This window comes from Ranitomeya imitator, chromosome 7 (assembly GCF_032444005.1).
Source record: "Ranitomeya imitator isolate aRanImi1 chromosome 7, aRanImi1.pri, whole genome shotgun sequence".
In the NCBI taxonomy this organism is placed as follows: Eukaryota; Metazoa; Chordata; class Amphibia; order Anura; family Dendrobatidae; genus Ranitomeya; species Ranitomeya imitator.
Window position 1 is genome coordinate 4,857,247 of NC_091288.1, and position 72,089 is coordinate 4,929,335.

The 72,089-nt window shown below is 51.5% G+C and overlaps 1 protein-coding gene across 3 annotated transcripts; it reads left to right on the forward strand.

Annotated features, from left to right (window-relative positions):
• The first annotated feature begins 523 nt into the window (after positions 1-523).
• Positions 524-54,506, forward strand: SLC12A8 (solute carrier family 12 member 8). Of its 3 annotated transcripts, none has more exons than XM_069732586.1 (14): positions 524-614; positions 17,729-17,896; positions 17,980-18,126; positions 21,677-21,868; positions 21,937-22,168; positions 30,346-30,459; positions 36,873-36,960; positions 37,044-37,131; positions 39,492-39,638; positions 47,314-47,935; positions 48,216-48,313; positions 53,030-53,147; positions 53,258-53,318; positions 53,427-54,506. In XM_069732586.1, the coding sequence occupies exons 2-14, from the start codon at positions 17,801-17,803 to the stop codon at positions 53,587-53,589; spliced, it is 2,166 nt and encodes a 721-aa protein (XP_069588687.1). In that variant the 5' UTR covers positions 524-614; positions 17,729-17,800; the 3' UTR covers positions 53,590-54,506. The 3 variants fall into 3 exon arrangements, with proteins under 3 accessions (XP_069588687.1, XP_069588688.1, XP_069588689.1); XM_069732587.1 differs by lacking the exon at positions 524-614 and adding an exon at positions 6,714-6,831; XM_069732588.1 differs by lacking the exon at positions 524-614 and adding an exon at positions 9,684-9,889.
• The last annotated feature ends 17,583 nt before the right edge of the window (positions 54,507-72,089 follow it).

The window sequence follows — 72,089 nt, forward strand, 5'->3', positions numbered from 1 at the left end:
ATTGTACAGTGGGGGCAGTTTACTGTATTGGGGATGCATTGTACAGTGGGGGGCAGTTTACTGTATTGGGGGCTTGCATTGTACAGTGGGGGCAGTTTACTGTATTGGGGGCTTGCATTGTACAGTGGGGGCAGTTTACTGTATTGGGGGCTTGCATTGTACTGTGGGGGGCCGTTTACTGTAGTGGGGGCTTGCATTGTACAGTGGGGGCAGTTTACTGTATTGGGGGCTTGCATTGTACAGTGGGGGGCAGTTTACTGTATTGGGGGCTTGCATTGTACAGTGGGGGGCAGTTTACTGTATTGGGGGCTTGCATTGTACAGTGGGGGGCTATACAGCATAATGTGGGTAGGGGGTGCTCTGTGTCCTCAGGAGCTTTCTAGGGGGTCTACCTTGGTTGAGTGTGAGACCCCCGGCTGCTGTCGCACAGGATCGCACACCGGATTCCCTGCGATCTTCCCCCTGACGGTCCATTGCCGGCTCCTGAGCGGGTGCTGGGCGCACACAGGTGACCCGTCCGTCTCCGGGAGGAGGTGTCGGGGCGGGTCAGAGTTGGCGGTGCCCGAAGAACACGTGGCTGAGGTGACGCAGGTGATCCCGGGACCCAGGAGCCGGTGAGTGCGGGAGACCCCGGGAACTGCTGCTCCGGGATATATGTGTGCATGAGGGGAGATGCCGGTCACACCGGCTGTATACATAGGGCCACCTATAGAGGGGATATACCTGTATACAGCCCTGGGGGCCACCTATAGAGGGGATATACCCCTGTATACATAGGGCCACCTATAGAGGGGATATACCTGTATACAGCCTTGGAGGCACCTATAGAGGGGATATACCCCTGTATACATAGGGCCACCTATAGAGGGGATATACCTGTATACAGCCTTGGAGGCACCTATAGAGGGGATATACCTGTATACAGCCTTGGAGGCACCTATAGAGGGGATATACCTGTATACAGCCCTGGTGGGCACCTATAGAGGGGATATACCCCTGTATACAGCCCTGGGGGCCGCCTATAGAGGCTATATACCTGTATACAGCCCTGGGGGGGCACCTATAGAGGGGGTATACCTGTATGCAGCCTTGGAGGCACCTATAGAGGGGATATACCTGTATACAGCCCTGGGGGCCACCTATAGAGGGGATATACCCCTGTATACATAGGGCCACCTATAGAGGGGATATACCTGTATACAGCCTTGGAGGCACCTATAGAGGGGATATACCCCTGTATACATAGGGCCACCTATAGAGGGGATATACCTGTATACAGCCTTGGAGGCACCTATAGAGGGGATATACCTGTATACAGCCTTGGAGGCACCTATAGAGGGGATATACCTGTATACAGCCCTGGTGGGCACCTATAGAGGGGATATACCCCTGTATACAGCCCTGGGGGCCGCCTATAGAGGCTATATACCTGTATACAGCCCTGGGGGGGCACCTATAGAGGGGATATACCTGTATGCAGCCTTGGAGGCACCTATAGAGGGGATATACCTGTATACAGCCCTGGGGGCACCTATAGAGGGGATATACCTGTATACAGCCCTGGGGGCCACCTATAGAGGGGATATACCCCTGTATACAGCCCTGGGGGCCGCCTATAGAGGCTATATACCTGTATACAGCCCTGGGGGCCACCTATGGAGAATATATACCCCTGTATACAGCCCTGGGGGCACCTATAGAGGGGATATACCTGTATACAGCCCTGGGGGCCACCTATAGAGAATATATACACCCGTGTATACAGCCCTGGGGGCCACCTATAGAGGCTATATACCTGTATACATCCATGGGGGCCACCTATAGAGAATATATACACCCGTGTATACGGCCCTGGGGGCCACCTATAGAGGCTATATACCTGTATACATCCATGGGGGCCACCTATAGAGGGGATATACCTGTATACAGCCCTGGGGGCCACCTATAGAGAATATATACACCCGTGTATACAGCCCTGGGGGCCACCTATAGAGGCTATATACCTGTATACATCCATGGGGGCCACCTATAGAGAATATATACACCCGTGTATACAGCCCTGGGGGCCACCTATAGAGGGGATATACCTGTATACAGCCCTGGGGGCCACCTATAGAGAATATATACACCCGTGTATACAGCCCTGGGGGCCACCTATAGAGGGGATATACCTGTATACATCCATGGGGGCCACCTATCTATATATATAATTGCCTAAGGGTTTTTCCGTCTGTCTGTCTGTCCTGGAAATCCCGGCTCTCTGATTGGTCGAGGCCGCCAGGCCTCGACCAATCAGAGACCGGCACAGCATCGACGTAGAAATCCCGCGTCTCTGATAGGTCGAGGCCGCCAGGCCTCGACCAATCAGCAACGGGCACAGCGACGATGATGTCATAAAGGACGTAGACATCTCACGTTTCTGATTCAGCGACGGGCACAGTATCGACGTAGATGTCATAATGGTTGCCATGGCGACGATGATGTCATAAAGGTTGCCTCGACCAATCAGCGACGGGCACAGTCTGCCGCGAATTCTGGAATCATCATTGTCCATATACTATGGGGACATGCATATTCTAGAATACCCGATGCGTTAGAATCGGGCCACAATCTAGTAGAGAATATATACACCCGTGTATACAGCCCTGGGGGCCACCTATAGAGAATATATACCCCTGTATACAGCCCTGGGGGCCACCTATAGAGGCTATATACCCCTGTATACAGCACTGGGGGCCACCTATAGAGAATATATACCCCTGAATACAGCCCTGGGGGCCACCTATAGAGGCTATATGCTCTGTATACAGCACTGGGGGCCACCTATAGAGGGGATATACATGTATACAGCCCTGGGGCCACCTATAGAGGCTATATACCTGTATATATCCATGGGGGCCGCCTATAGAGGCTATATACTCTATACATCCATGGGGGCCGCCTATAGAGGCTATATACCCCTGTATACATCCATGGGTGCCACCTATAGAGAATATATACCCCTGTATACAGCACTGGGGGCCACCTATAGAGGCCATATACTCTGTATACAGCCCTGGGGGCCACCTATAGAGAATATATACCCCTGTATAAAGCCCTGGGGGCCACCTATAGAGGCTGTATACTCCTGTATACAGGCCTGGGGGCCACCTATATAGGCTATATACCCCTGTATACAGCAATGGGGGCACTTATAGAGGCTATAAACCCTGTATACAGCACTGGGGGCAATGTATAGACGCTGTATACAGCAGTGGGGGCCACCTATATAGGCTATATACCCCTGTATACAGCAATGGGGGCACTTATAGAGGCTATATACCCTGTATACAATCAAATAGCATGCAGCGCCATAGCATGCAAACATGAAATATGAGAACTAAATTGCATTACTGCACTAGAAATATGAAAAATATGAACAATTCATGTGTCCCTGGCAGCCACCATAAGGTGTTCTTGTTCTAGCTTTGTATCCCCGCTGTGTGGTGTTATCATGGCGGTCACGGATGACACAGTTCTGGCATTAGGGCTCTCACATGAGCGTATAACACGGCTATCTGACAGCACCCAGACCCATGTTATATTATGGGACATTGCCGACCAGAACTTTTTTGTCTAGTGCCAGTTTGGCATGAGAAAACAGTGGAGCAGCAAGGAAATGGCACAGATCCCACCGCTGTCACCAATATGTCAGAACCAGCCCGGCTGCAGGGAGCGGTTTACAGAACAAGATGAATAGAGCGATTACATTTTATATATCACCTGGAAAGATAGGCAGGGTTTACAAAAATATACAAAGATGTTACAAAAAGGACAAAACATACTGTACGAAACGAAATACTGAACCTGATGTGGCAGGGTGGGCTCTGGCGTCTATGAAGTATAGCGCTTTGTTTTTGGGGGTAACGGTACAGAACCACAGTGCACGGTGTCTCCCAGGACTGACACTGCTCATAGTTTGCTGACTTGCCTCCCCTCCGATGACCCATAACAAGGCTGGTCATGGGATGTGGCTGGGTCCTTAACTGTCACATTATCTGTGCCCCTGGAGGTCTCCAGCGGAGGGATTAATGCCATTTTATCTTTCTATGGATATTGTCATCCATCGGACCGATATTGATTTTCCGTGATCGCTCAGTAATGTCAGACGAAGTGTTGCGTTCTCCACGTGCCTCTCACATGTCGTATCTGTGCCATTCATGAAGCCTCAATATTCGCACTGGAGCCGGACTCCAAATTCTTCTGTCTGCCGTGCCTGCTCTGCGGTCCATCAGATAACCAGCTTTAATTACCTGTACGTAGCAGGGGGCCGAGAATAAGGGTCATGTGCTGTCATAGGCTGCTGGCCTTGCTTCATTGTTCGCTTTTACATTTTGGCCAACATAGGACAACTACACGTACCTGTGTGCCCAGCGCCCTGCACAAGCTCCATCCATGTTTAATACTGCACAGCTGTGCGCCATTACAGGGAGGTCTGTGAGTGGTTGGTCAGTATTGTGCACCTGTGCTGCCAGCACCGTTATCATGGGGGTCTGCTGCCCCCTGCTGGTTCCTTGGTGGTCAGGTTCTTATCTTTTCCTGTGATGTTTTCTTTATAGATTTTGCAATTAGATCAATGGCAAAAACAATTGCAGCGAGTGCATCCATCATTCGGACCATGCGCACACATACAAGTCTACGGGTGCGTGTGAAACATCGGACTGCACTCGATGTCGTCCGAGTGCAGTCTGATTGCTGCGATAGAGACAGTACAGGAGATGGAGGAATTAAAGGGCCTCTGTCAGCACAGAATGACTTCAAGCCAAGGGCCGGAGCTCGGGGCTTCACCACGGCCAGTCATTGACACGCTCCTCGCCTGCTTGGTTTCCCTCGATCTCCGCCCTTGTCTGGCTCTATGAATCCATAGCTGTCAATCAGAATAGAGGGGCAGGGCTTGGTTTGAACAGTCATCAAATGCGCACAGCCCCTTAAGGTCGTCTATTCCGCACATATGTGAGAGAATCGCATTACACGACATTGGCAGAATCAGCCCGATTGTCTCACACAAGAGAATCGACGACCCCGGCCTGAGGATGGAGACGTCCGTGTGACCCCGGCCTGAGGATGGAGACGTCCGTGTGACCCCGGCCTGAGGATGGAGACGTCCGTGTGACCTCGGCCTGAGGATGGAGACGTCTGTGTGACCTCGGCCTGAGGATGGAGACGTCTGTGTGACCTCGGCCTGAGGATGGAGACGTCTGTGTGACCCCGGCCTGAGGATGGAGACGTCCGCGTGACCCCGGCCTGAGGATGGAGACGTCCGTGTGACCCCGGCCTGAGGGTGGAGACGTCCGTGTGACCCCGGCCTGAGGATGGAGACGTCCGTGTGACCTCGGCCTGAGGGTGGAGACGTCCGTGTGACCCCGGCCTGAGGGTGGAGACGTCCGTGTGACCCCGGCCTGAGGGTGGAGACGTCCGTGTGACCTCGGCCTGAGGATGGAGACGTCCGTGTGACCCCGGCCTGAGGATGGAGACGTCCGTGTGACCTCGGCCTGAGGGTGGAGACGTCCGTGTGACCCCGGCCTGAGGGTGGAGACGTCCGTGTGACCCCGGCCTGAGGGTGGAGACGTCCGTGTGACCTCGGCCTGAGGATGGAGACGTCCGTGTGACCCCGGCCTGAGGATGGAGACGTCTGTGTGACCTCGGCCTGAGGGTGGAGACGTCCGTGTGACCCCGGCCTGAGGGTGGAGACGTCCGTGTGACCCCGGCCTGAGGGTGGAGACGTCCGCGTGACCCCGGCCTGAGGGTGGAGACGTCCGCGTGACCCCGGCCTGAGGGTGGAGACGTCCGCGTGACCCGGCCTGAGGGTGGAGACGTCCGCGTGACCTCGGCCTGAGGGTGGAGACGTCCGCGTGACCCCGGCCTGAGGGTGGAGACGTCCGCGTGACCCCGGCCTGAGGGTGGAGACGTCCGCGTGACCCCGGCCTGAGGGTGGAGACGTCCGCGTGACCCCGGCCTGAGGGTGGAGACGTCCGCGTGACCCCGGCCTGAGGGTGGAGACGTCCGCGTGACCCCGGCCTGAGGGTGGAGACGTCCGCGTGACCCCGGCCTGAGGGTGGAGACGATGGGGAGACGTCTGAGCAGATGGACATGTGAGGCTCAGTCGCACGGCCTGATGACAGCGGATGTTCTTGCTGCGGGTTTGTCTGTTGCATTTTCCAGTGCAGTGAGAAACCTGCACAAGCTGCGTAATAAATGCGCGGCGCAGCGTGTCCGGAGCTTGAGATCCACAACATGGCGATTTCTGCCCCTGATACAGGTGCCAGCTTTGCCCTTTGCCGGTTCCCCACTTCAGTAAATCCTGCTGCAGTGGGCCACAGTGAAGATGCCACGTGGGAGCCTAACCTGAGTGTCCGGAGGGCAACCGACATGTACGACTCTGGAAGACAGGGCAGAGATCTGATGCGCTTACAGCATAGGGATGATCTGCCCTGATACATTGTAACAAACCCTCAGCTGTGAGACGTATTAGAGCTGCATAGAAATGATATTTTTTTCCCATTCACTGACATGAAGCAGAGTCGGTGCTGCCGTGTGCATGGTGCATTGTACACGGGTGAGGCTAGAGGTGGGCTCTCGGGGTCCGGCCTGGTCTTTGTAGTGGGCTGAGCGCTCCCGGATATAAGGAGGACGTGGAGCCGGAGTGGCGTCGTTTGCTGATGTTAACCCCTTCCCTGCTGCAGTGTGACCTCGCCAGGTGCTCCTGACCCCGGCGTCTGCACTCAGGTGACAGCTGTTCTCGCAGGGAGGCAGCCGCGGCTGACATACGTGTTACACCAGAGGCTCGCACAGGTAAATCCCAGCAGCACAAGGGCCCCGTACACGTAAGGGCCCCACAGGTAACATTACTGACGAGCAGGGAGGGGTTAATTTAAAGCTGCAGTAAACGGCCAGGATTATGTATCGGAGCGCTGTGTCTGACGATCATTGATGTTTTCTGCTTCATAGATTTATGGTAACTTTTACCCAAGTGACGCAGCCGCCATAACCAGGGAGAGCAAGACTGGCGCTCTGCGCGGCTCCGCCGTCTGTGCCGCCTCTAGTAACGGAATTACTCTGCTCCCCCAGAGTCCTCACAGCCGCCATCTCACAGTACGAGCGGTGAGCGGAGCGCCATCTCACAGTACGAGCGGTGAGCGGAGCGCCATCTCACAGTACGAGCGGTGAGCGGAGCGCCATCTCACAGTACGAGCGGTGAGCGGAGCGCCATCTCACTGTACGAGCAGGGAGCGGAGCGCCATCTCACAGTACGAGCGGTGAGCGGAGCGCCATCTCACAGTACGAGCGGTGAGCGGAGCGCCATCTCACTGTATGAGCAGGGAGCGGAGCGCCATCTCACAGTACGATCGGTGAGCGGAGCGCCATCTCACTGTACGAGCAGGGAGCGGAGCGCCATCTCACAGTACGAGCGATGAGCGGAGCGCTATCTCACGGTATGAGCGGTGAGCGGAGCGCCATCTCACTGTACGAGCAGGGAGCGGAGCGCCATCTCACTGTACGAGCAGGGAGCGGAGCGCCATCTCACTGTACGAGCGGTGAGTGAAGCGCCATCTCACTGTACGAGCGGTGAGCGGAACGCCATCTCACAGTACGAGCGGGGAGGAGACCACCATCTCACAGTACGAGCGGGGAGCGGAGCGCCATCTCACTGTACGAGCGGGGAGCGGACCACCATCTCACTGTACGAGCGGGGAGCGGAGCGCCATCTCACAGTACGAGCGGTGAGCGGAGCGCCATCTCACAGTACGAGCGGGGAGCAGACCACCATCTCACAGTACGAGCGGTGAGCGGAGCGCCATCTCACTGTACGAGCGGGGAGCAGACCACCATCTCACTGTACGAGCGGGGAGCGGAGCGCCATCTCACTGTACGAGCGGGGAGCTGAGCGCCATCTCACTGTACGAGCGGGGAGTGGAGCGCCATCTCACGGTACGAGCGGGAGTGGAGCGCCATCTCACGGTACAATCGGGGAGCGGAGCGCCATCTCACGGTACAATCGGGGAGCGGAGCGCCATATCACAGTGCGAGCGGTAAGCAGACCGCCATCTCACGGTATGAGCGGGGAGCGGAGCGCCATCTCACAGTGCGAGCGGGAGCGGACCGCCATCTCACGGTACAATCGGGGAGCGGAGCGCCATCTCACGGTATGAGCGGGGAGCGGAGCACCATCTCACAGTGCGAGCGGTGAGCAGACCGCCATCTCACGGTACAATCGGGGAGCGGATCGCCATTTCAAGTTACTTTGTCTGGTGGCCGAAGACAATCGACGATGGATCCGGCGAAAACGAATGAAACGTGAGGCCATCCATCGCAATCCATCGCTAATACAAGTTTATGAGAAAAAAACCGGATCCGGCGGCATCAGTCTCCAGATCCGTTTTTTTCAAAATCCGATGGAGTGAGACTGATGGCAAAAACCTGATGTGTGAAAGGGGCCTTAGTAACATAGTTATCCAGGCGGAAAAAAGCCACGTGTCCATCCAGCTCAGCCTATATTCCGTCACAGATCTCCGTCCTTCTACAGAACCTAATAACTGTAAGGCCTCTTTCACATTTCCGTCGGTACGGAGCCGTCGCAAACCATCGGCCCGACGGACGGTGTGCAAATAGTGCACAACATGGGCAGCGGATGCAGTTATCAGATGCATCCGCTGCCCATTATGAGTTCTGGGGAGGAGGGGGCGGAGTTCCGGCAGGGCATGCGCGGTTCCAACGGACGAAAAAACGTTACATTGAACGTTTTTTCGTCACGACGGGCCGCAAAATCACGACGCATCCGCTGCACGACGGATGCGACGTGTGGCCATACGTCGCTAATGCAAGTCTATGGAGAAAAAAACGCATCCTGCTGGCAACTTTGCAGGATGCGTTTTTTCTCCAAAGCGACGCATTGCAACGTTGGCCAAACGACGGAAGTGTGAAAGAGGCCTAAGATACAATATTGTTCTGCTCCAGGAAGACATCTAGGCCTCTCCTGAACCTCTCGACTGAGTTCGCCATCACCACCTCCTCAGGCAAGCAATTCCAGATTCTCACTGCCCTAACAGTAAAGAATCCTCTTTTATGTTGGTGGAAAAACCTTCTCTCCTCCAGACGCAAAGAATGCCCCCTTGTGACCGTCACTGTCAGGAATCCCTCTGTATGTCACCAATATGTCAAGGTTCACGGGGAGGATACCTTTATCATCCCCACCGCTCACACCAATTTGTCACGAACCGGGGTTGTTTGGTTGCCCCTGGTTCCTTCTGAAGGGGATTTATTTATATCCCACTTCCCAGTTCTGGCTTGCAACTTGCAGCTCTCTGGCGCCCTCATTACCCTCAGGTCAGTCAGGGTACTGCACCTAAGGTAATTAGTCGCCAGAAAGCCTGCCTTACTTTGTACTGGCTAATGGGCACGCTGCAGCGAGGGCGATAGAACTACTCCCACTCAGGGGGGAACAATAATTATCAATGCCGCCATCGATACAAAGCCTCCCAAACGCACAGAACAAAGCATGCTGCCACCAGCTCCGATTTCCTACGTAGAAACAGAAGTATAAAACGGAATTATAAAACTAGACCAGTATTGTATGTACAGTACAATTACAAATAAAAAGGGATTAACAGAAGAAAAAACACTTACAGTTCCTTATGTCATTTCAGCTCCTGGCAGACAGAACGTCTCTCAGCTAGCTTCCTGGTCAAAGGCTCGTGAAACCTGAGCTCTCAGGGTCTTATACCCCTTGGTCGTGACATCATTGAGGGGGCGGAGCTATGGAATGCACTCTGTTGTGAATTCTGTGGCTGAATTCACTCCTGTGGTCACAAGTGGTACTGCAGCTTCTGAGCTTCCTCCCTCAGGTGTTCTGGTGAGCTCGTTGGCTGCTTTGTTATTTAACTCCACCTGATTCTGTCTTCCTTGCTCCTTGTCAATGTTCCAGTGTTGGATCTGAGCTTCTGGATCTTTCCTGTGGCCTGCTGCTCTGCTTAGATAAGTGCTTTTTGCTTTTGTTGCTACTTTTTCTGTCCAGCTTGTCATTTCGTTTTGCTGGAAGCTCTGGGACGCAAAGGGTGTACCGCCGTGCCGTTAGTTCGGCACGGTGGGTCTTTTTGCCCCCTTTGCGTGGTTTTTTGCTTTAGGGTTTTTTGTAGACTGCAAAGTTCTCTTTGCTATCCTCGCTCTATCTAGAATATCGGGCCTCACTTTGCTGAATCTATTTCATCCCTACGTTTGTTTTTTCATCTTGCTAACAGTCATTATATGTGGGGGGCTGCCTTTTCCTTTGGGGTATTTCTCTGAGGCAAGTCAGGCTTGTTTTTCTATCTTCAGGCTAGTCAGTTCCTCAGGCTGTGCCGGGTTGCATAGGTAGTGTCAGGCGCAATCCACAGCTGCCTTTAGTTGTGTTTAGGATAGGTTCAGGTATTGCGGTCTACAGAGATTCCACGTCTCAGAGCTCGTTCTATTGTTTTTGGGTTATTGTCAGATCACTGTATGTGCTCTGATTGCTGGCACACTGTGTCACTGGATTGCCTACATAACAGTACAAGGAGCCAACCTAATGATTCTCAATAGAGGGAAAAAAGAAGTTCTGACATCATTTTTTTTTCTCAGCTCTGTGTTCAGTCTTTTTTTTTCCCCTAGACATTTGGGTGTTTCAGGACACAGGTGTGGACATGGATATTCAGGGTCTGTGCTCTTCAATGGATAATCTCGTTACACATGTACAAAGGATTCAAGATACTATTGATCAGAAATCTATGTTAGAACCAAGAATTCCTATTCCTGATTTGTTTTTTGGTGATAGAACTAAGTTTCTTAATTTCAAAAATAATTGTAAGCTATTTCTGGCCTTGAAACCTCATTCTTCTGGTAATCCTATTCAACAGGTTTTGATTATTATTTCTTTTTTGCGCGGCGACCCTCAGGACTGGGCATTTTCTCTTGCGCCAGGAGACCCTGCATTGAGTAATGTCAATGCGTTTTTCCTGGCGCTCGGATTACTTTACGATGAGCCTAATTCAGTGGATCAGGCTGAGAAAAATTTGCTGGCTTTGTGCCAGGGTCAGGATGATATAGAAGTATATTGTCAGAAATTTAGGAAGTGGTCTGTACTCTGTGGAATGAATCTGCGCTGGCAGCTTTGTTCAGAAAGGGTCTCTCTGAGGCTCTTAAGGATGTCATGGTGGGTTTTCCTATGCCTGCTGGTTTGAATGAGTCTTTGTCTTTGGCCATTCAGATCGGTCGACGCTTGCGCGAACGTAAATCTGTGCACCATTTGGCGGTATTGTCTAAGATTAAACCTGAGCCTATGCAGTGCGATAGGACTATGACCAGACCAGAGTTGAACGGCAAGAACACAGACGTCTGAATGGTCTGTGTTTCTACTGTGGTGATTCCACTCATGCTATTTCTGATTGTCCTAAGCGCACTAAGCGGTTCGATAGGTCTGCCATCATTGGTACTGTACAATCCAAATTCCTTCTGTCCGTTACCTTGATCTGCTCTTTGTCATCGTATTCTGTCATGGCGTTTGTGGATTCAGGCGCTGCTCTGAATCTGATGGATTTGGATTATGCTAAACGTTGTGGGTTTTTCTTGGAGCCTTTGCGGTGTCCTATTCCGTTGAGAGGAATTGATGCTACTCCTTTGGCCAAGAATAAACCTCAGTACTGGACCCAGCTGACCATGTGCATGGCTCCTGCACATCAGGAAGTTATTCGCTTTCTGGTGCTACATAATCTGCATGATGTGGTCGTGTTGGGGTTGCCATGGCTACAAACCCATAATCCAGTATTGGATTGGAACTCTATGTCGGTAACCAGCTGGGGTTGTCAGGGAGTACATGGTGATGTTTCATTTTTGTCTATTTCGTCATCCACTCCTTCTGAGGTCCCAGAGTTCTTGTCTGATTATCAGGATGTATTTGAAGAGCCCAAGTCCGATGCCCTACCTCCGCATAGGGATTGTGATTGTGCTATCAATTTGATTCCTGGTAGTAAATTCCCTAAAGGTCGATTATTTAATTTATCCGTGCCTGAACACGCCGCTATGCGCAGTTATGTGAAGGAATCCCTGGAGAAGGGACATATTCGCCCATCGTCATCACCACTGGGAGCAGGGTTCTTTTTTGTAGCCAAGAAGGATGGTTCGCTGAGACCGTGTATTGATTACCGCCTTCTTAATAAGATCACTGTGAAATTTCAGTATCCCTTGCCATTGTTATCTGACTTGTTTGCTCGGATTAAGGGGGCTAGTTGGTTTACTAAGATTGATCTTCGTGGTGCGTATAATCTGGTGAGAATCAGGCAAGGAGATGAATGGAAAACGGCATTTAATACGCCCGAGGGTCATTTTGAGTATCTAGTGATGCCGTTCGGACTTGCCAATGCTCCATCTGTGTTTCAGTCTTTTATGCATGACATCTTCCGTGAGTATCTGGATAAATTCCTGATTGTTTACTTGGATGACATTTTGATCTTCTCAGATGATTGGGAGTCTCATGTGAAGCAGGTCAGAATGGTTTTCCAGGTCCTGCGTGCTAATTCTTTGTTTGTGAAGGGATCAAAGTGTCTCTTCGGTGTGCAGAAAGTTTCATTTTTGGGGTTCATCTTTTCCCCTTCTACTATCGAGATGGATCCGGTTAAGGTCCAAGCCATCCAGGATTGGACTCAGCCGACATCTCTGAAAAGTCTGCAAAAATTCCTGGGCTTTGCTAATTTTTATCGTCGCTTCATCTGTAATTTTTCTAGCATTGCCAAACCATTGACCGATTTGACCAAGAAGGGTGCTGATTTGGTTAATTGGTCTTCTGCTGCTGTGGAAGCTTTTCAGGAGTTGAAGCATCGTTTTTGTTCTGCCCCTGTGTTGTGTCAACCAGATGTTTCTCTTCCGTTCCAGGTCGAGGTTGATGCTTCTGAGATTGGAGCAGGGGCTGTTTTGTCGCAGAGAGGTTCTGATTGCTCGGTGATGAAACCATGTGCTTTCTTTTCCAGGAAGTTTTCGGCTGCTGAGCGTAATTATGATGTGAGCAACCGAGAGTTGCTGGCCATGAAGTGGGCATTCGAGGAATGGCGTCATTGGCTTGAAGGAGCTAAGCATCGCGTGGTGGTATTGACTGATCATAAGAACCTTACTTATCTCGAGTCTGCCAAGCGCTTGAATCCTAGACAGGCCCGTTGGTCGTTATTTTTTGCCCGCTTCGATTTTGTGATTTCGTACCTTCCGGGCTCTAAAAATGTGAAGGCGGATGCTCTGTCTAGGAGTTTTGTGCCCGACTCTCTGGGTTCATCTGAGCCGGCGAGTATCCTCAAGGAAGGAGTCATTGTGTCTGCCATCTCCCCTGATTTGCGGCGAGTGTTGCAAAAATTTCAGGCGAATAAACCTGATCGTTGTCCGGCGGAGAAACTGTTCGTCCCTGATAGGTGGACTAGTAAAGTTATCTCTGAACTTCATTGTTCGGTGTTGGCTGGTCATCCTGGAATCTTTGGTACCAGAGAGTTAGTGGCTAGATCCTTCTGGTGGCCATCTCTGTCACGGGATGTACGTACTTTTGTGCAGTCCTGTGGGATTTGTGCTAGGGCTAAGCCCTGCTGTTCACGTGCCAGTGGGTTGCTTTTGCCCTTGCCGGTCCCAAAGAGGCCTTGGACACATATTTCAATGGATTTCATTTCTGACCTTCCCGTTTCTCAAAAGATGTCAGTCATTTGGGTGGTCTGTGATCGCTTTTCTAAAATGGTCCATCTGGTGCCCTTGGTTAAATTGCCTTCCTCCTCTGATTTGGTGCCTTTGTTCTTCCAGCATGTGGTTTGTTTGCATGGCATTCCTGAGAATATTGTTTCTGACAGAGGTTCCCAGTTTGTTTCAAGGTTTTGGCGAGCCTTTTGTGGTAGGATGGGCATTGACCTATCTTTTTCCTCGGCTTTCCATCCTCAGGCTAATGGCCAGACCGAACGAACCAATCAGACCTTGGAAACATATCTGAGATGTTTTGTTTCTGCAGACCAGGATGATTGGGTGTCCTTTTTGCCGTTGGCTGAGTTCGCCCTTAATAATCGGGCCAGCTCGGCTACCTTGGTCTCTCCATTTTTCTGCAATTCTGGGTTCCATCCTCGTTTCTCTTCAGGACAGGTTGAGTCTTCGGACTGTCCTGGTGTGGATTCTGTGGTGGACAGGTTGCAGCAGATCTGGACTCAGGTAGTGGACAATTTTTTATTTTTTTTTTTCAATGTGAAAATTGCAGATTTTATTTATAGATAGTGATTATAAAAATAAAAAAAAACATCAGAAATATAAAATATACATATATAAGATAATTGTGATGCAAATGATTGTGGATCTGATTGATCATTTAATGCTTTGAATAACTCTATAGTATAAAATTAAAAAGGATGGATAATGAGAATGGTGAATTATTTTTGGACTATTTAGACCACAACGCTGGACACCTTCCCGCATGATAGAAACCGAACGTGCCGCTCAATGCAAACACATTTAGTTAATGAAGGACGAGCAGGCAGGATCACATTATCTAGGCAGCAGATACATCAGTCAAGTAATCCATTCTTGTTCCCGTCCTCTTATTGATCATGTAGAAGACATTTGTACTGTACACTTTCCCACTTAACAAGCGGCACATCTTTAACTCTTCTTTTGTTGCTGCCATTTTATTGATCAGGATTTGGTAACCTGATTTTGCCAGACCAGCAGGCCTATTCCTGCTCTATGATAAGTATGGTGCATTCTGCATAATTGTTAGGTGAGGTTCTTACATGCTTCATTTGAGTGGACAATTTGACCTTGTCCCAGGAGAAGGCTCAACTTTTCGCTAATCGCAGACGCCGTGTGGGTCCCCGACTTCGTGATGGGGATCTGGTTTGGTTATCTTCTCGTCATATTCCTATGAAGGTTTCCTCTCCTAAATTTAAACCTCGTTTTATTGGTCCGTATAGGATTTCTGAGATTCTCAATCCTGTGTCTTTTCGTCTGACCCTCCCAGACTCCTTTTCCATACATAATGTATTCCATAGGTCGTTGTTGCGGAGATACGTGGCACCTATGGTTCCATCTGTTGAGCCTCCTGCCCCGGTTTTGGTGGAGGGGGAGTTGGAGTATATTGTGGAGAAAATTTTGGATTCTCGTGTTTCTAGACGGAAACTCCAGTATCTGGTTAAATGGAAGGGTTATGCTCAGGAAGATAATTCCTGGGTTTTTGCCTCTGATGTCCATGCTCCAGATCTTGTTCGTGCCTTTCATGTGGCTCATCCTGGTCGGCCTGGGGGCTCTGGTGAGGGTTCGGTGACCCCTCCTCAAGGGGGGGGTACTGTTGTGAATTCTGTGGCTGAATTCACTCCTGTGGTCACAAGTGGTACTGCAGCTTCTGAGCTTCCTCCCTCAGGTGTTCTGGTGAGCTCGTTGGCTGCTTTGTTATTTAACTCCACCTGATTCTGTCTTCCTTGCTCCTTGTCTATGTTCCAGTGTTGGATCTGAGCTTCTGGATCTTTCCTGTGGCCTGCTGCTCTGCTTAGATAAGTGCTTTTTGCTTTTGTTGCTACTTTTTCTGTCCAGCTTGTCATTTCGTTTTGCTGGAAGCTCTGGGACGCAAAGGGTGTACCGCCGTGCCGTTAGTTCGGCACGGTGGGTCTTTTTGCCCCCTTTGCGTGGTTTTTTGCTTTAGGGTTTTTTGTAGACTGCAAAGTTCTCTTTGCTATCCTCGCTCTATCTAGAATATCGGGCCTCACTTTGCTGAATCTATTTCATCCCTACGTTTGTCTTTTCATCTTGCTAACAGTCATTATATGTGGGGGGCTGCCTTTTCCTTTGGGGTATTTCTCTGAGGCAAGTCAGGCTTGTTTTTCTATCTTCAGGCTAGTCAGCTCCTCAGGCTGTGCCGAGTTGCATAGGTAGTGTCAGGCGCAATCCACAGCTGCCTTTAGTTGTGTTTAGGTTAGGTTCAGGTATTGCGGTCTACAGAGATTCCACGTCTCAGAGCTCGTTCTATTGTTTTTGGGTTATTGTCAGATCACTGTATGTGCTCTGATTGCTGGCACACTGTGTCACTGGATTGCCTACATAACAGCACTCCTACTTTCTCAGAGGGACTCAGAGTTATGGAACATTCATATCTCCCGTAGCTCCAGGATGCCACCTCGTATAACGATCACAGAACTACCCTTCTTCCAGGCATGAGCTGGGCATTAATTTGAGCCCAAACACGACATGGTTATGAGCCCGTTAAGCAGCAATCCGTTTCCGCTAGGCGCTGCACTTAGAAAACGCACTGTGGGATGGCCCGGCCGATGCACATGCCAAATATATAACTTTCATATCTCTGTCACTAATTGGGGTCGAGCTATGCCTTACTATTAAGGTTGTACATGAGAGCACATGGCTTTCATACAAAAGATTTCTGCACACGCCTGCATTCGAGAGGGAGGGGGGACAGAGTCCCACACTGGAGTTTCAAGTTACAGCTGTATTCAGGGGGAGGGAGTTGCCTGCCGGCCAAGACAGAGACGAAAAGCTTCCTAGGCAGTGTGTTTGGAACCATGGTACCTTCTGAAAAAAATCCCTCAGACCATGGTATTCTTACATTATCATGACTGTCACCTTCCTTGGTATAAACAGATCCTCGGAGAGATATTTGTATTGTCCCCTTATATGCTTATACATGGTTATTAGGCAGACAAGGAAAATGGTGTGCACTCAGGTCAGGGACAAGGAGGTGCTGGTAAACTGACCGTGAGGTCAAGTCAATCATTCAAAAAAGATTACCGCACACTCAAGACTGGTAAGATGCAAAAGGTGTATGCCAGTTTTATTGAAGAAAACAAAACAAAAAAGAAGTGGTTGCCACATTCACATTCATTTGAAATAGACAAAAACCCGACGTTTCGAATCTCCCGGGTCTTACTCATGGGGTTACTCAAGTCCTTTAACATAGATGCATAATAGTGGCAGTGGTAGGGGGTGTACGACCGATCTCTTGTTAAGGCACAACCTTATAATAAAGCCAGTCCGGGCAGAAGTGTCCCGGGAGCACAGAATCTGGGTGGTGAGGGCCGTTAGACACCTAGTGGGTCTGAAAACGGTCCCTGGGAGGATTAGCGGCGCATCCCGCGCCTTGCTGCGATGTCCTGGGGGGAGACCCGGAAAGTGCCATGAGTAAGAGCCGGGAGGGTCGAAACGTCGGGTTTTTGTCTATTTCAAATGAATATGAATGTGGCAACCACTTCTTTTTTGTTTTGTTTTCTTCAATAAAATTGGCATACACCTTTTGCATCTTACCAGTCTTGAGTGTGCGGTATACATGGTTATTAGATCGCCCCTCAGTCGTCTTTTTTCCAGACTGAATAACCCTAATGTTGCTCATCTCTCTGGGTATTGTAGTCCCCCGTCACATGTATTAGTGTTGTTGCGCTCCTTTGTGCTCGCCCCATTATATCCTGAGCACCGGATATCTATATGTTGGCAGTTGTGGAATCCACGTTCTACAAAGATTAAGCCACAATTGTGCGCTGAGCTGAGACAGGAGAGGGGTCCGTGGACGCGGCCTGCAGACCTCCAGCCTCATGTATCCACTGCCGGGTGACCCTGATTTACGCCTCTTGTAAGGCCCCAAAACTGAAGGTCTCCTGGTTGCCCTTGGAAACGGTCATCTCCTTGACTCCGCCTGCTGCCGGTCATGTGACTTTCTTTTGCGTTTGTGCAGGTGCCAGGATGCAGAGGAGGGGCGTGTGTCGCGGCCGCACCCGTCGGGTGACTCGTCACAGGTGACCTCCTTATGGCGACTTCTCTTGGTGCCGCAGACATGAGCGGAGACATCCGCCACACCGCAGACAACCGCAACATCACCGACCTGTTCCATGAGGACGCCCAGGTGGGTGATGGTCCGGAGAACTACAGCTCTCAGCATGCGGCACAGCCGCGGTGCTCATGTGACTCCTGTCTGTGTTATTTCAGGTCTCCCAGTTACAGTCGCAGCCGTGGTGGAAGATTCAGCTCTTCGTCTGGGAGCCGGTCCTGTTCGGCACCTGGGACGGCGTCTTCACCTCCTGTATGATTAATATATTCGGCGTCGTGTTATTTCTCCGCACGGGCTGGCTCGTGGTAAGTGATCGGCCGCCCAAATACGGGAAGAGGCCGGCACAAGGTGATGTCATTGCTGGGGGCGGGGCTGGAGTATAAGGGGTGTGGTCTCATCATTATATCAGTGATGTCATCACTGGGGGCGGGGCTGGAGTATAAGGGGTGTGGTCTCATCATTATATCAGTGATGTCATCACTGGGGGCGGGGCTGGAGTATAAGGGGTGTGGTCTCATCATTATATCAGTGATGTCATCACTGGGGGGGCTGGAGTATAAGGAGTGTGGTCTCATTATATCAGTGATGTCATCACCGGGGGCGGGGCTGGAGTATAAGGGGTGTGGTCTCATCATTATATCAGTGATGTCATCACCGGGGCTGGAGTATAAGGGGTGTGGTCTCATCATTATATCAGTGATGTCATCACCGGGGCAGGAGTATAAGGGGTGTGGTCTCATCATTATATCAGTGATGTCATCACCGGGGGTGGGGCTGGAGTATAAGGGGTGTGGTCTCATCATTATATCAGTGATGTCCTCACTTGGGGCGGGGCTGGAGTATAAGGGGTGTGGTCTCATCATTATATCAGTGATGTCATCACTGGGGGCGGGGCTGGAGTATAAGGGGTATGGTCTCATCATTATATCAGTGATGTCATCACTGGGGGGCTGGAGTATAAGGGGTGTGGTCTCATCATTATATCAGTGATGTCATCACTGGGGGCGGGGCTGGAGTATAAGGGGTGTGGTCTCATCATTATATCGGTGATGTCATCACTGGGGGCGGGGCTGGAGTATAAGGGGTATGGTTTCATCATTATCAGTGATGTCATCACTGGGGGCGGGGCTGGAGTATAAGGAGTGTGGTCTCATTATATCAGTGATGTCATCACTGGGGGGGCTGGAGTATAAGGAGTGTGGTCTCATTATATCACTGATTTCATCACCGGGGGCGGGGCTGGAGTATAAGGGGTGTGGTCTCATCATTATATCAGTGATGTCATCACCGGGGCTTGAGTATAAGGGGTGTGGTCCCATCGTTATATCAGTGATGTCATCACCGGGGCTGGAGTATAAGGGGTGTGGTCCCATCGTTATATCAGTGATGTCATCACTGGGGGGCTGGAGTATAAGGGGTGTGGTCTCATCATTATATCAGTGATGTCATCACTGGGGGTGGGGCTGGAGTATAAGGGGTGTGGTCTCATCATTATATCAGTGATGTCCTCACTGGGGGCGGGGCTGGAGTATAAGGGGTGTGGTCTCATCATTATATCAGTGATGTCATCACTGGGGGGCTGGAGTATAAGGGGTGTGGTCTCATCATTATATCAGTGATGTCATCACTGGGGGCGAGGCTGGAGTATAAGGGGTGTGGTCTCATCATTATATCAGTGATGTCATCACTGGGGGCGGGGCTGGAGTATAAGGGGTGTGGTCTCATCATTATATCAGTGATGTCATCACTGGGGCGGGGCTGGAGTATAAGGGGTGTGGTCTCATCATTATATCAGTGATGTCATCACTGGGGGCGGGGCTGGAATATAAGGGGTGTGTTCTCATCATTATATCAGTGATGTCCTCACTGGGGGCGGGGCTGGAGTATAAGGGGTGTGGTCTCATCATTATATCAGTGATGTCATCACTGGGGGGCTGGAGTATAAGGGGTGTGGTCTCATCATTATATCAGTGATGTCATCACTGGGGGCGGGGCTGGAGTATAAGGGGTGTGGTCTCATCATTATATCAGTGATGTCCTCACTGGGGGCGGGGCTGGAGTATAAGGGGTGTGGTCTCATCATTATATCAGTGATGTCATCACTGGGGGGCTGGAGTATAAGGAGTGTGGTCTCATCATTATATCAGTGATGTCATCACTGGGGGCGGAGCTGGAGTATAAGGGGTATGGTTTCATCATTATCAGTGATGTCATCACTGGGGGCGGGGCTGGAGTATAAGGGGTGTGGTCTCATCATTATATCAGTGATGTCATCACTGGGGGCGGGGCTGGAGTATAAGGGTTGTGGTCTCATCATTATATCAGTGATGTCATCACTGGGGGCGGGGCTGGAGTATAAGGGGTATGGTTTCATCATTATCAGTGATGTCATCACTGGGCGCGGGGCTGGAGTATAAGGGGTGTGGTCTCATCATTATATCAGTGATGTCGTCACTGGGGGGGCTGGAGTATAAGGAGTGTGGTCTCATTATATCAGTGATGTCATCACCGGGGGCTGGAGTATAAGGGGTGTGGTCTCATCATTATATCAGTGATGTCATCACCGGGGCTGGAGTATAAGGGGTGTGGTCTCATCATTATATCAGTGATGTCATCACTGGGGGCGGGGCTGGAGTATAAGGGGTGTGGTCTCATCATTATATCAGTGATGTCATCACTGGGGGGCTGGAGTATAAGGGGTGTGGTCTCATCATTATATCAGTGATGTCATCACTGGGGGCGGGGCTGGAGTATAAGGGGTGTGGTCTCATCATTATATCAGTGATGTCATCACTGGGGGGCTGGAGTATAAGGAGTGTGGTCTCATTATATCAGTGATGTCATCACTGGGGGCGGGGCTAGAGTATAAGGGGTGTGGTCTCATCATTATATCAGTTATGTCATCACTGGGGGCGGTGCTGGAGTATAAGGGGTGTGGTCTCATCATTATATCAGTGATGTCATCACTGGGGGCGGGGCTGGAGTATAAGGGGTGTGGTCTCATCATTATATCAGTGATGTCATCACTGGGGGGCTGGAGTATAAGGGGTGTGGTCTCATCATTATATCAGTGATGTCATCACTGGGGGCGGGGCTGGAGTATAAGGGGTGTGGTCTCATTATATCAGTGATGTCATCACTGGGGGGCTGGAGTATAAGGAGTGTGGTCTCATTATATCAGTGATGTCATCACTGGGGGCTGGGCTGGAGTATAAGGGGTGTGGTCTCATTATATCAGTGATGTCATCACCGGGGGCGGGGCTGGAGTATAAGGGGTGTGGTCTCATCATTATATCAGTGATGTCATCACCGGGGCTGGAGTATAAGGGGTGTGGTCCCATCGTTATATCAGTGATGTCATCACCGGGGGCTGGGGCTTGAGTATAAGGGGTGTGGTCTCATCATTATATCAGTGATGTCATCACTGGGGGGCGGGGCTGGAGTATAAGGGGTGTGGTTTCATCGTTATATCAGTGATGTCATCACCGGGGGCGGTGCTGGAGTATAAGGGGTGTGGTCTCATCATTATCAGTGATGTCATCACCGGGGCGGGGCTGGAGTATAAGGGGTGTGGTCTCATTGTTGTATCAGTGATGTCATCACCGAGGGCGGTGCTGGAGTATAAGGGGTGTGGTCTCATCATTATCAGTGATGTCATTACCGGGGAGCGGCTGGAGTATAAGGGGTGTGGTCTCATTGTTGTATCAGTGATGTCATCACCAGGGCGGGGCTGGAGATAAGGGGTGTGGTCTCATATCAGTGATGTCATCACCGGAGGCGGGGCTAACACCCTCTGACCCCTATGATACACAGGTTGGTTGTCAGCAGTAATGGCTTTCTTTCCTCCGTCGTCAGGGTAACACCGGGGTCCCGCTGGGCGTCTTCCTGGTCTCCATCGTCATCCTCGTGGCTCTGATCACCGTCCTGTCCGGGATTGGCGTGTGTGAGAGATGCAGCATAGGCAGCGGCGGAGTCTACTCCATGATCTCCACTGTCCTCGGGGGCAAGATTGGGGGGACGGTGGGTCTGCTGTATGTGTTCGGCCAGGTAAGAGCCCCCCGTGGCCCCGGCAGCGGAGCTTCCACCCTTTCCCCTGTGACTGGGCCGCTGTGCAGTGTGTTGCAGGCGCCATGTACATCACCGGCTTTGCAGAATCCATATCTGACCTCCTGCGCCTGGAGAGCACCTGGGTGGTCCGGGGCATCTCGCTGGCGGTGCTGCTGGGGCTGCTGGGCATCAATCTGGCCGGGGTGAAATGGATCATCCGGCTGCAGCTGCTGCTGCTCCTCTTACTCGCCATCTCCACCCTGGACTTCGTCATCGGCTCCTTCACTCACCTGGATCCAGGTAAGACCCTGCTGCTGCGCCGCCCTGCACTTATATCACCATGGTTACCATTTCCACAATGGCAGAAAGGGGCGGAGCTAAATATGGCAACATTTGTATCCACAGAAAAGAATTCGCCAAAATCAAAGAAGATCTTGAATTTCTTGTGCATCGAGTATTGTGGCCTCATGTGCGACGTGTTGGTCAGTCAGACCCGCGTCCAACATGTCGGAGGCGAAAGTAGCGAGAAAGACTGAAAATATCATAAAGAGGCCTCAAGCCTCGTCCTGCTCGGTGTAAGGCCGGACCGACGGCTGCAGTATATATATATATACATACATACACTCTGGGGGAAACGAAGAGACCCCCGCACAATGTTCAGTCCGTCTGATTGTTCTCTTTATATTTGTGAGTAAAATGTAAATTGTTCTTTTATTCTATAAACTTCTGACAACGTCTCCAAAGTTCCAAGCAATAAATTTTGTATTTATTTTCTGAAAATGAGAAATGGTCAAAATAACAAATAATGCTGTTATGACAGGGATGTGATGTGGGGTCCTTCATCCACACCTTGATTGACCCAGCTGTGTGGCACGGCGCATTGTCCTGCTGGAGAATCCAGTCCTCAGAGTTGGGGAACATTGTCTGAGCAGAAGGAACCAACTGGTTTTCCAGGATTGTATGCGGCTGATTCCTACGTCCTTCACAAAGACTAACCTGCCCAATTCCAGTCTTGCTGAAGCCTCCCCAGATCATCACCGATCCTCCACCAAATCTCACCGTGGGTGCAGACACTGTGGCTGGTACGCCTCTCCAGGTCCCATCTAACCATTAGACGACCAGGTGTTGATCTGGGGAGGCTTCAGCAAGGCTGGAATTGGGCAGGTTAATCTTTGCGAAGGACGTAGGAATCAGCCGCATACAATCCTGGAAAACCAGTTGGTTACTTCTGCTCAGACAATGTTCCCCAACTCTGAGGACTGGATTCTCCAGCAGGACAATGCTCCATGCCACACAGCTAGGTCAATCAAGGTGTGGATGAAGGACCCCACATCACATCCCTGTCATGGCCGCCCAATCTCCAGACCTGAACCCACTGAAAACCTCTGGAGTGTAATCAGGAGGAAGATGGATCGTCACAAGCCGTCAAACAAAGAAGAACGGCTGACATTATTGTACCAGGAGCGGCATCAGGTCACCCAGGAGCCGTGTGAGAGACTGGAGGAAAGCTGCTGAGACGCAGGAAAGCCGGGATTAACAATCATGGTTATTCCACACAACATTGATTTCTGAACTATTCCTGAGATAAAACATTAGTATTGTTGTTTCTAAATGATTATGAACTTGTTTTCTTCCATTAGTTGAGGTCTACAATGCATTTCTTATTATTTTGACCATTTCTCCTTTCAGAACTTCGGAGACGTTGTCAGAAGTTTATAGAATAAAAGAACAATTTACATTTTACTCACAAATATAAAGAGAACAATCAGACGGACTGAACATTGTGCGGGAGTCTCTACATTATTGCCAGAACTGAATATTGGCTGGATGTCGGGGGTCTCGTCCTGTATTATATATTATTGGATGGATGTCAGGGGTCTCCTCCTGTATTATATATTATTGGATGGATGTTGGGGGTCTCGTCCTGTATTATATATTATTGGATGGATGTCGGGGGTCGCTGCTCTCCAGGGTCAGGGGCACAGATTTGCTGCATCGGATGCAGATGTTTTGTTGGTCACAAGAATTGAAATTATTTCCAGTCAATTTTTTTTTTGCAAGAAACCTGTGAAATCAATTATCTCTTAGATCGGTCCTGGTTGTCTGCACATGCTGTGTTGCACAGGGCGTCCAGCAGGGGGAGCCGCTACTCCATGACTTCTGATTTTGCAGCCTCCTCTCCAGTGTTTTCCGTTTTTCTTCTGCAATTTTTTCCTTTGCGCTTTGAGGGTCCAGGGTTAACTGAAGACCCTCTCTGCACACCTGCCCTGATAACAGTATATATATTCATAGACCTACCTGCTCTGTCCGGCCCTCTGCCTGCTCTGTCCTACCCCGATCCTCTGCCTGCTCTGTCCTGCTCCCGGCCCCCTGCCTGCTCTGTCCTGCTCCCGGCCCCCTGCCTGCTCTGTCCTGCCCCCGGCCCTCTGCCTGCTCTGTCCTGCCCCCGGCCCTCTGCCTGCTCTGTCCTACCCCGGTCCTCTGCCTGCTCTGTCCTGCCCTCGGCCCTCTGCCTGCTCTGTCCTACCCCGGCCCCCTGCCTGCTCTGTCCTGCCCCCGGCCCTCTGCCTGCTCTGTCCTACCCCGGTCCTCTGCCTGCTCTGTCCTGCCCTCGGCCCTCTGCCTGCTCTGTCCTACCCCGGTCCTCTGCCTGCTCTGTCCTGCTCCCGGCCCCCTGCCTGCTCTGTCCTGCCCCCGGCCCTCTGCCTGCTCTGTCCTACCCCGGTCCTCTGCCTGCTCTGTCCTGCTCCCGGCCCCCTGCCTGCTCTGTCCTGCCCCCGGCCCTCTGCCTGCTCTGTCCTACCCCGGTCCTCTGCCTGCTCTGTCCTCCCGGCCCCCTGCCTGCTCTGTCCTGCCCCCGGCCCTCTGCCTGCTCTGTCCTACCCCGGTCCTCTGCCTGCTCTGTCCCACCCCGGTCCTCTGCCTGCTCTGTCCCCCCGGTCCTCTGCCTGCTCTGTCCTGCTCCCGGCCCCCTGCCTGCTCTGTCCTGCCCCCGGCACCCTGCCTGCTCTGTCCGGCCCTCTGCCTGCTCTGTCCTGCCCTCGACCCTCTGCCTGCTCTGTGCTGCCCTCGGCCCTCTGCCTGCTCTGTCCTGCCCCCGGCCCTCTGCCTGCTCTGTCCTGCCCCCGGCCCTCTGCCTGCTCTGTCCTGCCCTCGGCCCTCTGCCTGCTCTGTGCTGCCCTCGGCCCTCTGCCTGCTCTGTCCTGCCCTCGGCCCTCTGCCTGCTCTGTCCTGCCCCCGGACCGCTGCCTGCTCTGTCCTGCCCTCGGCCCTCTGCCTGCTCTGTCCTGCCCCCGGCCCTCTGCCTGCTCTGTCCTGCCCTCGGCCCTCTGCCTGCTCTGTCCTGCCCCCGGCCCTCTGCCTGCTCTGTCCTGCCCCCGGCCCTCTGCCTGCTCTGTCCTGCCCCCGGCCCTCTGCCTGCTCTGTCCTGCCCCCGGCCCTCTGCCTGCTCTGTCCTGCCCCCGGCCCTCTGCCTGCTCTGTCCTGCCCTCTGCCTGCTCTGTCCTGCCCTCGTCCCTCTGCCTGCTCTGTCCTGTCCCCGGCCCTCTGCCTGCTCTGTCCTGCCCTCGTCCCTCTGCCTGCTCTGTCCTGCCCCCGGCCCTCTGCCTGCTCTGTCCTGCCTCCGGCCCTCTGCCTGCTCTGTCCTGCCCCCGGCCCTCTGCCTGCTCTGTCCTGCCCCCGGCCCTCTGCCTGCTCTGTCCTGCCCTCGGCCCTCTGCCTGCTCTGTCCTGCCCCCGGCCCTCTGCCTGCTCTGTCCTGCCCCCGGCCCGCTGCCTGCTCTGTCCTGCCCTCGGCCCTCTGCCTGCTCTGTCCTGCCCCCGGCCCTCTGCCTGCTCTGTCCTGCCCCCGGCCCTCTGCCTGCTCTGTCCTGCCCTCTGCCTGCTCTGTCCTGCCCTCGTCCCTCTGCCTGCTCTGTCCTGCCCTCGGCCCTCTGCCTGCTCTGTCCTGCCCTCGTCCCTCTGCCTGCTCTGTCCTGCCCCCGGCCCTCTGCCTGCTCTGTCCTGCCTCCGGCCCTCTGCCTGCTCTGTCCTGCCCCCGGCCCTCTGCCTGCTCTGTCCTGCCCCCGGCCCTCTGCCTGCTCTGTCCTGCCCTCGGCCCTCTGCCTGCTCTGTCCTGCCCCCGGCCCTCTGCCTGCTCTGTCCTGCCCCCGGCCCGCTGCCTGCTCTGTCCTGCCCCCGGCCCTCTGCCTGCTCTGTCCTGCCCCCGGCCCTCTGCCTGCTCTGTCCTGCCCTCTGCCTGCTCTGTCCTGCCCCCGGCCCTCTGCCTGCTCTGTCCTGCCCCCGGCCCTCTGCCTGCTCTGTCCTGCCCCCGGCCCTCTGCCTGCTCTGTCCTGCCCCCGGTCCTCTGCCTGCTCTGTTCTGCCCTCGTCCCTCTGCCTGCTCTGTCCTGCCCCCGGCCTCTGCCTGCTCTGTCCTGCTCCCGGCCCTCTGCCTGCTCTGTCCTGCTCCCGGCCCTCTGCCTGCTCTGTGCTGCCCTCGGCCCTCTGCCTGCTCTGTCCTGCCCCCGGCCCTCTGCCTGCTCTGTCCTGCCCCCCGGCCCTCTGCCTGCTCTGTCCTGCCCTCTGCCTGCTCTGTCCTGCCCTCGTCCCTCTGCCTGCTCTGTCCTGCCCCCGGCCCTCTGCCTGCTCTGTCCTGCCCCCGGCCCTCTGCCTGCTCTGTCCTGCCCCCGGCCCTCTGCCTGCTCTGTCCTGCCCCCGGCCCTCTGCCTGCTCTGTCCTGCCTCCGGCCCTCTGCCTGCTCTGTCCTGCCTCCGGCCCTCTGCCTGCTCTGTCCGGCCCTCTGCCTGCTCTGTCCTGCCCCCGGCCCTCTGCCTGCTCTGTCCTGCCCTCTGCCTGCTCTGTCCTGCCCTCGTCCCTCTGCCTGCTCTGTCCTGCCCCCGGCCCTCTGCCTGCTCTGTCCTGCCCCTGGCCCTCTGCCTGCTCTGTCCTGCCCCCGGCCCTCTGCCTGCTCTGTCCTGCCCCCGGCCCTTTGCCTGCTCTGTCCTGCCCCCGGCCCTCTGCCTGCTCTGTCCTGCCCCCGGCCCTCTGCCTGCTCTGTCCTGCCCCCGGCCCTCTGCCTGCTCTGTCCTGCCCCCGGCCCTCTGCCTGCTCTGTCCTGCCCCCGGCCCTCTGCCTGCTCTGTCCTGCCCCCGGCCCTCTGCCTGCTCTGTCCTGCCACCGGCCCTCTGCCTGCTCTGTCCTGCCCCCGGCCCTCTGCCTGCTCTGTCCTGCCCCCGGCCCTCTGCCTGCTCTGTCCTGCCCCCGGCCCTCTGCCTGCTCTGTCCTGCCCCCGGCCCTCTGCCTGCTCTGTCCTGCCCCCGGCCCCCTGCCTGCTCTGTCCTGCCCCCGGCCATCTGCCTGCTCTGTCCTGCCACTGGCCCTCTGCCTGCTCTGTCCTGCCCCCTGCCTGCTCTGTCCTGCCCTCGTCCCTCTGCCTGCTCTGTCCTGCCCCCGGCCCTCTGCCTGCTCTGTCCTGCCCCCGGCCCCCTGCCTGCTCTGTCCTGCCCCCGGCCATCTGCCTGCTCTGTCCTGCCCCCGGCCCTCTGCCTGCTCTGTCCTGCCCCCGGCCCTCTGCCTGCTCTGTGCTGCCCCCGGCCATCTGCCTGCTCTGTCCTGCCACTGGCCCTCTGCCTGCTCTGTCCTGCCCTCGTCCCTCTGCCTGCTCTGTCCTGCCCCCGGCCCTCTGCCTGCTCTGTCCTGCACCCGGCCCTCTGCCTGCTCTGTCCTGCCCCCGGCCCTCTGCCTGCTCTGTCCTGCCCTCGGCCCGCTGCCTGCTCTGTCCTGCCCCCGGCCCTCTGCCTGCTCTGTGCTGCCCCCGGCCATCTGCCTGCTCTGTCCTGCCACTGGCCCTCTGCCTGCTCTGTGCTGCCCCCGGCCATCTGCCTGCTCTGTCCTGGCCCCGGCCCTCTGCCTGCTCTGTCCTGCCCCCGGCCCGCTGCCTTCTCAGACCCTCACATTCTGCTCCTGTAAGATGTCTCCAGTCTGCAGGACGACAATTAGGATCTCGGACGCTTGTTTTCCTCCCTGGAAGGGCGCGGTGGGCACGGGGCAGGAAGGATGTGGCTGCCTGTTGTTCTGTAGAGACCCCCATCCATCCAGACGTCGGCCTTCCTGTCCCTGGACGAGCGGCTGCTACAATTAGGATTGTTAATGTTTATCTGGACCCAGCGCCTCGGAGATAACATTCTGGGCTCGGCCGCTGGTCCTGTGTGAGAGGTTCCCCCCGGCACGATTCTCCTTATAGCAGTGGCGGTCTGTCTGTAGACGCTTCTCCCGGGTGCATGGACACGCCCCAGTGCACTTTCTGCCTGATTTGCATATGGCTTCTTCCGCTGTCTCCTCTATTCCGGGTCCAGGGACGCTCACACTCAGCCGGAGACGCTGCTCGGACGGTTTAATGTCGCTGCACAGTCCAAGCTCAGTGGTTGTCGTGGTGGCGGCCCCTCTGTGGCCCCTCTGGCCCCTGCGATTCCCGGCTTTCCCTTGTGGAGAGATTGCGGCTTCTCTGTGCCTAAGGCTACTTTCACACTAGTGTTTTTTTAAATCCGTCACAATGCGTCGTTTTGCAGAAAAAACGCATCCTGCAAAAGTGCTTGCAGGATGCGTTTTTTCCCCATACACTTCTATTGACGACGCATTTGCGACGGATTTGCACACTTCGCATCCGTCTTGCGACGAATGCTTCGTGCTTTGGCGGACCGTCGGGAGAAAAAAACCCTACATGTAACGTTTTTTTCTCCCGACGGACCGCTTTTTCTGACCGCGCATGCGCGGCCAGAACTCCGCCCCCACCTCCCCGCACCTTACAATGGGGCAGCGGATGCGCCGGAAAAATGCATCCGCTGCCTCCATTGTGCAATGCAGCAAACGCTAGCGTCGGAATCTCTCCCCGACGCATTGCGACGGGGAGATTCTGACGCTAGTGTGAAAGAAGCCTAATTCTGTCCCGGGAAGATGCGCTGTAGTTTGCCGCGGCCATTCGCTTGCAGCCTGGTCGTATCGGCTCGGGCCTCCGGCCTGGAACTTCTGCGATCACCTCCAGCCTTACCGGATGTTACTCTGCACACGCTCCCCTTATGATAACCCTGACCTCTCCCACTGCCGGGCTGCTCCCAACCACTATACTGCTCCTGATCCTGTGTTGTCTATACCCTGTACTGCGCCCTAATCCTTCCTAAAGGTTTTACATTCACAAATCCTTTACTGCGCATGTTAGTGCCTATGAGACTCAATGAAGTTTCACGTCTTACATTACTCACAATGCAAAATAATAAAAGCATGTTTTCACATATAGATCCTGCTGACATTGTCTTTAGGGGGAGAGGCGTATGACCACCTGGGCCGTCTATGCCATTGGGGGGTCCTGGGCTGCCTGTGCCGGTATGAGGGGTCCTGGGCTGCCTGTGCCATTGGGGGGGGGGTCCTGGGCTGCCTGTGCTGTTGGGAGGGGTCCTGGGCCGCCTGTGCCATTGGGGGGTCCTGGGCCGCCTGTGCTGTTGGGAGGGGTCCTGGGCTGCCTGTGCCGTTGGGAGGGGTCCTGGGCTGCCTGTGCCATTGGGGGGTCCTGGGCCGCCTGTGCCGTCGGGAGGGGTCCTGAGCCGCTTGTGCCGTTGGGAGGGGTCCTGGGCCGCCTGTGCCATCGGGAGGGGTCCTGGGCCGCCTGTGCCGTTGGGAGGGGTCCTGGGCCGCCTGTGCCATCGTGAGGGGTCCTGGGCCGCCTGTGCCATCGGGAGGGGTCCTGGGCCGCCTGTGCCATCGTGAGGGGTCCTGGGCCGCCTGTGCCATCGGGAGGGGTCCTGGGCCGCCTGTGCCATCGGGGTCAGGGACACACCAGAATTTGGGTTCTGCATGTTTTTCCAGTTGCTGCATGTAGATGAGCCGGGACTGCGGCACACTGAGCGGCGGTGAGCTGGACATTGGCCCGGAGAGGGGCGAGCACGGTGCTTGTGGGGGCCGCACTCTGTGTAATGAGGGGCACATTATTCCGGGGGCAGATTCTCGATGTTTCTGGACACTTTCCCGGGATTTTCTGTCATTTCTCTTTGTCCGGACGCTCCCGGCCCCCACCATCGGCTGGACATGCACCCTGACTGAGGGGCTTCTGGGGTAAGGGCATGTGGGGCGCGGGGTAAGCGCAGCTCTGGGGGCTGCAGCTAGGACCCTGCGCCTTGTCTCCTGTGTCGGATCGGAGCCCCCCACCTCCACGTCCTGGATAAACAGGGGTCTGATTGTCACTGGTGGGAAAAGCAGCAGAACAGGAAGAGATAAGGGGCTGCCGGAGGATGAGAGCGGAGAATGGGTCCCGTTATCGGGGGTCTCGCTGACTGAAGCCAGGCTCCAGATAATGGGGGGAGTACGGAGAATCTGTATCCAAAGGAACGACACCGCCCCAATGTAAGGTCCGCGCCTCCATCCCCACCATCATCGTCATTAGTCCCCAGTGTCGTCCCCATCATTCCCCATCCCCCGCTCCCTGACTACTCTGCTCTTCTCTCCGCAGATCATGGCTTTGTGGGATACTCCGCGGATCTGCTGCATAATAACACGTTTCCCGACTACTCCCCCGGAGAGAGCTTCTTCACTGTCTTTGGGGTGTTTTTCCCAGCTGCGACAGGTATGTGGGGGGTCCGGGGAGGAAGATGGCTCCGTGCTGTGGCCCCAAATATGTCCTTCCCTCACGGTGCATGAATCCGTGTGCAGCGAGTGCAGGGCGACTGCCGAAAAGAGGAATGTCCGCCCCCGGGACCGCCGCACAGCGGCCGGCCCGCTCCTCACCCGCACAGCGGCCGGCCCGCTCCTCACCCCGCTGTATGCTCCACTTAGTGTGTCAGGTCTCCAAGATGGCGGAGGCGACGGGCGGTCACCAGATACTGATGATGGAGGTGATGGGCGGTCACCAGATACTGATGATGGAGGTGACGGGCGGTCACCAGATACTGATGATGGAGGTGACGGGCGGTCACCAGATACTGATGATGGAGGTGGCGGGTGTTCACCAGATACTGATGATGGAGGCGACGGGCGGTCACCAGATACTGATGATGGAGGAGATGGGCGCTCACCAGATACTGATAATAGAGGCGACGGGCGGTCACCAGATACTGATGATGGAGGAGACGGGCGCTCACCAGATACTGATGATGGAGGTGATGGGCGGTCACCAGATACTGATGATGAAGGAGACGGGCGGTCACCGAATACTGATGATGAAGGAGACGGGCGGTCACCAGATACTGATGATGGAAGAGACGGGCGGTCACCAGATACTGATGATGGAGGGGACGGGCGATCACCAGATACTGATGATGGAGGTGACGGGCGGTCACCAGATACTGATGATTGAGGAGACGGGCGCTCACCAGATACTGATAATAGAGGTGACGGGCGATCACCAGATACTGATGATGGAGGAGAGGGGCGGTCACCAAATACTGATGATGGAGGAGACGGACGGTCACCAGATACTGATGATGGAGGAGACGGGCGGTCACCAGATACTGATGATGGAGGAGATGGACGGTCACCAGATACTGATGATGGAGGAGACGGGCGGTCACCAGATACTGATAATAGAGGAGACGGGAGGTCACCAGATACTGATGATGGAGGAGACGGGCGATCACCAGATACTGATGATGGAGGTAATGGGCGGTCACCAGATACTAATGATGGAGGTGACGGGCGGTCACCAGATACTGATGATGGAGGAGACGGGCGATCACCAGATACTGATGATGGAGGTGACGGGCGGTCTGTTGTGAATTCTGTGGCCAAGCTCCCTCCTGTGGTCGTGAGTGGTACTTCGGCTGGTTCTGTCAATGAGCTTCCTTTGGTGGATGAGAGTGGTACTGCGGCTTCTGAGTTTCCTTCCTCAGGTGATGAGGTTAAGTCGTTAGGTGCTGCTCTATTTAACTCCACCTGGTGCTTTGATCCTGGCCTCCAGTACTGTTATGAACAGGTAATTCAGAACCACAATGGACATTGAAGTTCAGAGCACACAAAGTGACCTGACATTTACCAAAAACATAGGACGAGCTCTGAGACGTGGAAACTCTGCTGACCGCAATCCCTAATCCTATCACACCACACTAGAGGTAGCCGTGGATTGCGCCTAACGCTCCCTATGCAACTCGGCACAGCCTGAGAAACTAACTAGCCCCGAAGATAGAAAAATAAGCGTACCTTGCCTCAGAGAAATTCCCCAAAGGAAAAGGCAGCCCCCCACATATAATGACTGTGAGTAAAGATGAAATACAAACACAGAGATGAAATAGATTTAGCAAAGTGAGGCCCGACTTACTGAATAGACCGAGGATAGGAAAGATAGCTTTGCGGTCAACACAAAAACCTACAAACAACCACGCAGAGGGGCAAAAAGACCCTCCGCACCGACTAACGGTACGGAGGTGCTCCCTCTGCGTCTCAGAGCTTCCAGCAAGCAAGAAAAACCAATATAGCAAGCTGGACAGAAAAAATAGCAAACAAAAGTAACACAAGCAGAACTTAGCTTATGCAGGATAGACAGGCCACAGGAACGATCCAAGAGGAAGCAAGACCAATACTAGAACATTGACTGGAGGCCAGGATCAAAGCACCAGGTGGAGTTAAATAGAGCAGCACCTAACGACTTAACCTCATCACCTGAGGAAGGAAACTCAGAAGCCGCAGTACCACTCTCATCCACCAAAGGAAGCTTATAGACAGAACCAGCCGCAGTACCACTCATGACCACAGGAGGGAGTTTGGCCACAGAATTCACAACAGCGGTCACCAGATACTGATCATGGAGGTGACGGGCGGTCACCAGATACTGATGATGGAGGAGACGGGCGGTCACCAGATACTGATGATGGAGGTGACGGGCGGTCACCAGATACTGATGATGGAGGAGACGGGCAGTCACCAGATACTGATGATGGAGGAGACGGGCGGTCACCAGATACTGATGATTGAGGTGACGGGCGGTCACCAGATACTGATGATGGAGGAGACGGGCGGTCACCAGATACTGATGATGGAGGGGACGGGCTGTCACCAGATACTGATGATGGAGGGGACGGGAGGTCACCAGATACTGATGATGGAGGAGACGGGCGGTCACCAGATACTGATGATGGAGGTGACGGGCGGTCACCAGATACTGATGATGGAGGAGACGGGCGGTCACCAGATACTGATGATGGAGGAGACGGGCGGTCACCAGATACTGATGATGGAGGGGACGGGCGGTCATCAGATACTGATGATGGAGGGGACGGGCGGTCACCAGATACTGATCATGGAGGTGACGGGCAGTCACCAGATACTGATGATGGAGGAGACGGGCGGTCACCAGATACTGATGATGGAGGTGACGGGCGGTCACCAGATACTGATGATGGAGGAGACGGGCGGTCACCAGATACTGATGATTGAGGTGACGGGCGGTCACCAGATACTGATGATGGAGGAGACGGGCGGTCACCAGATACTGATGATGGAGGGGACGGGAGGTCACCAGATACTGATGATGGAGGAGACGGGCGGTCACCAGATACTGATGATGGAGGAGACGGGCGGTCACCAGATACTGATGATGGAGGAGACGGGCGGTCACCAGATACTGATGATGGAGGGGACGGGCGGTCACCAGATACTGATGATGGAGGAGACGGGCGGTCACCAGATACTGATGATGGAGGGGACGGGCGGTCACCAGATACTGATGATGGAGGGGACGGGCGGTCACCAGATACTGATGATGGAGGGGACGGGCGGTCACCGGATACTGATGATGGAGGAGACGGGCGGTCACCAGATACTGATGATGGAGATGACGGGCGGTCATCAGATACTGATGATGGAGGAGACGGGCGGTCACCAGATACTGATGATGGAGGAGACGGGCGGTCACCAGATACTGATGATTGAGGTGACGGGCGGTCACCAGATACTGATGATGGAGGAGACGGGCGGTCACCAGATACTGATGATGGAGGTGACGGGCGGTCACCAGATACTGATGATGGAGGAGACGGGCGGTCACCAGATACTGATGATGGAGGAGACGGGCGGTCACCAGATACTGATGATGGAGGAGACGGGCGGTCACCAGATACTGATGATGGAGGGGACGGGCGGTCATCAGATACTGATGATGGAGGGGACGGGCGGTCACCAGATACTGATGATGGAGGAGACGGACGGTCACCAGATACTGATGATGGAGGGGACGGGCGGTCATCAGATACTGATGATGGAGGAGACGGGCGGTCACCAGATACTGATGATGGAGGAGACGGGCGGTCACCAGATACTGATGATGGAGGGGACGGGCGGTCATCAGATACTGATGATGGAGGAGACGGACGGTCACCAGATACTGATGATGGAGGTGACGGGCGGTCATCAGATACTGATGATGGAGGAGACGGACGGTCACCAGATACTGATGATGGAGGTGACGGGCGGTCACCAGATACTGATGATGGAGGTGACGGGCGGTCACCAGATACTGATGATGGAGGTGACGGGCAGTCACCAGATACTGATGATGGAGGTGACGGGCAGTCACCAGATACTGATGATGGAGGGGACGGGCGGTCACCAGATACTGATAGGATTTACGTTTCTCTTTTCTTCAGTCACTTTACTTTTTGTTAATTGATAGAAATATTAACCCTTCTGTTCCTGGAAGCTTCTTAATCTGTAGCATTTTTTCTACACCAGCCTAAATGTTTTGCACATCACTGAACATACTGTGTGTATCACCTGCAGTCCTATGTAACACCTCAGATAACACAGTGATAAGTCTGAGTACAGATAACATACAGTGGGTACGGAAAGTATTCAGACCCCTTTACATTTTTCACTCTGTTTCATTGCAGCCATTTTGTAAATTCTATAAAGTTCATTTTCTCTCATTAATGTTCACTCTGCCCCATCTTGATTGAAAAAAACAGAAATGTAGAAATTTTTGTAAATTTATTAAAAAATAAAACCTGAAATATCCTGTGGTCATAAGTATTCAGCCCCTTTGCTCAGTATTGAGTAGAAGCCCCTTTTGAGCTCGTGCAGCCATGAGTCTTCTTGGGAATGATACAAGTTTTTCACCCCTGGATTCGGGGATCCTCGGCCATTCTTCCTTGCAGATCCTCTCCAGTTCCGTCAGGTTGGATGGTGAACGTTGGTGGACGCCATTTTCTGGTCTCTCCAGAGATGCTCCATTGGGTTTAGGTCAGGGCTCTGGCTGGGCCGGTCAGGAATGGTCACAGAGTTGTTCTGAAGCCGCTCCTTTGTTATTTTAGCTGTGTGCTTAGGGTCATTGTCTTGTTGGAAGGTGAACCTTCGGCCAAGTCTGAGGTCCAGAGCACTCTGGAAGAGGTTTTCATCCAGGATATCTCTGTACTTGGTCACATTCATGGTTCCTTCAATGACAACCAGTCATCCTGTCCCTGCAGCTGAAAAACACCCCCATAGCATGATGCTGCCACCACCATGCTTCACTGTGGGGATTGTATTGGGCAGGTGATGAGCAGTGCCTGGTTTTCTCCACACATACCGCTTAGAATTATCACCAATAAGGTCTATCTTCATCTCATCAGACCAGAGAATCTTATTTCTCATAGTCTGGGAGTCCTTCATGTGATTTTTAGCAAACTCTATGCGGCTTTCATATGTCTTGCACTGAGGAGAGGCTTCCGTCAGGCCACTCTGCCATAAAGGCTCGACTGGTGGAGGCTGCATTGATAGTTGACTTTGTGGAACTTTCTCCCATCCCCCTCCTGCATCTCTGGAGCTCAGCCACCGTGATCTTGGGGTTCTTCTTTACCTCTCACCAAGACTCTTCTCCCACGATTGCTCAGTTTGGCTGGACGGCCAGGTCTAGGAAGACTTCTGGTGGTCCCAAACTTCTTTGATTCAAGGATTGTGGAGGCCACTGTGCTCTTAGGAACCTTGAGTACTGCAGAAATTCTGTTGTAACCTTGGCCAGATCTGTGCCTTGCCACAATTCTGTCTCTGAGCTCTTTGGCCAGTTCCTTTGACCTCATGATCCTCCTTTGGTCTGACATGCACTGTGAGCGGTGAGGTCTTATATAGACAGGTGTGCGCCGCTCCAAATCAAGTCCTATTAGTGTAATTACACAGCTGGACTCCAATGAAGGAGGAGAACCATCTCAAGGAGGATCACAAGGAAATGGACGGCATGGGACTTACATATGAGAGTCTGAGCAAAGGGGCTGAAGACTTATGACCATGTGAGATTTCAGGTTTTCTTTTTTTTATTAAATTTTTAAAGATTTCTACATTTGTTTTTTTTTTCAGTCAAGATGGGGTGCAGAGTGTACAGTAATGAGGGAAAATTAACTTTTTAAATTTACGGAATGGCTGCAATGAAGCAAAGAGAAAAAAATCTAAAGCGGTCTGAATACTTTCCGTACCCACTGTAGTAGATGCCACCTGCAGTCCTATGTAACACCACAGATAACACAGTGATAACGCTCTGAGTACAGATGATGTAGTAGATGCCACCAGCAGTCCTATGTAACACCACATATAAAACAGTGATAACTCTCTTGAGTGCAGATAGTGTAGATGTCACCTGCAGTCCCATGTAACACAGTATGTGCAGTGATCCCCAATGGATCTCGGTGATCCTCCTGACATGAGTTGGGTGGTGGCGCAGGGATTATGGTGGATTCCCGTGGTTGTGCTGCTGCGGCGCCTCCCGGTGTCACTTTGTGGGTGGATGAGAACGTCCCTGTTTGTGCGCGCCCATCCTGCTCACAGCTGAGGTTTTGCTGCAGTTGTATCCAGTCTGGTCTGTGCTCCCTGATCTGAACCTCCAGACTGCGACATTGTAACAGACTCCAGATGTGTTCATCTCCGAGCATTGTGCAGACGGGCACACTGTAACAAACCCTCAGCGGAGACCCGGATTCAATGCTGCCATGCATGTTCTCACTGACAGCAAGCAGAGCTGCGGAGAACGTCCGCCATGATGGGGGCTCTCTGCGGCCTGACTCATCCTGTGTCTTCACCCTGCAGGTGTCATGGTGGGCTTCAATATGGGCGGAGACCTGCGGCGTCCGGCCGTTAGTATTCCGGTGGGCTCGCTGGCTGCCATTGCCATCTCGTAAGTATCGGTACATGGCTGGGATAGGCTGTATACTGTGCACCAGGCAGCTCAGGATGAGCAGGTTGCTTGTCTCTCCGCAGGTGGTTCCTGTACGTCGTCTTCGTCTTCTTGCTCGGCGCCATTTGCACCAGGGAATTCCTGCGCTATGAGTTCATGATCGCTGAGAAGGTAATGGCGCGTTCACGCTGCATCCGGTGACATAGCAGGATTAGGGAATTGTCTGATGAGCGATTATTCCCGGCCGCCATCATGGCGATCACCGTTGACCGCGCGCATTAAGTGTTGCCGCCGCCGCAAGGGAGGTGCAGCTCCTCTGCCACGCTCCGGATCCGCGGTGCTGAGACTAGGGGCCTCTGTGATCGGATGCCCCGCGGTGCTGAGACTGGGGGCCGCTGTGATCGGACGCCCCATGGTACTGAGACTGGGGGCCGCTGTGATCGGACGCCCCGCGGTGCTGAGACTGGGGGCCTCTGTGATCGGATGCCCCGCGGTGCTGAGACTGGGGGCCGCTGTGATCGGACGCCCCGCGGTACTGAGACTGGGGGCCGCTGTGATCGGACGCTCTGCGGTACTGAGACTGGGGGCCGCTGTGATCGGACGCCCCGCGGTACTGAGACTGGGGGCCGCTGTGATCGGACGCCCCGCGGTACTGAGACTGGGGGCCGCTGTGATCGGACGCCCCGCGGTACTGAGACTGGGGGCCGCTGTGATCGGACGCCCCGCGGTACTGAGACTGGGGGCCGCTGTGATCGGACGCCCCGCGGTACTGAGACTGGGGGCCGCTGTGATCGGACGCCCCGCGGTACTGAGACTGGGGGCCGCTGTGATCGGACGCCCCGCGGTGCTGAGACTGGGGGCCGCTGTGATCGGACGCTCTGCGGTACTGAGACTGGGGGCCGCTGTGATCGGACGCCCCGCGGTACTGAGACTGGGGGCCGCTGTGATCGGACGCCCCGCGGTACTGAGACTGGGGGCCGCTGTGATCGGACGCCCCGCGGTGCTGAGACTGGGGGCCTCTGTGATCGGACGCCCCGCGGTGCTGAGACTGGGGGCCTCTGTGATCGGACGCCCCGCGGTGCTGAGACTGGGGGCCTCTGTGATCGGACGCCCCGCGGTGCTGAGACTGGGGGCCGCTGTGATCGGATGCCCCGCGGTACTGAGACTGGGGGCCGCTGTGATCGGACGCCCCGTGGTGCTGAGACTGGGGGCCGCTGTGATCGGACGCCCCGCGGTGCTGAGACTGGGGGCCGCTGTGATCGGACGCCCCGCGGTGCTGAGACTGGGGGCCTCTGTGATCGGACGCCCCGCGGTGCTGAGACTGGGGGCCGCTGTGATCGGACGCCCCGCGGTGCTGAGACTGGGGGCCGCTGTGATCGGACGCCCCGCGGTGCTGAGACTGGGGGCCGCTGTGATCGGACGCCCCGTGGTGCTGAGACTGGGGGCCGCTGTGATCGGACGCCCCGCGGTGCTGAGACTGGGGGCCGCTGTGATCGGATGCCCCGCGGTGCTGAGACTGGGGGCCGCTGTGATCGGACGCCCCGCGGTGCTGAGACTGGGGGCCGCTGTGATCGGACGCCCCGCGGTGCTGAGACTGGGGGCCGCTGTGATCGGACGCCCCGTGGTGCTGAGACTGGGGGCCGCTGTGATCGGACGCCCCGCGGTGCTGAGACTGGGGGCCGCTGTGATCGGACGCCCCGCGGTGCTGAGACTGGGGGCCGCTGTGATCGGACGCCCCGCGGTGCTGAGACTGGGGGCCGCTGTGATCGGATGCCCCGCGGTGCTGAGACTGGGGGCCGCTGTGATCGGACGCCCCGCGGTGCTGAGACTGGGGGCCTCTGTGATCGGACGCCCCGCGGTGCTGAGACTGGGGGCCGCTGTGATCGGACGCCCCGCGGTGCTGAGACTGGGGGCCGCTGTGATCGGACGCCCCGCGGTGCTGAGACTGGGGGCCGCTGTGATCGGATGCCCCGCGGTGCTGAGACTGGGGGCCGCTGTGATCGGACGCCCCGCGGTGCTGAGACTGGGGGCCTCTGTGATCGGACGCCCCGCGGTGCTGAGACTGGGGGCCGCTGTGATCGGACGCCCCGCGGTGCTGAGACTGGGGGCCGCTGTGATCGGACGCCCCGCGGTGCTGAGACTGGGGGCCGCTGTGATCGGATGCCCCGCGGTGCTGAGACTGGGGGCCGCTGTGATCGGTTTTCACGTGTCTGAGCTCAGAATGCGGATTAATAATCATAATCTAGCGAATTAGGCGTCAGCGGCTCCATGAAGCAGTTGTATTCGGTCGGCCCCTCGTACTCCCGTCGTCACTGGTGGTCCCACGTGGAATGATGGGGGGGATTGTGCTCAGTCAGTGCTGCCGCTCCTCAATGGTCTATTCCAGGATCATCGCCCCCATACACAAGCGGGGGGCGCAGTCTGCATGAGGGTCCGCAGCGCTGCCCTGGCGTCTGACTGTAGACTGCTGCATACGGCGCCAGCGTGCACAGAGCTGACATAGTGAATCACATCTTGTGTCCCCTCCTCAGGTGTCTCTGGTGGGCTTCCTATTTCTGCTGGGTCTCTACATCTCCTCCTTGGCCTCCTGCATGGGGGGTCTGTACAGCGCTCCCAGAATCCTTCAGTGCATCGCACAGGAGAAAGTCATCCCTGTCCTGTCCTTCCTGAGCCACGGAGTAAGTGCATCGTCCCTCACTGATCCGCTAAAGCCACCGACCGAGAAACGAGATGGCAGAACAGTGAGCGCAGCTCCGGAGTATAATACAGGGTGTAACTCAGGATCAGTAATGTATGTACACAGTGACTGCACCAGCAGAATAGTGAGTGCAGCTCCGGAGTATAATACAGGGTGTAACTCAGGATCAGTAATGTATGTACACAGTGACTGCACCAGCAGAATAGTGAGTGCAGCTCTGGGGTATAATACAGGATGTAGCTCAGGATCAGTAATGTATGTACACAGTGACTGCACCAGCAGAATAGTGAGTGCAGCTCTGGGGTATAATACAGAATGTAACTCAGGATCAGTAATGTAATGTATGTACACAGTGACTGCACCAGCAGAATAGTGAGTGCAGCTCCGGAGTATAATACAGGATGTAACTCAGGATCAGTAATGTATGTACACAGTGACTGCACCAGCAGAATAGTGAGTGCAGCTCCGGAGTATAATACAGGATGTAACTCAGGATCAGTAATGTAATGTATGTACACAGTGACTGCACCAGCAGAATAGTGAGTGCAGCTCTGGGGTATAATACAGGATGTAACTCAGGATCAGTAATGTAATGTATGTACACAGTGACTGCACCAGCAGAATAGTGAGTGCAGCTCTAGGGTATAACACAGGATGTAACTCAGGATCAGTAATGTATGTACACAGTGACTGCACCAGCAGAATAGTGAGTGCAGCTCTGGGGTATAATACAGGATGTAACTCAGGATCAGTAATGTAATGTATGTACACAGTGACTGCACCAGCAGAATAGTGAGTGCAGCTCTGGGGTATAATACAGGATGTAACTCAGGATCAGTAATGTAATGTATGTACACAGTGACTGCACCAGCAGAATAGTGAGTGCAGCTCTGGAGTATAATACAGGATGTAACTCAGGATCAGTAAAGTAATGTATGTACACAGTGACTGCACCAGCAGAATAGTGAGTGCAGCTCTGGGGTATAATACAGGATGTAACTCAGGATCAGTAATGTAATGTATGTACACAGTGACTGCACCAGCAGAATAATGAGTGCAGCTCTGGAGTATAATACAGGATGTAACTCAGGATCAGTAATGTAATGTATGTACACAGTGACTGCACCAGCAGAATAGTGATTGCAGCTCTGGACTATAATACAGGATGTAACTCAGGATCAGTAATGTATGTACACAGTGACTGCACCAGCAGTATAGTGAGCGCAGCTCCGGAGTATAATACAGGGTGTAACTCAGGATCAGTAATGTATGTACACAGTGACTGCACCAGCAGAATAGTGAGTGCAGCTCTGGGGTATAATACAGGATGTAACTCAGGATCAGTAATGTAATGTATGTACACAGTGGCTGCACCAGCAGAATAGTGAGTGCAGCTCTGGAGTATAATACAGGATGTAACTCAGGATCAGTAATGTAATGTATGTACACAGCGACTGCACCAGCAGAATAGTGAGTACAGCTCTGGGATATAATACAGGATGTAACTCAGGATCAGTAATGTAATGTATGTACACAGTGATTGCACCAGCAGAATAGTGAGTGCAGCTCTGGGGTATAATACAGGATGTAACTCAGGATCAGTAATGTATGTACACAATGACTGCACCAGCAGAATAGTGAGTGCAGCTCTGGAGTATAATACAGGATGTAACTCAGGATCAGTAATGTAATGTATGTACACAGTGACTGTACCAGCAGAATAGTGAGTACAGCTCTGGAGTATAATACAGGAGGTAACTCCGGATCAGTAATGTAATGTATGTACACAGTGACTGTACCAGCAGAATAGTGAGTACAGCTCTGGGGTATAATACAGGATGTAACTCAGGATCAGTAATGTAATGCATGTACACAGTGACTGCACCAGCAGAATAGTGAGTACAGCTCTGGAGTATAATACAGGAGGTAACTCAGGATCAGTAATGTAATGCATGTACACAGTGACTGCACCAGCAGAATAGTGAGTGCAGCTCTGGGGTATAATACAGGAGGTAACTCAGGATCAGTAATGTATGTACACAGTGACTGCACCAGCAGAATAGTGAGTGCAGCTCCGGAGTATAATACAGGATGTAATTCAGGATCAGTAATGTATGTACACAGTGACTGCACCAGCAGAATAGTGAGTGCAGCTCTGGGGTATAATACAGGATGTAACTCAGGATCAGTAATGTATGTACACAGTGACTGCACCAGCAGAATAGTGAGTGCAGCTCCGGAGTATAATACAGGATGTAACTCAGGATCAGTAATGTAATGTATGTATACAGTGACTGCACCAGCAGAATAGTGAGTGCAGCTCTGGAGTATAATACAGGATGTAACTCAGGATCAGTAATGTATGTACACAGTGACTGCACCAGCAGAATAGTGAGTGCAGCTCTGGAGTATAATACAGGATGTAATACAGGATCAGTAATGTAATGTATGTACACAGTGACTGCACCAGCAGAATAGTGAGTGCAGCTCTGGAGTATAATACAGGATGTAACTCATGATCAGTAATGTAATGTATGTACACAGTGACTGCACCAGCAGAATAGTGAGTGCAGCTCCGGAGTATAATACAGGATGTAATTCAGGATCAGTAATGTATGTACACAGTGACTGCACCAGCAGAATAGTGAGTGCAGCTCCGGAGTATAATACAGGATGTAATTCAGGATCAGTAATGTATGTACACAGTGACTGCACCAGCAGAATAGTGAGTGCAGCTCTGGGGTATAATACAGGATGTAACTCAGGATCAGTAATGTATGTACACAGTGACTGCACCAGCAGAATAGTGAGTGCAGCTCCGGAGTATAATACAGGATGTAACTCAGGATCAGTAATGTATGTACACAGTGACTGCACCAGCAGAATAGTGAGTGCAGCTGTGGAGTATAATACAGGGTGTAACTCAGGATCAGTAATGTAATGTATGTACACAGTGACTGCACCAGCAGAATAGTGAGTGCAGCTCTGGAGTATAATACAGGATGTAACTCAGGATCAGTAATGTAATGTATGTACACAGTGACTGCACCAGCAGAATAGTGAGTGCAGCTCTGGGGTATAATACAGGATGTAACTCAGGATCAGTAATGTAATGTATGTACACAGTGACTGCACCAGCAGAATAGTGAGTGCAGCTCTAGGGTATAACACAGGATGTAACTCAGGATCAGTAATGTATGTACACAGTGACTGCACCAGCAGAATAGTGAGTGCAGCTCTGGGGTATAATACAGGATGTAACTCAGGATCAGTAATGTAATGTATGTACACAGTGACTGCACCAGCAGAATAGTGAGTGCAGCTCTGGGGTATAATACAGGATGTAACTCAGGATCAGTAATGTAATGTATGTACACAGTGACTGCACCAGCAGAATAGTGAGTGCAGCTCTGGAGTATAATACAGGATGTAACTCAGGATCAGTAAAGTAATGTATATACACAGTGACTGCACCAGCAGAATAGTGAGTGCAGCTCTGGGGTATAATACAGGATGTAACTCAGGATCAGTAATGTAATGTATGTACACAGTGACTGCACCAGCAGAATAATGAGTGCAGCTCTGGAGTATAATACAGGATGTAACTCAGGATCAGTAATGTAATGTATGTACACAGTGACTGCACCAGCAGAATAGTGATTGCAGCTCTGGACTATAATACAGGATGTAACTCAGGATCAGTAATGTATGTACACAGTGACTGCACCAGCAGTATAGTGAGCGCAGCTCCGGAGTATAATACAGGGTGTAACTCAGGATCAGTAATGTATGTACACAGTGACTGCACCAGCAGAATAGTGAGTGCAGCTCTGGGGTATAATACAGGATGTAACTCAGGATCAGTAATGTAATGTATGTACACAGTGGCTGCACCAGCAGAATAGTGAGTGCAGCTCTGGAGTATAATACAGGATGTAACTCAGGATCAGTAATGTAATGTATGTACACAGCGACTGCACCAGCAGAATAGTGAGTACAGCTCTGGGATATAATACAGGATGTAACTCAGGATCAGTAATGTAATGTATGTACACAGTGATTGCACCAGCAGAATAGTGAGTGCAGCTCTGGGGTATAATACAGGATGTAACTCAGGATCAGTAATGTATGTACACAATGACTGCACCAGCAGAATAGTGAGTGCAGCTCTGGGATATAATACAGGAGGTAACTCAGGATCAGTAATGTAATGTATGTACACAGTGACTGCACCAGCAGAATAGTGAGTGCAGCTCTGGAGTATAATACAGGAGGTAACTCAGGATCAGTAATGTAATGTATGTACACAGTGACTGCACCAGCAGAATAGTGAGGGCAGCTCTGGAGTATAATGCAGGATGTAACTCAGGATCAGTAATGTAATGTATGTACACAGTGACTGCACCAGCAGAATAGTGAGTGCAGCTCTGGAGTATAATACAGGATGTAACTCAGGATCAGTAATGTAATGTATGTACACAGTGACTGCACCAGCAGAATAGTGAGTGCAGCTCTGGAGTATAATACAGGAAGTAACTCAGGATCAGTAATGTAATGCATGTACACAGTGACTGTACCAGCAGAATAGTGAGTACAGCTCTGGAGTATAATACAGGAGGTAACTCCGGATCAGTAATGTAATGTATGTACACAGTGACTGTACCAGCAGAATAGTGAGTACAGCTCTGGGGTATAATACAGGATGTAACTCAGGATCAGTAATGTAATGTATGTACACAGTGACTGCACCAGCAGAATAGTGAGTACAGCTCTGGAGTATAATACAGGAGGTAACTCAGGATCAGTAATGTATGTACACAGTGACTGCACCAGCAGAATAGTGAGTGCAGCTCTGGGGTATAATACAGGATGTAACTCAGGATCAGTAATGTAATGTATGTACACAGTGACTGCACCAGCAGAATAGTGAGTACAGCTCTGGAGTATAATACAGGAGGTAACTCAGGATCAGTAATGTAATGCATGTACACAGTGACTGCACCAGCAGAATAGTGAGTGCAGCTCTGGGGTATAATACAGGAGGTAACTCAGGATCAGTAATGTATGTACACAGTGACTGCACCAGCAGAATAGTGAGTGCAGCTCCGGAGTATAATACAGGATGTAATTCAGGATCAGTAATGTATGTACACAGTGACTGCACCAGCAGAATAGTGAGTGCAGCTCTGGGGTATAATACAGGATGTAACTCAGGATCAGTAATGTATGTACACAGTGACTGCACCAGCAGAATAGTGAGTGCAGCTCTGGAGTATAATACAGGATGTAATACAGGATCAGTAATGTAATGTATGTACACAGTGACTGCACCAGCAGAATAGTGAGTGCAGCTCTGGAGTATAATACAGGATGTAACTCATGATCAGTAATGTAATGTATGTACACAGTGACTGCACCAGCAGAATAGTGAGTGCAGCTCCGGAGTATAATACAGGATGTAATTCAGGATCAGTAATGTATGTACACAGTGACTGCACCAGCAGAATAGTGAGTGCAGCTCCGGAGTATAATACAGGATGTAATTCAGGATCAGTAATGTATGTACACAGTGACTGCACCAGCAGAATAGTGAGTGCAGCTCTGGGGTATAATACAGGATGTAACTCAGGATCAGTAATGTATGTACACAGTGACTGCACCAGCAGAATAGTGAGTGCAGCTCCGGAGTATAATACAGGATGTAATTCAGGATCAGTAATGTATGTACACAGTGACTGCACCAGCAGAATAGTGAGTGCAGCTCTGGGGTATAATACAGGATGTAACTCAGGATCAGTAATGTATGTACACAGTGACTGCACCAGCAGAATAGTGAGTGCAGCTCCGGAGTATAATACAGGATGTAACTCAGGATCAGTAATGTAATGTATGTATACAGTGACTGCACCAGCAGAATAGTGAGTGCAGCTGTGGAGTATAATACAGGATGTAACTCAGGATCAGTAATGTATGTACACAGTGACTGCACCAGCAGAATAGTGAGTGCAGCTCTGGAGTATAATACAGGATGTAATACAGGATCAGTAATGTAATGTATGTACACAGTGACTGCACCAGCAGAATAGTGAGTGCAGCTCTGGAGTATAATACAGGATGTAACTCATGATCAGTAATGTAATGTATGTACACAGTGACTGCACCAGCAGAATAGTGAGTGCAGCTCTGGAGTATAATACAGGATGTAGCTCAGGATCAGTAATGTAATGTATGTACACAGTGACTGCACCAGCAGAATAGTGAGTGCAGCTCTGGAGTATAATACAGGATGTAACTCAGGATCAGTAATGTAATGTATGTACACAGTGACTGCACCAGCAGAATAGTGAGTGCAGCTCTGGAGTATAATACAGGATGTAACTCATGATCAGTAATGTAATGTATGTACACAGTGACTGCACCAGCAGAATAGTGAGTGCAGCTCTGGAGTATAATACAGGATATAACTCAGGATCAGTAATGTAATGCATGTACACAGTGACTGTACCAGCAGAATAGTGAGTACAGCTCTGGAGTATAATACAGGAGGTAACTCAGGATCAGTAATGTATGTACACAGTGACTGCACCAGCAGAATAGTGAGTGCAGCTCTGGAGTATAATACAGGATATAACTCAGGATCAGTAATGTAATGTATGTACACAGTGACTGCACCAGCAGAATAGTGAGTGCAGCTCTGGAGTATAATACAGGATGTAGCTCTGTGACTGTAGCTTAGTGTTTATCCTTCGCACCAGATATTTTCTCTTCCCCTCCTGGCGAGTGAAGTGTTAATAGTGAGCGCTGAACATGTGTCCTGTAATTCTCCTGATAATTGGGATTAGCGCTTTGGCGGCTTCTCTCCCTCGTTATAACTAATATGCGTTGTCACATGATGAGGCCTCGTTCAGCCGGTAATTATGGGCTGATTGTTGAGCTAATCACTATCCGCTTTAATATCCAGACATACAAGATGTCGACCTGCTGCAGAGTTATCAGTGTGTCGGCTCCACTGTCGGAGAATTGCTTCCCGGATTACTGATCTGCGGCAACGTAGGTGACGGCTGTACTGTATTATAAACGGTCCAGACAGTGAACTGACAATTATGTCTCCTTCTCCAGAGCTGCACTCACTATTCTGCTGTTACATCGTGTCTTATCCTCCAGTCACCTCCAGAGCTGCAGTCACATCATGTTTTATCCTCCAGTCCCCTCCAGAGCTGCGGTCATTATTCTGCTGTTACATCGTGTCTTATCCTCCAGTCACCTCCAGAGCTGCAGTCACTATTCTGCTGGCTTCCTCACTGAATCCTCCTGCACTTTACTGGCTGACATCCCACAATGCACCAGAGCTGGTGTCTATATTCAGGCGTCTGCTGCTTTGTGCGTGCAGCTCTGGATGTGACTGGTGCTCAGGCCGTGATGTAACTGAGGATCAGGTAGTGATCAGGGTGGGGTTGGGGGTCGCACGGCAGACGGTGGGGCGCGTGGCCTCTGCTGTCTCCAGCCTCCTGCTGCTCGGTGCGATCACTGGTGGCCACCACTGGTGTCCTGGCGGGGATTGCACCATTGATGTCCGCTGTACATGGCTGTGTGGTCTGAGGCCATCGGAGACCGTCCACAGGCCGCTGATCACTACCTTTTTGGTTTTTCTTTAGAAAGGTCCAAACAAGACTCCGGTGGCCGCCATCTTCCTGACCGGCCTCCTCACTATGGCCTTCGTCTTCATCGGTCAGGTGAACATCCTGGCCCCCATCGTCACCATTAACTTCATGCTAACGTACAGCGCCGTGGACTACTCCTACTTCTCCATCACCATGAGTTATGACCTGCAGCGCTCTCGCAGGACGCTGGGCCGAGCCACCTCCAGGACACCAGGACCGCTGCAGCCCCTCATCCTGGATAAGTCCGCCAGTTATGGCTCTAATGGGACCCTCCTGGAATTCACCAAAGACATGGACCAGATCTTCAGACCGGGACAAGTGGAGACAGCGGACAGTGCCAAGATCCCCGACCCAGAGCAGAAGAAGTTCATGAAGCTGAAGAAATCCCGAAAACCGGCCAAGGAGACGCTGCAGGACAGCTTCCAACTGGACCTCCAGCAAACCCAGGAGCCGGAGAGCAGGACCAGCGCTGATGTACCGCCGACCACCACTGAGGAGGACGACCGGACCCCGAGAGATGGGCAGGAACAAGCCGAGCAGAGTGACGAGGACCAGACCGGAGATCAGGAGCAGCTCGTCACCGACGTCCCGGAGCCGGGAACCGACCTGAAGCACGGTGAGTTCTGATAGAGGCCCATCATCCCGGGGAAGGATGACCATGATTGTCCGCCTGGATCCAGCACTTAGTGCACTGGAGACCCCCCAGGGGCTGCACCCCTATAGCCATTACCTGTCCCCTCCTCCAACAGCTCTACAGGGACGCAGTCTGCAAACAGCGCCTAATATCTCCGCTTCCTGCACCCCTACTGGTCCCCCATGGGAAAGAGACAATGGGGTCCCTGCGGGGGCCGCTGTAGTTCTAAACTTTGTTTCACTATTGAATATTTTTCTTTCAGAGGCAAAAACAAAACAGAAAGTTCCAGAATTTGAGATCCAGAGTCTATCAGACTCCTTCTACAGCAAACTGTGCAATCACTGGGTGTCATTTATTGGGGTGAGTGCGGCTCTGATCGCGGGTGTCATCTATCGGGGTGAGTGCGGCTCTGTGATTGCGGGTGTCATCTATCGGGTGAGTGCGGCTCTGTGATTGCGGGTGTCATTTATTGGGGTGAGTGCGGCTCTGATCGCGGGTGCCATCTATCTGGGTGAGCGTGGCTCTGTGATTGCGGGTGTCATCTATCGGGGTGAGTGCGGCTCTGTGATTGCGGGTGTCATCTATCGGGGTAAGTGCAGCTCTGTGATCGCGAGTGCCATCTATCAGGGTAAGTGCAGCTCTGTGATCGCGGGTGCCATCTATCGGGGTGAGTGCGGCTCTGTGATTGCGGGTGTCATCTATCAGGTGAGTGCGGCTCTGTGATTGCGGGTGTCATTTATTGGGGTGAGTGCGGCTCTGATCTCGGGTGCCATCTATCTGGGTGAGTGCCGCTCTGTGATTGCGGGTGTCATCTATCGGGATGAGTGCGGCTCTGTAATTGCGGGTGTCATCTATCGGGGTAAGTGCAGCTCTGTGATCGCGGGTGCCATCTATCGGGGTGAGTGCAGCTCTGTGATCACTGGGTGTCGTCTATCGGGGTAAGTGCAGCTCTGTGATCACTGGGTGTCATCTATCGGGGTGAGTGCAGCTCTGTGATCGCTGGGTGTCATCTATCGGGGTGAGTGCAGCTCTGTGATCGCTGGGTGTCATTTATTGGGGTGACTGCGGCTCTGATCGCGGGTACCATCTATCGGGGTGAGTGCGGCTCTGTGATTGCTGGGTGCCATCTATCGGGGTGAGTGTGACTCTGATCACGGGTGTCATCTATCGGGGTGAGTGTGACTCTGTGATTGCGGGTGTCATCTATCGGGGTGAGTGCGGCTCTGTGATTGCGGGTGTCATTTATCGGGGTGAGTGCAGCTATGTGATCGCAGGTGTCATCTATCGGGGTGAGTGCTGCTCTGATCGCGGGTGCCATCTATCTGGGTGAGTGCGGCTCTGTGATTGCGGGTGTCATCTATCGGGGTGAGTGCAGCTATGTGATCGCAGGTGTCATCTATCGGGGTGAGTGCGGCTCTGATCGCGGGTGCCATCTACCTGGGTGATTGCGGCTCTGTTATCGCTGGGTGTCATCTATTGGGGTAAGTGCAGCTCTGTGATCGCTGGGTGTTATCTATCGGTGTAAGTGCAGCTCTGTGATCGCGGGTGCCATCTATCGGGGTGAGTGTGACTCTGTGATTGCGGGTGCCATCTATCGGGGTGAGTGTGACTCTGTGATTGCGGGTGCCATCTATCGGGGTGAGTGTGACTCTGTGATCGCGGGTGTCATCTATCGGGGTGAGTGCGGCTCTGTGATTGCGGGTGTCATCTATCGGGGTGAGTGCGGCTCTGTGATTGCGGGTGTCATCTATCGGGGTGAGTGCGGCTGTGTGATCACTGGGTGTCGTCTATCGGGGTGAGTGCAGCTCTGTGGTCGCTGGGTGTCATCTATCGGGGTGAGTGCGGCTCTGTGATTGCAGATGTCATCTATTGGGGTGAGTGCAGCTCTGTGATCACTGGGTGTCATCTATCGGGGTGAGTGCAGCTCTGTGATCGCTGGGTGTCCTCTATCGGGGTGAGTGCAGCTCTATGATCGCTGGGTGCCATCTATTGGGGTGAGTACAGCTCTGTGATCGCTGGTGTCATCTATCGGGGTGAGTGTGACTCTGATCGCGGGTGTCATCTATCGGGGTGAGTGCGGCTCTGTGATTGCAGATGTCATCTATTGGGGTGAGTGCAGCTCTGTGATTGCGGGTGTCATCTATCGGGGTGAGTGCAGCTCTGTGATCGCTGGGTGTCATCTATCGGGGTGAGTGCGGCTCTGTGATTGCGGGTGTCATCTATCGCGGTGAGTGCGGCTCTGTGATTGCGGGTGTCATCTATCGGGGTGAGTGCGGCTCTGTGATCACTGGGTGTCTATCGGGGTGAGTGCAGCTCTGTGGTCGCTGGGTGTCATCTATCGGGGTGAGTGCGGCTCTGTGATTGCAGATGTCATCTATTGGGGTGAGTGCAGCTCTGTGATCACTGGGTGTCATCTATCGGGGTGAGTGCAGCTCTGTGATTGCGGGTGTCATCTATCGGGGTGAGTGCAGCTCTGTGATCGCTGGGTGTCATCTATGGGGGTGAGTGCAGCTCTGATCGCTGGGTGTCATCTATCGGGGTGAGTGCAGCTCTGTGATTGCGGGTGTCATCTATCGGGTTGAGTGTGACTCTGTGATCGCTGGGTGTCATCTATGGGGGTGAGTGCAGCTCTGATCGCTGGGTGTCATCTATCGGGGTGAGTGCAGCTCTGTGATCGCTGGGTGTCATCTATCGGGGTGAGTGCAGCTCTGTGATCGCTGGGTGTCATCTATTGTGGTGAGTGCAGCTCTGTGATCGCTGGGTGTCATCTATTGTGGTGAGTGCAGCTCTGTGATCGCTGGGTGTCATCTATCGGGGTGAGTGCAGCTCTGATCGCTGAGTGTCCACTATCAGGGTGAGTGCAGCTCTGATCGCTGAGTGTCCTCTATCGGGGTGAGTGCAGCTCTGTGATCGCTGGGTGTCATCTATCGGGGTGAGTGCAGCTCTGTGATCGCTGGGTGTCATCTATCGGGGTGAGTGCAGCTCTGTGATCGCTGGGTGTCATCTATCGGGGTGAGTGCAGCTCTGATCGCTGAGTGTCCACTATCAGGGTGAGTGCAGCTCTGATCGCTGAGTGTCCTCTATCGGGGTGAGTGCAGCTCTGTGATCGCTGGGTGTCATCTATCGGGGTGAGTGCAGCTCTGTGATCGCTGGGTGTCCTCTATCGGGGTGAGTGCAGCTCTATGATCGCTGGGTGCCATCTATTGGGGTGAGTACAGCTCTGTGATCGCTGGTGTCATCTATCGGGGTGAGTGTGACTCTGATCGCGGGTGTCATCTATCGGGGTGAGTGCGGCTCTGTGATTGCGGGTGTCATCTATCGGGGTGAGTGTGACTCTTTGATCGCGGGTGTCATCTTTCGAGGTGAATGTGACTCTGTGATCGCGGATGTCATCTATCGGGGTGAGTGTGACTGTGATCGCTGGGTGTCATTTATTGGGGTGAGTGCGGTTCTGATCGCGGGTGCCATCTATTGGGGTGAGTGCAGCTCTGTGATCACTGGGTGTCATCTATCGGTGAGTGCGGCTCTGTGATTGTGGGTGTCATCTATCGGGGTGAGTGCAGCTCTGTGATTGCGGGTGTCATCTATCGGGGTGAGTGTGACTCTGTGATTGTGGGTGTCATCTATCGGTGAGTGCGGCTCTGTGATTGCGGGTGTCATCTATCGGGGTGAGTGCAGCTCTGTGATTGCGGGTGTCATCTATCGGGGTGAGTGTGACTCTGATTGCTGGGTGTCATCTATCTGGGTGAGTGCGGCTCTGTGATTGCGGGTGTCATCTATTGGGGTGAGTGCAGCTCTGTGATCGCTGGGTGTCATCTATCGGGGTGAGTGCAGCTCTGTGATTGCTGGTGTCATCTATCGGGGTGAGTGTGACTCTGATTGCTGGGTGTCATCTATCGGGGTGAGTGCGGATCTGTGATTGCTGGTGTCATCTATCGGGGTGAGTGCAGCTCTGTGATCGCTGGGTGTCATCTATGGGGGTGAGTGAAGCTCTGGATTCACTGGGTGTCATCTATCGGGGTGAGTGCGGCTCTGTGATCGCCGGGTGCCATCTATCGTGAGTTGGCTCTGATCGCGGGTGTCATCTATCGTGAGTTGGCTCTGGTCGTGGTGTGCCATCTATCGTGAGTTGGCTCTGGTCGCGGGGTGCCATCTATCGTGAGTTGGCTCTGATCACAGGGTGCCATCTATCGTGAGTTGGCTCTGATCGCGGGTGTCATCTATCGGGTGAGTGCGGCTCTGTGATCGCCGGGTGCCATCTATCGTGAGTTGGCTCTGATTGCGGAGTGCCATCTATCGTGAGTTGGCTCTGATCGTGGGGTGCCATCTATCGTGAGTTGGCTCTGATCGCGGGCGCTATCTATCGTGAGTTGGCTCTGATCGCGGGCGCCATCTATCGTGAGTTGGCTCTGATCGCGGGTGCCATCTATCGTGAGTTGGCTCTGATCGCAGGGTGCCATCTATCGTGAGTTGGCTCTGATCGCGGGTGCCATCTATCGTGAGTTGGCTCTGATCGCGGGTGCCATCTATCGTGAGTTGGCTCTGATCGCGGGGTGCCATCTATCGTGAGTTGGCTCTGATCGCGGGGTGCCATCTATCGTGAGTTGGCTCTGATCGCGGGGTGCCATCTATCGTGAGTTGGCTCTGATCGCGGGGTGCCATCTATCGTGAGTTGGCTCTGATCGCGGGGTGCCATCTATCGTGAGTTGGCTCTGATCGCGGGGTGCCATCTATCTTGAGTTGGCTCTGTGATCGCGAGGTGCCATCTATCGTGAGTTGGCTCTGATCGCGGGGTGCCATCTATCGTGAGTTGGCTCTGATCGCGGGGTGCCATCTATTGTGAGTTGGCTCTGATCGCGGGGTGCCATCTATCGTGAGTTGGCTCTGATCGCGGGGTGCCATCTATCGTGAGTTGGCTCTGATCGCAGGGTGCCATCTATCGTGAGTTGGCTCTGATCGCAGGGTGCCATCTATCGTGAGTTGGCTCTGATCGCGGGTGCCATCTATCGTGAGTTGGCACCCCGCGATCAGAGCCATCAGTGGCGAGTGTGGTGATCTGCTCTTCCTCTCTTGCAGGCCATCGTCTCTATCCTCATCATGTTTGTCATCCAGTGGGTCTACGCTCTGGCAAATCTTGGGGTCGCGGTTCTGCTGTTCTTCTATATCGGCCGGGTGAGCCCGGGGATGAATCCAGGTTGGTGCAGAGTCAGACACTTGTAGAAGGCGGACATGATGCGCGACCTCCATTGCACGGGGTGGGCACCCAGCTTTCCAGGCTTCTGAAGTTTGTGCTTCTTATTTCAGGGGCGGCTGCGAACTTCAGCTTCTTCGCCTGGATCCGACTTTTGGCCACGACGACTTTTAGGTTTGTCTTTAGGAGCAGGGGGAGGAAGATGGCGGCCAGGACTCTGGAATTCAGATCATTCTGTTGTTTCCTTTTATTTTTTTGTTCACCCCTCCCCTCTGACTACAGGAAGAAGCCGTCCCCGGAACAGTTTGTGGTGACCCCGACCTTCGCTCATGTTGGCATGGAAACCACGCAACTGACAGAAGAGAACGCCGACTTTGCCTCTCGCGGGCGCTTCCACCATTCGTCTGTCATCAGCCAGGGGCATTTTATTAACCAGTTTAACTAGAGTGGGGGAAACGGTCTGCGGCCTCCAGGGCTGGACCATGTGATGGTGGGCAGCCGGCCGGCACCACAGGAGGCGACTGTCGCTCCTGCTGCTCATGGTGACTACAACACCATAGTGAAAGTATTGGGGGTTCTGGGGGCCCCAGCACCTGAGGTGACTCCATGTTTACAGGTCATTGTGTCAGGTCACGGGCCGGGCTGTCATTGACAGATGAGGTCAAATGGGAGGGGCGGGCGGTGGCAATAAACATTGCCGTCACGTGGCCACGGCGGTCTCCATTCTCTCTTGTTATGGCTACCATTAAATCTGCACAGGTTGTCACCAGGGTTTCCCAGAGTGCATAATGATGAATTTTAGTATTGCGGAACTCGGGGGGCTGAGTGACAACCTGTATGGCTATTGCTGCTTCCTCAGGGGTTGTCACCCAGTTTCATGATGGCATCAGAGCCCACCCTAAATGCAGACTATTGCAGAGCCGGTAAATATAGCGAGGCACAGAGCTCCGCGATGTCCGCAGTTCTCTCTAGTTACGTCTCACAGGCGCTCTCACCAGGCCAACCCTTCACGCAGTGGGTAGACCTCAGTTTTTCCCTAATTCTGGCAGGCTCGCACTAAGGATCCAGTTCATTACTGCAATTTTTGTCCTGTTTTTCCCTTCTTTTCCTTTACCCTGCGTCGGCACGGTGTCAGCCTGGTTTTTTTTTGTTCGCTTTCGAGTTTTCGGCTGATTAATCAGTTAGGACTTTTTATAAAGTCGCCATTTTGTGCACTTGAGTTCTCCCTGGGGTGATTTTCTTTACGCCTGGAATGTCTGTGCAATATTGCCCCCTTTTAGCTGTGTATGGGACTTTTTGAGCTAAAAAGTTGCAATATAGGCTAAAAAAAACAATAAAGAACTTTTTTGGTTTTGCTCAAAATTCATGAATCTTAGGGACCATTTTGTAGAATTTGGTGCGAAAATGTCAATAAATACCACAAGACAAAAACACAAAATTAAAAAAGAACAGATGATGGGGGAACATTATTTTGGGATACCCCTCTAATCCCCTCTCTCGGACGGCCTGAGTCCAACCAGGAATACCCACTTTTGCTTGGGGTTTGCCCTAACCATCTTCCTTGTGTGTGTTTGTTCACTCATTGGGCGAAATTGTGACTTTTTGACAATAATTCGGGTACAATGGCGTCACAAGGCACCGCAGCTCGTCCCCCTGCAAAACAAACGTGTAAGGGCCGCACACATCTGCATGTACATGGCATCATCTGTAACGTCGGCGTAGCCCCACCTGCCATGTGCAGGGTCTGTGCCGCGCCGCTCCAGGGCGACATGCCGGCTGTGAGCGCCATCTGATTGTTGTGCTGATTCCTCCCTTCCTGGGACGACGGTTCCACCCAGAACAGAATGGCAGGAAAAGACCTTTTACACAGTTTCTGCAGATTCTGGAATGTTCTACAGGTCCCGCCGTCTCCAGAAACAATACACAGGACGCGGCGCCGTCACGACATGTTGTATACAAGTGGAATACAGCGGCAGGATGGAGGAATGTGTCCGATCGAGGATCTGTAATGTAGGATCTGGTGAAAGGAACAAACATCATTTGGAACAGTTTCCACCTAGAAAGTATTTTTCAAGGAAGTCTGTTCGACAGAAAATAACAAAAATGACTTAAGAGGAGGAGGGTGTAGTGGAGAGATGGAGCGAATCGAGTGTGTCCAGGTGCAATAAGGTCAATAATGGAGTAAATAGTAAAACCGACACAATGTGACATTGGGTATAACCGGCATCGGGGAGGGGATGTCATACAAGGGAGGCAGCGATTGGTCTATTGGGGGTGACAGGTAAATGTAAGACCACCAATCTGTGATGAGTTCTTGAAGGAGTGTTTCAGTCATGAGGGGGAAAAAAGATGAAAATGCCATTAATGTATCTCTTCCAAGTAAGTGTAGTTTTAATATCTTGTGTTTTGTGTAGATAAATTTATCCTCAAATTGGACCATAAAGGACGTGTCACGACTCTGTTGTCGAGTCCAAGGGACCCTTCCCTGTCCATAATTAAGGGGCACTCTGGCTTGCCCTGTTCCTTGGGTTACTTCTGATGGTGAAGATGCTGGGGCCACGGACCTTTCCTTATCTCCTGAATCCGCCCTCAGTCTGTACCTTTCCCCCACCCCGGGAAGAGGGGAGTATTAGTGAACCATAATACACCAACAACACTAACAAAGTAATACGAACAGGGGTAACGAAAAATACCAAACATGCAAATATACTCTCACATAAACAACAGAGGGATGCATCGGGGAGGGGAGTATGGGGTTAAAACAAAGTAGGAGAAGGGAATTATCACACACTCGAAACCTAGCAACAGTCACAGATAAATCCACAAATGCTTTCTCCAATAACCACCAACAACTGCCAATCACGCATCATAAGCTAACTCTGACAATGAGTGCTAGCCAGGGTCCAGATTATATAGGAGATGGGAGTGGCTAACAGTGAACAGCTGAGAGCCTTAATGCAGGAAAGCTTCCAGGAGCTCTCAACTGATCAGATTAACCCCTGCACGTCCCAAAGAAATTTACACCGTTAAATAAGGTGAAGTGCTTCTAATCAGTGCAGGAGTAGGAGAAATCAGACGCTGCGGTCTTCTGGCTCCTCTCTGTCTCGGTAACCCCATAAGAGTACCCCCCCTTCTACGAAGGACCTCTGGAACCTCAGATCCAGGTGTATCAGGGTGTGCCACGTGAAAAGACTGTATCGGCCTGGCTGCTTGGACATCAGATGCTGGTACCCACATCCTCTCTTCAGGACCATATCCCTTCCAGTGTACCAGATACTGAAGTGACCGACGAACTAAGCAAGAATCAACGATCTTGGCTATTTGAAATTCCAAATTTCCATCCACGATGATGGTGGTAGCGGTGATGGTGCAGAGGACGCAACATATTTTTTAAGGAGAGATTGATGAAACATTATGGATCTTAAGAGTGGGCGGCAAAGCGGAATGCTACGGGCTTGATGAGTCACAATCTTATAAGGACCAATGAACCCTGGAACAAGTTTCCAAGATGGAACCTTCAACTTAATGTTCCTTGAGGACAACCGCATCAAGTCACCAACACACAGGTCTGGACCACCACACGTCTTTGATCAGCCACACTCTTATATTTGAATCCCATCTTCCTCAAATAGTCAACCCCTGCCATATGGTAGAAAAGGAAGATGAAAACTGTTCCTCTTCAGGTATTCCAGAACGATTCCTATTAAATGAGCAGAACTGATGATGAAACCCATATGCCCCGAAAAGCGCAAACTTACCACTAGACTCTTGACAATGATTATTTACTGCAAATTCAGCTAGAGGTAAGTAACCCAATGGTCCTGATTCTCAGACACAAAATACCTGAGATACATCTCTAAATTTAGGTTCAGTTTGCCCATTAGACTGAGTGTGAAATGCCGAAGAAAATGGCAGCTGGGTCCCCAGTCGGGTACAAGACGCCCTCCAAAACTTGGAAATAAACTGGACCCATCGACCTCCGACAGGCACCATATCGGTCAGGATCCCATGTAATTTTACAATCTGATGAAGATTTGCGCCAAGGACTTTGTGTTCAGTAGAGCTGGTAGCGCAATAAAATGTGACATCTTACAGAATCTGTCCACCACCAACAAAATTACATTAATTCCTGCCGACACGTCTAGATCCCTGATCAAATCGACCGATAAATGAGTCCAAGATCTGCTAGAAATCTCCTATGGTTGGAGAGACCCCGACAGACGAGTATGAGAAGTCTTAAAACATGTACAGACACTGCGGGCGGCGGCATACTCCCGGACATCCTGATGTATCACTGACCACCAGAAACACCGAGTAAAGAGATTAATGTGACTTCATTACCGGGATGTCCGGCCAAGACCGAATCGTGATGTTCACTGAGGACTCTTAGATGGAGATTCACATTTCCAAACATTTTCCCCATCCCCCTGAACGTCAACCACCTCTCCAGATTGGAGCATATAGACGCCATCACTACCCCTTTTTGAAGAATACGATACGATACACTTTATTGATCCTGGGGGAAACTATGGTATTACAGCAGCAATACAAACAGCAGTACATAAAATATTAGGACACAAATCTTGCACAGGTATACCAACATTACATAACAAATAATGTGGGTGGTTCAGTATATAAGTCACTGTTAATTGACATTAGTACACCAGCAATCAGACATTATTGTCTACCACCCTTAGGAAATGATTATACATCCCCATAGCAGTGGGCACAAACGATTTCCTGAATTTCCCCTTCTTGCACCTTAGTAGGATTAGACGGCTGCTGAACGTGCTCTTCTGCCCGTATAGCGGATGTGTGTTATTGATCATTATAGCCCCACACTTCTGACTTCTATCCTCCAATACCTCCTCAGAAGAGTCCAGATGGAGCCAACAGCCGCGCTTATTAGCGTCAGCTACTCGCACACTACTGCCCCAGCATATGATGGCAAAAAGGATGGTGCTTGCCACAATGGACTGGTAGAACATTTCCAGCATTTTACTGCACACATTGAACGACCTGAGCTTCCGAAGTACAGTCTGCTCATTCCCTTGTAAACCTTTTCTGTATGACGCCTCCAATCAAGTTTACTGTCAGGGTGAACCCCCAAATATTTGCAGCTCAACAATCTCAACCTGGCCAGCAATAGTGATCGGTAAGTAATCCTTTTTCTTGCCGAGATATCGGTTCACATTTATTTCCATCCGCAGGAAAACAACGGGATAAGACATCCACCTTAATCTTTTTGTTCCCCATTCTACATGTAACAAACAAGTTAAACCTGGTAAAGAACAATGCCCATCTTGATCTTGCAGATCCTAAATATATCAGTCTTATGATCCGTTATTACTATCACTGGGTGAAACGCTCCCTCCAGAAAATGACGCCACTCCTCAAAAGCCCATTTGATTGCTAAGAGTTCATTGTTACCAATGTCATAATTTTTCTCTGCAGACAAAAGTTTTTAGAAAAGTATGCAAATTGCCTCTTCAGGGAAAAAGAGGACTTAAACTCCATAGCGCCACCTGTTGGAAGTAGCGATCCTACAAGTCACAATCAACCCTTTAACGAGTCGTGCAATATGACTAAAGGTACCTTCACACTGAGCAACTTTAGAACGATAGCGATCCGTGACGTTGCAGCGTCCTGGATAGCGATATCGTTGTGTTTGACACGCAGCAGCGATCTGGATCCTGCTGTGACATCGTTGGTCGGAGCTAGAAGTCCAGAACTTTATTTCGTCGCTGGACTCCCTGCAGACATCGCTGAATCTGCGTGTGTGACACCGATCCAGCGATGTCTTCACTTGTAACCAGGGTAAACATAGGGTTACTAAGCGCAGGGCTGCGCTTAGTAACCCGATATTTACCCTGGTTACCATTGTAAATGTAAAAAAAAAAAACACTACATACTTACATTCCGGTGTCTGTCGCGTCCCTCGGCGTCAGCTTCCCGCACTGTCAGCGCCGGCCGGCCGTAAAGCAGAGCACAGCGGTGACGTCACCGCTCTGCTTTACGGTCGGCGCTTACACAGTGCAGGGAAGCTGACGCCGGGGGAAGCGACAGACACCGGAATGTAAGTATGTAGTGTTTTTTTTTAACATATACAATGGTAACCAGGGTAAACATCGGGTTACTAAGCGCTGCCCTGTGCTTAGTAACCCGATGTTTACCCTGGTTACCGGGGACTTCGGGATCGTTGGTCGCTGGAGAGCTGTCTGTGTGACAGCTCTCCAGCGACTACACAGCGATGCTGCAGCGATCGGCATCCTCTATATCGCTGCAGCGTCGCTTAATGTGACGGTACCTTTAGGATATAAGCCAAATCAGTATCTCAATTCGCAGACACGGTGTTTCGGGCTGTTGGCCCTCGGTGCGAAGCGTGAGAACTGATTTGGCTAGATGAGAAGCTCTGGACTGGGGTCTAAGGGGTAACGTCTCTCCTTATGGAGAATGCCATACCAGCTGGCTTGTCAAGGTAAGGAGGCTTATTCGCTGTGCAATGCTCCTCTGGGAAATATAATATGCAGATTGCCTCTTATGAGAAAAAGAAGACTTAACTCTATAGCGCCACCTGTTGGAAGTAGCGATCCTACAAGTCATAATCAACCCTTTAACGAGTCGTGCAATATGACTTAGGATAAAAGCCAAATCAGTATCTCCATTCGCAGACTCGGTGTTTTGGGCTGTTGGTCCTCGTCAGTGCGAAGCGTGAGAACTGATTTGGCTAGGTGAGAGGCTCTGGACCCCCCGGGGGTCTAAGGGTTAAGGTTTCTGCCCTTTACCAGAAGACGCACCTTGCGACAATACAGCCCCCACCTCAGATGTGTCAACTTCTACAGTAAAAGCCTGAGAGTGATGTCCAGGTGTATGAGGATTTGCACAGATGCAAAACACCTCTTGAAGGTATTGAATGCTTCCCTGGCAGGACTGGACCACTTGGAGAAGTCTGTCCATTTCCTAGTCGTATCAGTAAGAGGTTTGACCACCACCTAAAAGTTCTTGATGAACTTATGGTAGTAGTTGGCGAAACCTAAAAGCCTTTGTAACGCCTTCAAATCCTCAGGACCAACCCCATCCAGTACTGGCCAGACGTTCGCCGGGTCCATGCGAAAACCGGTGGACGATAACACGTATGCTAGAAAAGGGATCTCCTCAACCTAGAACATACACTTCATGGCCTGTCTCTCTGGACCAGAGACATTATAGAGTCTGCTCATGGGCAGCTTGGCCCCAGGGACAAGGTTAACGGTGCAATCATAAGGATGATGGGGAGGAAGTTTTTGGCACCCCTGCTCCAAGAACACATCCCCAAAGTCAGACAGGTATTTCGGCACAGACTGGGTATCCACCCCAGCAAGCCGAGTACCCAAGCAGTGTCCTTGACAATACACACTCCACTTTACCACCTCCCGAGTCTGCCACTCTACTACAGGATTGTGTTGAAAGAGCCATGGAAGTCCAAGAACCACAGGTGAGGGCAGACCCTCTAACGCAGGGGTGGGAAACCTTTTTCCAGCCAGGGGCTATTTGGAAATTTCTAGCATCATTCAGGTGCCACATAAAAATGGATCACCCTGAAAATGACCCCACTATATTTAGTCAAACAATTATGGTAACTCACCCTTAATGTGACGGCTGGAGCTGCTTCGCTTTGGTGCAGCTGTGATGTTAGGCGATACAGACATGTTGCTTCTCACAGCTGCTTTTCCCAGGGTTGGAACGAAGATCATAGGGGGGGGGGGCATAAATATCACAGGGGGTACATGGCAGGGGGGGCACAGGGGTGCACATAGCTAGGGCACAGAGATCACGGGGGGGCATATAGCTGGAGGGCACAGAAATCACAGGAGGCATATAGCTGGAGGGCACAAAAATCACGGGGCATATAGCTGGAGGACACAGAAATCACAGGAGGCATATAGCTGGAGGACACAGAAATCACAGGAGGCATATAGCTGGAGGACACAGAAACCACAGGGGGGACATAGCTGGAGGGCACAGAAATCACATGGGGGCATATAGCTGGAGGGCACAAAAATCACGGGGCATATAGCTGGAGGGCATATAGCTGGAGTTACACAAATCATAGGCGGACATTAACTGGAGGACACAGAAATCACATTGGGGCATATAGCTGGAGGGCACAGAAATCACCGGGGCATAAAGCTGGAGGGGTAGGGAGATCACAGGGGGAACAGATCACGGGGCATAGAGATCACAGGGGGCATATAGCTGGGGCACAGTAATTACAGGGGGCATATACCTGTAGGGGACAGAGAGATCACAGGGGTAACAGATCACTTTGAGGCACAGAAATCACGGGGCACATAACTGGGGGGCACAAGGATCAAAGGGGATCATAGATCATGGGGGCACATAGCTAGGGCCAGAGATGACATGGGGGCACGTAGTTGGGGCAAAGGTCATATTGGGGCACATAGCAGGGGGCACAGAGATCACAGGGGGGCTAATAGCTGAGGGGCACAGATCACCTGCAGACAAGCACAGAGCTGCCGGCACAGATTGCTCTGGACTCTGGCAGCAGCTCCTCTTTTGGGACGGGAGCGCATTGGCCGCTAACCTCACCCACCCTGATGACGTCATCATTCATGTGCAGGGCACGCAGCGTTCTGTAATGAACGCTGTGCACCGTGCATTTTGGCTTAAAGAGCTGGCAGGATACGGCTGCCGCCCGGGCATTGCAGACTTCGGGGACCTTCCCGCAGGCCGCATGAAAAACCACTGCGGGATGCATGCGGCCCAGGGACCGGAGGTTCCCCACCCCTGCTCTAACACATAATAGTCAAATACCTCCTGAGTTTATGGCTCCCACCTGAAGCTGTAAGACTTGGACGACTTGAGTAAAATGCCCGTCTGAAGGGTGCAGAGTTGATGGTAATTATGGGTTCGGGTCTGGACAGAGTACGTGGGATGAGGCTTCGAACGTGGGCAAACCTAGCGTCGAACAAGTTAAACCCCCCACCACCACTGTCCAGAAATGTCAACACGTCCACCTTAATCTCACCCAGGTGAATCTGAGCTGGCAGAAAAATTGTGTCCTACCGACGGAGGTGATGAGTACACCTGGGTTGCTAACCTCCTCACAACCCAGGCTTTTTAGTTTTCCAGCAGCTGTTTACAGTGAGGTAAGGAAGGACAAAAACCCACAAAATGGCCCTTTCTACCACAGTTTGTGCCAAACAACAGACTGAGTTCCAGAACAAGCTGCTGCAACCAACTACATGGGTTCCTCTCAGACTCAGACCAGGTTTCCCTTGGCCCCGGACCTCCCGCACATTGGGTGTCTCTTTTATGTCTCTGGCAAAGACTGTGATCAACCTGAATAGCCAGAGACATGGCCACCTCAAGGGAAACTGGAGTCTCATACAGGGAAAAAGGCATCTTTGACCCTTACCTATAGCCCTTAACAGAACGGGCTATGTAGTGTGAGGTCATTCCACTTAGTGTCTGTGGACCACCTCCGAAACTCAGAGCAATACTCCTCTGCCGGCCGGTTTCCCTGCTGAAGCTGGTGTAGTGTGGACTCAGCCAGGGAGATGCAGTCGGGGTCCTTGCATATATGACCCAGTGCCAGAAAATTCCTCCACCGTCTGAAGCAACTGGGAGTGAGATGGGAGAGCAAACGGCTATGTGTGGTGGTCGCCATGAAGGAGCAAGATTATTATCCCCACTCGTTGCTCCTCGGATACTGCGGAACAAGGACGTAACCTGAAGTACAGTTTACAGGCCTCCCTGAAAATAACAAATGTGTCAGGCCCCCCAGAGAACCTGTCCGATAACGCGACCTTGGGCTCCAATAAGCTGCTTGGGAGTCAAGGTCCCCAAACCAGATGTATACGGGTGCTACAAAATGACAGTGCCTCCAGGCTGAGATGCTGCAGATGCCCTGTTAGAGCAGTAATAGGATCCATAATGGATCAAAAAATGGTTTTGGTCAGAGCTAATGTCATGACACAACTGGCGCCCTAGCTCGCCCTATTCCCCAGGTTACTTCAGGTGGTGAAGAGGCCGGGGCCACGCATCTTGCCTTATCTCCTGAATCTGCCCTCAATCTGTACCCTTTACTCACCCAGGGAAGAGGGGAGCAGCCGTACACCGCAGTACACCAACCAGACTAACAAGGTAACAAGAACAGGAGAAATGGAAAATGCCAATCATATAAATATACCCACACATGTAACAGACAAATGCATCGGGGAGTGGAGGAAGGGGAAAAAAAACAAAGTAGGAGAAGCAAGGGAATTATTACACTTCCTAAACCAAGCAACAGTCACTGATAAACCCACCATACACCCTCTCATGTAACCACTATCCTCTCAGCCATGCAGCATAAGCTAGCTCTGATTATATGTGTCAGTCAGGACCCAAATCATATAAGGTATACGAGTGGCTAACCATTCTCAGCTGAGAGCCCTAACTCCTAGAGATCCCAAAATGGCCGATTAACCCCTGTACTGCTGAAAGAAATTGACACCATTTAAAAAGGTGAAGTGCTTCTTTTCAGCGCAGGAGTAGGAGCAATCAGACGCTGAAGTCTTCTGGCTCCTCTATCGTGGTAACCATGTGACAGGAAGAGGGCTACATTTGGCCCCATCGCGGTCCCTTTCCTCTGCATAGAAATGGTCCCTGATTCTGGTCATTTCTTCAAAGAATAATGTGCCTATACATTATTAAACTGCCTGCAAACTAGTGTAACATCCATGGTCACAAGGAGATGATTTGGTGTAACAGTGTCAAATTTGGATAAAATGTTCAAAAACGAATTTGTGTCTAAAAGGAATGATTTGAACTCGCAGTCCAGAGGTGTCAAGATTTTTTTTTAACACTATGCCCAGTGGGGGGGAAGATGGAGCCAGTGGATACAACAATTGAGAGATCAAGTGATTGCTCCACATTTTTGTAAATTTTAGGTAGGGTTTAAAGAAATGGATGATGGTTGGTAATGAAATTCCTGTGTTTGATGTCAATAAACCCTTGGTCATAGTAATTATCAATAATGTAGTGAATTTCCATCCTCTCGGACAAGGAATGCCTAGGTATAGGGTCGTAAGTGTAGGTGTCCTGTATCTCCCTGATGTAGTGACTCTTACCCATGAACACAATGCTGCCACCCTTATCGGTGCTCGCTGAGCATCACAATAGAGGCTCTGAAGTCCTGTGAACTCACTTCCATGAATTTGCTGTAAACCCTTTTGTGACGTCTCTGTTCACCACAGATATGAAGGTGTTTGATGGGCCCTAATTGCTCCGAATATGGAGACCAAGTTCATAGCGGGGAACTTGCAGTTCCTACTATCTGTCTCACTTCCGGTGATCGCATCTGAAGACGTCATCCCTGGAAAATGAGCTTTCCCTTTTCTTCCTCTTTCTCTCTGTTTTCCTTAGATCTTTCCTTCTGATGTTCGGTTTTTAGGAAACCCTACTGTAATAATCTACTCCCATGATTTGGACACTTCATGACGAGTGATGATGCATCCCCTCTCTGTAATCTCCTCACGATGTCTGTGATTCCTAATGTCGCATTGATTGTGCCGGCTGTATATTCTCCGGTTTTGACCTGATTGTATCTGCACATATTCCATTCGCTCCGGCTCGCCCGCCCGCCTCTTGCTCTCCTCATATCTAATCTATTAAGTCATTTTTCATTGTTATTTTCTGTGCAGCAGATTTCCTTGAAAAAGCCGTTTCATAGGGGAAACGTCAGATGTCATCTGTGTACCCCTTTCGACGAATCTACTAAAATATCAGATTAAAGCATAATTTACCACATTCATAATCTTCAGCACTGAGGATATCTCTATCATAGATATGGATAGACCCCGGTCTTCCAGGGCCGACTACCCCACCTGTGGCAAGCACACAGAGAGGAGGTAACGACAAGTGTAGGAAGATGGCAGTCTATTCAGGTACAAGGCCAGGTGACCGGAGGGTCACAACCTGGCTTCTCAGAACATATCCATGGAGCAAGGTGATGGGTCCAAATCAATACTACCCCAAACGTGTCAATGGAACAGATCTGTATTCTTTCAGCTGGCATCCTGTAGAATGTCAAATCTGTGCCCCTCGTGAAGGAGCCATTATGTCTTGGCTGCTGTCTTGTAAAGAGTCTCTTATTCTTTGGATCTCTTGGTTGTCTGGATGACTTGGATGTATATTACAGAGGCGCATATCCTCTTCTTAAGTTAACAATTATCCTTCAAGCCAGCATCCAAGAGAAAGATGTGATGCAGTTGACTCTCATTGGCTTATACGAACAAAAGTCTGTTTTCTTCATCAACCAGAAACACAAATTCAAAAGTCAATAGATAACAGTCTATTCTTCCTGGCTTACTGAAAATAGACGTCTGGTTAATTAAGATACAATGCTGTGTCTTCACACACCGTTAAAAGAATAAGTTCAGAACTTTTAACCTTTGATGTTGCCCATAATCTGTACAAATCCATTGAAATATAAACTGAAGTCTTTTTGGGTGGAAAAAGAAAAATCGACATCTAAAATAACGTGGATGCATAAATCTACGCACCCTTCCACTAATACTTTGCTGCAGTCCCCTGTGAATTTATGGCAGCCATCGGTCTTTTTGGTTCAGGGTCTATCAGCAGAGCATATCTAGAATTGGAGATGTTAGCCGGCTCCTCCTTACAACTTATCCACATCTGTCAGATTGCGGGCGCCTCTCCTGTGTACAGCGCCCCCTTCAGGTCACCACAGATTGCCCTTTGGGTTCAGGTCTGGGCTTGGCCACTCCAGAACCTCCATCTTTTCTGGAGAAGCCATTCTCTTGGTGAATTGGACGTCTCTTAGGGTCGTTGTACAGTAAAATTCCTCTTAATCTTCATAGCAATGGCCGGAAGGTTCTGATGTAAAATTGATATTGTCATGTACCCGCTTCGCAGCACGTGACTTGGGGTTGTGCCTGCAAGGGTTAATCTATCTCCCCTCTCTCAGTCCAGCATTCAACCTCTGTCCTATGCTGTAATGGGAGCATAAATCACACCATGACACAGACCACACACCCGCTCTTACACGCTGCTGCCACCACTCACCAAACATACGGGTGATGAGTCCCGGATATACTACTAGTATATGCCAATCACCAGGGACACACAGTCTAAGGCTATGAACTATTGTAGAGCATAAAAGTTTCAGACTTATTAAAGTTTTAAGATTTAATAGAAAAGGTACAGTGCTTACAGTAAAAGGTTATAAAATATGGAAATAAAAAGTGACATACAAATATGCAAAACAGCGATAAAATAAAAGGGGGAACCTTACAGTAATATCTAACTTTGCAGTCTGGTATTCTGTTCCCTGGGGGGGGGGGGGGTATTAAATGGATCACATCAGCTTGGCTGCCCCTCAGTCTGTGAACATCCTTCTATTTAACCTGGAGATCAGATTTCTAGACCAGCCTCTCATGGCAATATTCGAATTGCTGGTCTGTGACTGGATCATGGCCACTTTACCAGTGAATACATTATTTTTTCCTCAACACGCTCTTCCTTTGACCTTTCTTACTCATATTAAATTGTCAGGGTGCAATAAGGTCCCATTTGGCGTCTCTCTTGAAGGCATCAGGCGTGAAATGTTTCCACTTCTGTATGTCTCAAGAAGGCACCCTGGGGTCTGAGAGCAGGAAAACTGTCTTTTTTCAGGCCAACATATTTTTTGACCTTTGTGAAGAGCTGCAGCCTAAGACAGATGTTAATTACTGCTGGTCATACATCCATACCATTACATATTTTCCACTACAGATATTTGGACTGATCAGGAATTACTTTTGACACATTAATAGAAGAGATCTGCTAAACAGTGATTATTTACTAAATCTAACAAGCGCACACAGTTACAAGGTCTAACGTGTCGCCTATCCGTGGTCTTTGTTATCTGCATATGGAGAGGTAGGTGTTTGCAGGCAATGTGGAGCTAGTAGCACTGTGGCAGAAAGACCAATGCTAGTTGAAATGTTGGACCTTGTAACTATATTCACTTGTTGGATTTAATATATTATCACTTATTAGCAGATCTCTTCTATTACCATAACTATTTATGTGCTGAGGTAACGCCTGATTACTCAATGACTCAAGTCATTCTTCTGAGCACAATCCCACCTTTTGGAAAGTAGGGAAAGCTTATCCATTAATCTATAGTAATATTTGTTCTGTCCATAATTGTCTACCCTTTGACTAAAGCCCCAGTTCCAGCTGCCAATAAACAGCCCTAGGGCACAATGCTGACTCCACCATGCCTCACTGTGGGGATCTTCTGGTGATGACTGGCATCGACTTTGTACCTATTGGAATTATGGCCACAGAGTTCTTCCTCGTTCTCATCAGACTAAACACGTTTCCTGATTCTGGCCGACATGATGGATGTTTTGGTAACTCATCGCTGGCCTAGATGTTTTTCTCTATATCTAAACCAAAATCAAATCTGTTGAGCTCCTGGAACAGCAAAAGCAACCCTAAACAGTTATTCAACACCTTCAATTCTCTCCTCCGTCCCCCAGCACCTCCTCCCTCCCCACTCATTTCAGCTGAAGACTTTGCCTCATTTTTCAAGCAGAAGGTTGATAACATCAGAGACAGTTTTGGTCAACAACCCCCAGAGCCCTTCCTCCCGACTTCCCAGCCCTCCACCTCCAAAACCAACTTCTCCACCATTACAGAAGATCAACTCTCCACTCTACTCTCAAGATCACATCTCACCACCTGTGCACTTGACCCGATCCCATCCCACTTCATCCCAAACCTCACCACAGTCTTCATCCCAACCCTAACCCATCTCTTCAACCTATCACAAACTGGTGCTTTCCCCTCAAGCTTTAAACATGCTTCCATCACACCTGTCCTCAAAAAGCCCTCTCTTGACCCATCCTCTGTATCTAGTTATCACCCTATATCACTTCTCCCCTATGCCTCCAAGCTACTGGAGCAACACGTCTACCTTGAACTGTCCTCCCATCTCTCTTCTTGCTCCCTCTTCGACCGCTTACAATCTGGTTCCGGTCATACCATTCCACTGAAACTGCCCTAACTAAGGTCACCAATGACCTCTTAACCGCCAAGAGCAAGCAACAGTACTCTGTCCTCCTCCTCCTGGACCTGTCAGCTGCCTTTGACACAGTGGACCATTCCCTATTACTACAGATCCTCTCATCCCTTGGCATCACAGACTTGGCCCTATCCTGGATCTCATCATACCTAACAGACCGGACATTCAGCGTCTCCCACTCACACACCACCTCCTCACCTCGCCCCCTATCTGTCGGAGTCCCACAAGGTTCAGTCCTTGGGCCCCTGCTCTTCTCCATTTACACCTTTGGCCTGGGACAGCTCATAGAATCTCACGGCTTTCAGTATCACCTCTATGCTGATGACACACAGATCTACATCTCTGGACCAGATATCACCTCCCTACTAACCAGAATCCCTCAATGTCTGTCCACTATTTCATCCTTCTTCTCCGCTAGATTTCTGAAACTTAACATGGACAAAACAGAATTCATCATCTTTCCCCCATCTCACGCGACCCCCCCAACGAATCTATCCATTACAGTAAATGGCTGCCCACTCTCCCCAGTCCCACAGGCTCGCTGCCTCGGGGTAATCCTTGACGCTGATCTCTCCTTCAAACCACATATCCAAGCCCTTTCCACTTCCTTCCGACTTCAACTCAAAAATATTTCACGGATCCGTACTTTCCTCAACCAAGAATCTGCAAAAACCCTAGTCCATGCCCTCATCATCTCTCGCATTGACTACTGCAACCTCCTGCTCTGTGGCCTCCCCTCAAACACTCTTGCACCCCTCCAATCTATTCTAAACTCTGCTGCCTGACTAATCCACCTGTCCCCCCGTTATTCCCCAGCTTCTCCCCTCTGTCAATCCCTTCACTGGCTCCCCATTGCCCAGAGACTCCAGTACAAAACCCTAACCATGACGTACAAAGCCATCCACAACCTGTCTCCTCCATACATCTGTGACCTCGTCTCCTGGTACTTTCCTGCACGCAACCTCCGATCCTCACAAGATCTCCTTCTCTACTCCCCTCTTATCTCCTCTTCCCACAATCGCATACAAGATTTCTCTCGCGCATCACCCCTACTCTGGAACCCTCTACCATAACATATCAGACTCTCGCCTACCATCGAAACCTTCAAAAAGAGCCTGAAGACCCACCTCTTCCGACAAGCCTACAACCTGCAGTAACCACCGATCGACCAAACCGCTGCACAACCAGCTCTACCCTCATCTACTGTATCCTCACCCATCCCTTGTAGATTGTGAGCCCTCGCGGGCAGGGTCCTCTCTCCTCCTGTATCCTCACCCACCCTTGTAGATTGTGAGCCCTCGCGGGCAGGGTCCTCTCTCCTCCTGTATCCTCACCCATCCCTTGTAGATTGTGAGCCCTCGCGGGCAGGGTCCTCTCTCCTCCTGTATCCTCTCACCCATCCCTTGTAGATTGTGAGCCCTCGCGGGCAGGGTCCTCTCTCCTCCTGTATCCTCACCCATCCCTTGTAGATTGTGAGCCCTCGCGGGCAGGGTCCTCTCCTGTATCCTCACCCATCCCTTGTAGATTGTGAGCCCTCGCGGGCAGGGTCCTCTCTCCTCCTGTATCCTCACCCATCCCTTGTAGATTGTGAGCCCTCGCGGGCAGGGTCCTCTCTCCTCCTGGACCTGTTGTGACTTGTATAAGATTATTGTACTTGTTTTTATTATGTATACCCCTCCTCACATGTAAAGCGCCATGGAATAAATGGCGCTATAACAATAAATAATAATAATAATAACAAGATCCCCTAGAAATTAACCTTTGGGAGATCTTGTTTTTCTTGGGTTATTTTTTTCTAGATGTTTTTCTTTGTAAGAAAAGGCTTCATTCATCCCCCGACCCCACAGATAGGATGGCGAGAAATTTTTGCAGCTCCTTTAAAGGGAACCTGTCACCATGAAAATGCTGCCCAGTCTGCAGTCCTCATGTTATAGGATTGGGGGCGCAGAGTTGATCGATAGTTTTGTGAGTATTCAGTATAACCTGTGTTTGAATACTCCGCTTTTTCTGGGATTTTTGGTCCAATCGGCTGTCTCTGTATTCACTCTTACACCAAAAAAGCGATAGGACCGCCCAGTGGACCACAAATCCCAGCAAGAGCAGAGGTTTAAATGATTAAAATGCAAGTTATATTTATTTTTTACAAGTCATATCCCAATCTGCTCATCTCCCCTTCTCTATAACATGATGTCTGCAGATTGGACAGCATTTTCATGGTGACTGCTTTCCTCTAAGGTTGCTGTTGGAATTTTCAGAGACCAATTATTTTCTTGTCTTTTCATCAATTTTTTACAGACATCCAGTTCTGGGTAAGGTCACTGTTGATGTCTTCACAGTGTCCATGGTAGATCTAAATATCAACAAAAAACGTGTGCACAGCTCTATATGAAGGTGCCCAGGTAGGTTCCAAAACCGTAGTGATACTGTTGTTTTCCACTGACTTTTCATATGACTGTGTCATGATGTATTTGTTTTCTCTGAACCATGTTTTTCCATTGTAATGCCACAAATTTTTGTATATACTTTATTAAATTTTTTTACCAATTCATATTATTTTCATAATTTGTAACCTACAGTAACTGATGAAGGTCATGTGTTTATGACCGAAACGTTTGCTGTTACTGCACCTCTGCTTGGAATAATAAAATATCACCTATATAAAGTTGAGTGCCAGGTTTTTCTCATATGTATCACATGGTAGATCTAAAGACTTGTACATTTTTTTGGCTCTCCTCCTGATTGACAACTCAGCTGACCCATTTAGAGCTTCGGGCGGAAAGTTATGAGCATCCACGGTTCTAGCTGGAAAACCATGCTCTCAGATAAGGGAGGAGAGAGTCTGCACAGCCCAGGGGTTGGCGCAGAGTGTGGGAGAGAGCAGCCTAGGGGATAATAGGCAGCTCCTCATTTTGGACTGGGTTTTTCTAATGGCAGGAGGCCCGTTAGCTGACATGACCAGAGAATCACGTACAAAGATTTGGATCTGTGATCTGTAGTGAAATATGTATAGGTATTAGTGATGATAGTGATGAGCGAGTGTACTCAATGCTCGGGTGACCTCCGAGTATTTGTTAGTGTTCGGAGATTTAGTTTTCATCGCAGCAGCTGAATGATTTACAGCTTGCTTACATGTGGGTATTCCCTAGCAACCAGGCAACCCCACATGTACTTATGCTGGCTAGTAGCTGTAAATCATTCAGCTGAGGCGATGAAAACGAAATCTCCGAGCACTAACAAATACTCGGAGGACACCCGAGCGTGCTCAGGAAAACCCGAGCAACAAGTATACTTGCTCATCACTAATAGGTATGAATGTGTGACTAGCAGTAATTTAACATCTGTCCTGAGACTGCAGGTCTCACAGGGTCACAGCATATGTTATCCTAAGAGGGCAGTCTGCTGTCTCCAATTTCGCCAGGGGGACTCACTAAGAACCAGGAAGGGGAAACGTTTCACACCTTCTGGCTCTTTTGAAGAGAGATGTCAATTACAGCCTGACACTATCTATGAGAAATGTTATACAAAGTTTCAGAGGAAATTATATATTCATTGGATATTCATTGGGGTAGTGGCCATGGTCCAGTCACAAACCAGCAATTATAATATTAACCTGAGAGGCTGGTTTAGAAATTTGACCTCTAGGTTGACTATAAATTAGGCCTACACACAAAGAAAGATGGTCGCATGTGGGGGGCAGCCTGGAAAGCTGATGTGAGCCATTCCATATTTCTCCCTCCCCCAGGGACAGAGAATCAGAATGCAAAGTTTGATATTTCTGTAAGTTTTCTCCATTTTATTTTGTAACTGCTTTTGCATATTTGTATGTCACTTTTTATTTCAATATTTTCATACCCTTTTCATTGTAA

Excerpts from the sequence above, each read along its gene's own strand:
- SLC12A8 (XM_069732586.1), top strand. The coding sequence starts at position 17,801 with ATGGCGACTTCTCTTGGTGCCGCAGACATGAGCGGAGACATCCGCCAC. Across the intron at positions 36,961-37,043 it reads CTGGCTGCCATTGCCATCTC|GTGGTTCCTGTACGTCGTCT; the intron begins GTAAGTATCGGT and ends GTCTCTCCGCAG. Across the intron at positions 53,148-53,257 it reads GAGCCCGGGGATGAATCCAG|GGGCGGCTGCGAACTTCAGC; the intron begins GTTGGTGCAGAG and ends TTCTTATTTCAG.